This window comes from Callithrix jacchus, chromosome 4 (genome assembly GCF_049354715.1).
Source record: "Callithrix jacchus isolate 240 chromosome 4, calJac240_pri, whole genome shotgun sequence".
Taxonomy (NCBI): domain Eukaryota; kingdom Metazoa; phylum Chordata; class Mammalia; order Primates; family Cebidae; genus Callithrix; species Callithrix jacchus.
Window position 1 is genome coordinate 91,813,491 of NC_133505.1, and position 72,089 is coordinate 91,885,579.

At 42.7% G+C, this 72,089-nt stretch overlaps 1 long non-coding RNA gene across 1 annotated transcript; it reads left to right on the top strand.

Annotated features, from left to right (window-relative positions):
- The first annotated feature begins 3,844 nt into the window (after window positions 1–3,844).
- LOC144582343 (uncharacterized) lies at window positions 3,845–21,926 on the top strand. Its single transcript, XR_013534864.1, has 3 exons — window positions 3,845–19,353; window positions 19,447–19,805; window positions 19,907–21,926. It is a non-coding gene; the product is annotated as an uncharacterized LOC144582343 (long non-coding RNA).
- The last annotated feature ends 50,163 nt before the right edge of the window (window positions 21,927–72,089 follow it).

Sequence of the window (72,089 nt, forward strand, 5' to 3'; positions counted from 1 at the left end):
GCCCAGGCCCAGGCCCAGGGTCAGACCAAGGCCCAGCCCCAGCCCCAGGTCTGGCCCCAGCTTAACCCCTAACTCTTTGTCCCAGGCCCAGCCCCAGCTTTACTTCCAACTCCATATCCCAAGTGTAGCCCCATCCCCAGATATACCCCCAACTGCATGGCCCAGGCCTAGGCCCAGCTCCAATTTACCCCCAAGTCCCTGACCTAGTCCCAGCCCCATCTGCAGTCACAGCTTTACCCCCAATTCCATGTGTCAGGCCCAGGACCATAGCTTTACCCCCATATCTCCACATCCCAGGCCCTTAATCCTACTGGGTGGGTTTTCTGTTGATTTCACAGACTGGGGTTACTGAAATAGTCTTTTATTGAACTGGATTTAGATACCTGGTTTTAACAACGCAGCCAAAGTCAGCCAAGCTTATTAACATGTTGGCATTCATCACCTTATTTTATCCTCATGATAAGATGAACTTGACATTACCCATCTGGCTTTATTAACCTCTTTGCCTTACTCAGTCAGTCTTAATGACTTTGCCTAAAAATCCTGTCCTTGTTGGACTGTCCATAACTTCCTGACATTGTCCATGTGTTCTTACTCACCTAGATGTAATTCAATGGCCTCAATCTCCCTTCAGACTCAGTTAATGTTACCCCACTAAGATTTACCCACCTGCCTTCTGCAGCTCTTGCCATGGCTCCCCTACTCTTGCCTTGTTGCCTTACTGACATCATTTTACAGCCCTTGCCTGACCCCATTCACTTTCCCCAGCTGATACAACCCTATGGGCCTTTACTTCATGGCCTTAAAAATCTGTATTCACCTCATAGTTTTCCTACCTCTTACTGATCATGCATGACCCACATGGCCTCCACACTTAGTTTTCACATGTCCTTAGACTTCTTATTTTATGTAACAGGCATTAAGCCCCTGGGTTTACCTCCCTTGGTTTCATCAATGGGTATAATCACCACGCAGCCATTTCCCATAGCTTTACCACCAACTGCATGGCCCAGGCCCAGGCCCAGGCCCAGTGAAACCCCAGCCCCAGACCTAGCCCTAGCTTTATCCCCAACTCCATATCCCAGCTCCAGCCCTATACCCAGCTTTATTTGCAAAACTATAGCCTATCCCTACCCCCACCCCTAGGTTTACCCCAAGCTCCATGGCCCAACCTCAGCCCCAGCTTTACTCATAACTCCATGTCCCAGCTCCAGCCCCAGCACTAGGTTTAACACCAATTCCACGGTTGAGGTCCAGCCCCAACCTGAGCCCTGGCTTTACCCCTAACTCCACATCTGAGCCCCAGTCCCAGCCCCAGCCACAGGCCTAGCCCCAGCCCCAGCCCCAGGCCCAGCCCTGGCTTTACCCCCAACTCCATGTTCCATGCCCAGGCCCTTAATCTTGCCAGGTGGTTTCCCTGTTGATTTCACAGGCTGGGGTTACTGAAATAGTCCTTTATTGAGCTGGATTTAGATACCTGGTTTTAACACCTGGCCAAAGTCAGCCAACCTTATTAACCTGTTTGCATTAATCACCTTATTTTATCCTCATGGTATGACGAACTTGCCATTACCCATTTGCCCTTACTACTACCTTACCCTACTCGCTCAGTCTTCATGACTTTACCTAAAAATCCTGGCCTCACAGGACTGGCCATAACTTTCTCCCATGGTTCACATGTTCTTACTCACCTGAATGTAATGCCCTGGCCTCAATCTCCAAGCCCAGGCCGAACCCCAGCCCTATCCCCATCTTTACCCCAAACTCCATGTTCCAGCCCCAGTCCCTTCCTTAGCTTTACCTGCAAGTCCATAGCCCAGGCCCAGATCCAGGCCTAGCTTCACCCCCAACTCTATGTCTGTGGTCCAGGTCCAGGTCCAGGTCTGGCCTTGCCTCACCCCATCACAAGATTTATGCCAAACTCCATGGCCCAGGGAAAGCCATAGCCCTAGCTTTACCCCTAACTCCAGGTCCCAGCCCCAGGTCCAGGTCCAGGCCCAGGTTTACCCAAACTACATGCCTCGGGCTCAGCCCCAACCCCATCCTCAGCTTTACCTCCAACTCCATGACCAAGGCCAAGGCCAAGGTGAAGGCCCAGGCCCAGCCTGTTTCAGCTCCAGCCCCAGATTTACCCCCAACTCCATATCCCAGGTGTAGCCCCATCCCAAGCTTTACCCTCAACTCCATGACCCAGGCCAAGGCCTAGGCCCTGCCCCCACTTTATCCAACTCCATGTCCCAGTCCCAGCCCCAGCCCCAGCCCCAATCACAGCTTTACCCCCAAATCCATGTCCCAGACCCAGCTCCAGCCCCAGTCCCAACCCTAGCTTTACCCTCATCTCCATATCCCAGGCCCAGGTCCTTAATCCTACTGGATGGTTTCTCTGTTGATTTTACAGCCTGGGGTTACTGAAATAGTCATTTATTGAGCTGGATTTAGACATCTGGTTTTAACAATCTGTTGGCATTTATCACCTTATTTATCCTCATGGTATGAAGAACTTGCCATTACCCATCTGGTCCTATCAAATTCCCTGCCCTACTCGCCCAGTATTCATGAATTTGCCTAATAATCCTGGCGTCACTGGACTGGCCATAACTTTCTGCCACTGTCTACGTGTTGTTACTCACCTGGATGTAAAGTGCTGGCCTCAATCTCCAGGTCTAGAGCCAGGCCCTGTCCCATCTTCACCCCAAACTCCATGTCCTACCCCCAGCCTCAGCCCTAGGTTTACCCCCAAATCCATGGCCCAGACTCAGCACCAGCCCTAGCTATAACCACAACTCCATGGCTCAGGCCCAACCTAGGTCCATTTCCAGCCACAGCCACAGCCGCAGCTTACCTTCAACTGATGTCCCAGTCCCAGCCTCAGCCCCAGGGCCAGGCCCAGCTCCAGCCCTAGATTTAACCCCAACTCCATGTCCCAGGCCTGATCCCAGGCCCAGCTCCAGCTCCAGCTTTACCCCCAACTCCATGTCCTGCCCAGCCCCAGCCCTAGCTTTAGCTCAAACTCCATGTCCCAGGCCCAGGCCCAGGCCCAGCCACAGCTTTACCCCCAACTCCATGTACCAGCTCTAGCCCCAACACCCCCGGCTTTACCCCCAACTCCACATCCCAGTCCCAGTCCCAGGCATAGCCCAGGCCCAGGCCCAGCCCAAGCCTTACACCCAACTCCATGTCTCATGCCTAGGCCATTAATCTTACTGGGTGGTTTTCTGTTGATTTCACAACCTGGGGTTACTGAAGTAGTCCTTTATTGAGCTGGATTTAGACACCTGGTTTTAACAACCTATCCAAACTCAGCCAACCATAGTAACGTGTTTGCATTCATCACCTTATTTTATCCTCATGGTATGACAAACTTGACATTATCCATCTGGCCTTATTAACCTCCTTGCCCTACTTGCCCAGTCTTCATGACTTTACCTAAACATCCTGGCCTCACCAGACTGGCCATAACTTCCTGCCATTGTTTACATGTTGTTACTCACCTCGATGTAATGCACTGCCCTCAATCTCCAGGCCCAGGCTCAGCCCCAGCCCAAGCTTTACCTGCAAGTCCATGGCACAGGCCCAGGCCCAGATCCAGGCCAACACTTATGTCCGTGGCCCAGGTCCAGGCCCGGGCCTGGCCCCACCCTGTCACAAGAATTATTCCAAATTCCAAGGCCTAGGCCCAGGCCCAGGCCAAGAAATAGCCCTAGCTTTACCCCTAACTCCAGATCCCAGCCCCAACCTCAGCCCCATCCTCATCCCCATCCCCATCCCCATCCCCATCCCCATCCCCATCCCCATCCCCATCCCCATCCCCATCCCCATCCCCATCCCCATCCCCATCCCCAGCCTGAGCTCCAGCATTAGCCACAACTGCAAGTCCCAGCCCCAGGTCCCCCCACAGCCCCAGGCCTAGTCCTAGCCCCAGGGTTACCCAAACTCCATGTCCCAGGCTCAGCCCCAGGCTCAGCCCTGGGCCCATGCCCAGCCCCATTCCCATCCCCATCCTCAGCTTTACCTCCAACTTCATGACCCAGGTCAAAGCCAAGGCCCAGGCCCAGGCACTGCCCCAGCCCCAGATTTATCCCCAACTCCATATCTCAGGTGTAGCTCTATCCCCAGCTTTACCCCCATCTTCAGCTTTACTCCCAATTCCATGGCCATGGCCCAGTCCCAGGCCCAGGCCTGGCCCCAGCTTTATCCAACAACATGTCCCAGCCCCAGCCGCAGCTGTAGCTGCAACCACAGCCACAGCCACAGCTTTACCCGCAACTCCATATCGCAGCTGAGGCCCAGCCCCAGCCCCAGCCCTAGCTTTACTCCCGTATCTCCACATCCCAGGCCCAGGTCCTTAATCCTACTGGGTTGTTTCTCTGTTGATTTCATAGCCTGGAATTACTGAAATAGTCCTTTATTGAGCTGGATATAGATACCTGGTTTTAAAAACCTGGCCAAAGTCAGCCAACCTTATTAACCTGTTTGCATTCATCACCTTATTTTATCCTCATGATATGATGAACTTGCCATTACCCATCTGGCTTTATTAACCTCCTTGCCCTACTCACCCAGTCTTCAAGACTTTGCCTAAAATTCCTGGCCTCACTGGACTGGCCATAACTTCCTGCCATTGTCCACATGTTCTTACTCACCTGGATGTTATGTGCTGGCCTCAATTCCGAGGCCCAGACCCAGCCCTAGCCTCATCTTTACCCCAAACTCCATGTCTTAGCCCCAGCCTCAGCCCTAGGTTTACTCCCAAATCCATGGCCCAGGCCCAGGCCCAGCTCCAGCCCTAGCTTTACCCGCAACTCCATGGCTCAGGCCTGGGCCCAGGCACATCCTCAGCCACAGTGCCAGCCCCAGCTTTTCTTTCAACTCCATGTTCCAGGCCCAGGTCCAGCCCCAGCCCCAGCCTCAGCTCCATGTATCAGCTCCAGCACCATCACTAGGTTTACCCCCAATTTCATGGTCCAGGCCAAGGCCCAGCCCCAGCCCCATCCCCAGCTTTATCTCCAACTCCATGTCCCAGTCCCAGGCCCAGCCCTAGGTTTACTGCCAACTCCATGTCCCAGGCCTATGCCCAGCTCTAGCCCTATCCCGGCTTTACCCCCAAATCCATGGCCCTGGTCTAGGCTCAGTCCCAGCTTCAGTCCTAGGTTTACCCCCAACTCCATATCCCAGCTCCAGCCCCATTTCCAGCTGTATCCCCAACTCCATGGCACAGGCCCAGCTTCAGCCCTACATTTACCCCCAAGTCTATGGCCCAGCCCCATCCCTGGCCAAAGCCTGAGGCACAGGCCTAGGTTTACCCTCAACTCCATGGCCCATGCCAATGCCCAGGACCAGGCCCAGCCCCAGCCCCAGCCCTAGCTTTACCCCCAATTCCATGTCCCAGGCCCAGGCACAGGGCCAGACCATTGCCCAGTCAAAGCAGCAGCCCCAGCTTTGCCCCCAAATCCATGTCCCAGGCCCAGAAACTGGCTCAGACCAAGCCCAATCCCCAGGTTTACCCCCAACTTTATGTCCCAGGCCCAGGAACAGGCCAAGGCCAAGGTCCAGCCCCAGCCCTACCCATAACTTCATGTCCTAGGCCCAGGCCAGGCACAGCCCCACATTTACCCATAACTTCATGTCCCAGAGAAGGGCCAAGGCCCAAGGCAGCCCCAACTCTAGCTCTACCTCCAACTCTAGCTCTACCTCCAACTCTAGCTCTACCTCCAACTCTAGCTCTACCTCCAAGTCCATGTTCCAGGCCCATGTTCAACCCCAGCACCAGCCCCAGTGTCAGCTTTACCCAACTCCATGTTGCAGACCAAGACCCAGGCTCAGGCCAAGGCCCAGCCCTAGATTTACCCCCAACTTAATGGCCCAAATCTAGGACCAGCCCCACCTCAGTTTTACCTGAAACTCCATGTCCCAGGGCCAGGGCCAGGTCCAGGCCCAGCCCCAGCCCCAGCCCTAGCCCAAGCTTTACCCCCAATTCCTTGTCCTAGTTCCAGCCCCAGCCCCAGGCCCAGCCCCAGCCCCAGACCTATCCCCAGACCGAGTTTTAACCCCAACTCCAAGTTCCAGGTCCAGGCTTAGGTCAAGGCCCAGGCCCAGGCCCAGCCCCAGCCACAGTTTTACCCCAAACTCCATGTCCCAGGCCCAGGCCCAAGCCCAAGCCCGGGCCCAACCCCAGCTCCAGTCCCAGCCCCATCCCCAGGTCCAGGTCCAGCCCCAGCTTAACCCCTAACTCCTTGTCCCAGGCCCAGCCCCAGCTTTACTCCCAACTTCATGTGCCAGGCCCAGGCCCAGCCCTAGTTTTACCCTCAACTCCATATCCCAGGTCCAGGCTGAGGTTCAGCCACATTCCCAGCCCCAGCTTTACCCTCAACTCCATGTCCCAGGCCCAGGCCCAGGCACAGGCACAGGGTCAGGCCAATGTCCAGTCCAAGTAGCAGCCCCAGCTTTATCCCCAAATACATGTCCCAGGCCAAGGCCCAGCCCCAGCTTTAGACCCAACTCTATGTCCCAGGCCAAGGCCAAGACCAAGGCCAAGACAAAGACCCAGCCCTAGCTTTACCCTGAACTCCATGTCCCATGCCCAGGCCCTTAATCCTACTGAATTGTTTCCCTGTAGTTTTCACAGGCTGGAGTTACTGAAATAGTCCTTTATTCAACTGGATTTAGATATCCGGTTTTAGCAACCTGGCCAAACTCAGAAACCTTATTAACCTCTTTGCATTCATCACCTTTTTTTTTATCCTCATGGTATGACCAACATGACATTACCCATCTGGTCTTATTAACCTCCTTGCCCTACTTGCCCAGTCTTCATGACTTTGCCTACAAATCCTGGCCTTATCCAAGTAATTTGCTGGTCTCAATCTCCAAACCCAGGCTGAGACCTAGCCCCATCCCAATCTTTACCTCAAATTCCATCTCCCAGTCCCAGCCCCCACCCTAGCTTTACCCTCAACTGCATGGCCCAGGCCCAGGCTCAGGCTCAGACTCAGGCCAAGGCCCAGCAAAAGACCCAGCCCCAGCCCTAGCTTTAGCCCCACCTTCAAGTCCCAGTCCCAGTCCCAGGCCCAGGCCCAGCCCCAGGCCCAGCCCCAGCCCACTTCTCGGCTTTACTCCCAACTCAAAGCAGGGCCAGGCCCTTAATCCTATTAGATGGTTTCTCTGTTGTTTTCTCAGCCTGGAGTTACTGAAATAGTCCTTTATTGAGCTGGATATAGATACCTGGTTTTAACAACATGGACAAAGTCAGCCAAACTTATTAACCTGTTTACATTCATCACCTCATTTTATCCTCATGGTATGATGAACTTGACATTACCAATCCGGCCTTATTAACCTCCTTGCCCTACTCGCCCAGTCTTCATGACTTTGCCTAAAAATCCTGGCCTCACTGGATTGGCCATAACATCCTGCCATTGTCCACATGTTCTTACTCACCTGGATGTAATGCACTGGCTTCAATCTCCAGGCCCAGGTTGAGCACCAACCCCATCCCCATCACCATCTTTACCCCAAAGTCCGTGTTCCAGCCCCAGCCACAGCCCTAGCTTTACCCACAAGTCCATGGCCCAGATCCAGGCCTAGTTTTATTTCAACTCTATGTTCAAGACAGAGGTCGGGGCCCGGCCCCACCCAATCACAAGCTTTACCTCCAACTCTATGGCCCAGGCTGAGGCTGAGGCCAAGGCCAAGCAATAGCCCCAGCTTTATACCCAACTCCACCTCCCAGACCCAGGCCCAGCACTAGCTTTAGCCCAAACTCCAAGGCCTAGCCCCAGCTTTACACAAACTCCATGTCCCAGGCTCATCCCTAGGTGAGGCCCAGCTAGTTCCCTGCCTCAGCTTTACCCCTAACTCCATGGCTCGGGCCCAGGCCCAGGCCCAGGCCCAGGACAAGCCCCAGGCCCAGATTTAACCCCAATACCATATCCCTAGTGTTGCCCCATCCCCAGCTTTACCCTATCCCCAGCTTTACCCCCATCCCCAGGTTTACCCCTAACTCCATGGCCCAGGCCTGGATCATAGCTTTATCCCCATTTACACATCCCAGGCCCTTAATGCTACTGGGTGGTTTCTCTCTTGATTTCACAGCCTGGGGTTACTGAAATAGTCCTTTACTGAGGTGGATTTAGATACTTAGTTTTAACAACCTGAACAAAATCAGCCAACCTTATTAACGTATTGGCATTCATAACCTTATTTTATCCTCATGGTATGATGAACTTGACATTACCCATCTGGCCTTATTAACCTCCTTGCCCTACTCACCCAGTCTTCATGACTTTGCCTAAAAATCCTGGCCTCACTGTACTGGCTGTAACTTCCTGCCATTGTCTACGTGTTCTTACTCACCTGGATGTAATACGCTGGCCTCAAACTCCAGGCCCAGGTGCAGCCCAAGCCCCAGCCCCATCTTTACCCCAAACTTGGCCCTAGGTTTACCCCCAAATCTGTGGCCCAGGCCCAGCTCCAGCCCTAGCTTTACCTGCAACTCCATGGCTCAGGCCTTGTCCCAGGCCCATCCTCAGTCACAGTGCCAGCCCCAGCTTTACTCTCAACTCCATGTCCCTGTCCCTGCCCCAGCCCTAGCCCCAGCCCCAGCTCAAGCTCTAGTTTTACTCCCAACTCCATGTACTGGCCCTGGCCCCAACCCCCACCCTAGCTTTAGCTCAAACTCCATGTCCCAGGCCCAGGCTAAGGCCCAGCCCCAGCCCCAGCTTTACCCCCAACTCCATGTACCAGCTCCAGCCCCAGCCCCAGCACTACATTTACCCCCAATTTCATGGCCCAGGCACAACCACAGTCCCAGCCCCAGCCCCAGCTTTACCCCCAATTCCACCTCCTAGCTCCAGCCCAGACCCAGCCCTAAGTTTACACCCAACTGCATGTCCCATGCCCAGGCCCAGGCCCTTAATCTTACTTGGTGGTTTTCCTGTTGATTTCACAGCCTGAGGTTACTGAAATAGTCCTTTATTGAGCTAAATATAGATAACCTGGTTTTAACAACCTGGCCAAACTCAGCCAACCTTATTAACCTGTTTGCATTCATCACCTCATTTTATCCTCATGGTATGACGAACTTGCCATTACCCAAATGGCCTTATTAACCTCCTTGCCCTTCTTGCCCAGTCTTCATGACTTTGCCTAAAATTCCTGGCCTCACCGGACTGGCCATAAGTTCCTGCCATTGGCCACGTGTTCTTACTCACCTGGATGTAATGGGCTGGCCTCAATCCCCAGGCCCAGGCCCAGCCTCAGCCCCATCTTTACCCCAAACTCCATGTCCTAGCCCCAGCCTCAGCTCTAGGTTTACTCCCATATCTATGTCCCAGGCCCAGGCCCAGCCCTAGCCTCAGCCTGAGCTTTACCCCCAGCACTAGGTTTACCCCCAACTCCATGTCCCAGGCCCAGGCACTTAATCATACTGGGTGTTTTCCCTGTTGATTCCACAGTTTGGGGTTACTGGAATAGTCCTTTATCGAGCTGGATTTAGATACCAGGTTTTAACAACCTGGCCAAACTCAGCCAACCTTATTAACCTGTTTGCATTCATCACCTTATTTTATCCTCATGGTAGGACAAACTTGCCATTACCCAAATGGCCTTATTAACCTCCTTGCCCTACTTTCCCAGTCTTCATGACATTGTCTAAAATTCCTGGTGTCACTGGACTGGCCATAACTTCCTGCCGTTGTCCACGTGGACAATGTCTCACCTGGTTGAAATTTGCTGGTCTCAATCTTGGGACTCAGCTGATTTTACCCACTAAGATTTACCCATATGCCTTTTGAAGCTACTGTTGCTGCTCGTCTGTCCTTGCTGTGTTGCCTTATTCACCTCATTTTACAGCCCTGGCAGACTCCATATGCCTTCCCCAGCTGATAAAACCCTGGGGCCCTTAACCTCATGGTCTTAACAACCTGTATTAGCCACCCTAGTATTCCCACCTCTTACTGATCATACATGACGCCCATGGTGTCCACACTTAGTTTTTATAATTGCCCTTAGATTTCTGGTTTTATCTAACAGGCTTTAAGCCACTGGGTTTACCTCCCTTGGTTTTGTCTCCTGGTATCACCACCACCCTGCCTTTTCCCTTAGATTTACCCCCAACACCATGGCCGAGGCTCAGCCCCAGGCCCAGCCCCAGGCCCATGCCCAAGTCCTGCCCAGCCCCTGCCCCAGCCCTAGCCTTAGCTTTACCCCAACTCCATGTACCACACCCAGGCCCTTAATTCGACTGGGTGTTTTCCCTGTTAATCACAGCCTGGGTTTACTGAAATAGTCCTTTATTGAGCTGGATTTAGATACCTGGTTTTAACAACCTAGCCAAACTCAGCCAACCATATTAACCTGTTTACATACATCACCTTATTTCATCCTAATGGTATGACGAACTTGACATTATCCATCTGGCCTTAAGAATCTCCTTATCAACAAAAAAGAAAATAAATAAAAACTAAAAACAAAACAAAAAGACCCCAAAACCAAAACAAAAAGAATCTCCTTGTCCCATTCGCCCATTCTTCATGACTTTGCCTAAAATTCCTGGACTTACTGGACTGCCCATAACTTCCTGCCATTGTCCACATGTTCTTAGTCACCTGGTTGAAATTTGCTGGCCTCAATCTCCCATCAGGCTCAGCTGATTTTACCCACTAAGATCTACCCACCTGCCTTATCAAGCTCATGCCACTGCTCCCCTGCCCTTGTCTTGTTGCCCTACCCACCTCATTTTACAACCCTGGCCCAACCCCATTTGCCTTACCCTGCTGATAAAACCCTGTGGGTCTTAACCTCTTGGCCTAAAAAACGGTATTGGTCACTTAGTTTTCCCACCTTTTACTGGATTATACATGACCTACATGGAGTTGAAACTTAGTTTTTACAACTGTTCTTAGCCTTCTTGTTTTATCTAACGGGCTTTAAGCCACTGGGTTTACCTCCCTTGGTTTTGTCCCCTGGTATCATTACCACCCTGCCTTTTCCTATAGCTTTACCCGCAAATGCATGTCTCAGGCCCAGACCCAGGCGCAGACGCAGGCCCATCACCAGCCACAGCACTAACTTTACCCCCAACTCCATATCCTAGCTCCAACCCCATACCCAGCTTTATTTCCAGCTCCATGTCCCTGTCCCAGCCCCAGCCATAGGTTTACCTGCAACTCCATGTCCCAGTCCCAGGCCTAGGCCCAGTCCCAGCCCTGGCTTTAGCCCTAACTCCATGTTCCAGACCCAGGACCTTAATCCTGCTGGGTGTTTTCCCTGTTGATTTCATTGCCTGGGTTTACTGAAATAGTCTTTTATTGAGCTGGATTTAGATACCTGGTTTTAACAACCTGACCAAACTCAGCCAACCTTATTAATCTGTTTGCATTCATCACCTTATTTTATTCTCATGGTATGACAGACTTGACATTATCCATCTGGCCTTATCAACCTCCTTGCCCTACTTGCCCATTCTTCATAACTTTGCCTAAAATTCCTGGCCTTACCAGACTGGCCATAACTTTTTGCCATTGTCCACGTGTTCTTACTCACCTGGTTGTAATTTGGTGGCCTCAATCTCCCATCAGACTCAGCTGATTTTACCCCCTAAGATTTACCCACCTGCCTTATGAAATTCCTGCTACTGCTCCCCTGCCCTTGACTTGTTGCCTTACCCACCTCAATTTCCAGTCCTGGCCCAACCCCAATCAACTTCCCCAGCTGATATAACCCTGTGGGTATTAACCTCCTGGCCTTAAAAACCTGTATTAGCACCTAGTTTTCCCATCTTTACTGATCATAAATGATCCACGTGGCCTCCACACTTAGTTTTCACAACTGTCCTTAGCCTTCTGGTTTTATCTAACAGGGTTTAAGCCACTGGGTTTACCTCCCTTGGCTTTGTCCACTAGTATCATCATTACCCTGCCCTTTTCCCATAGCTTTACCCCAAATCTATGTCCCAGGCCCAGGCCCAGCCCCAGCCGCAGCCCTAGCTTTACCCTGCAGCTCCAGCACCATTCCCAGCTTTATTCCCAACTCCATGTCTCAGTCCCAGCCCCAGCCCTAGGTTTACCGCCAACTCCTTGTCCCAGACCCATGCCCAGCTCCAGGCCCATCCCTGTCTTTATCCCCAACTCCATGGTCCTGGTCTAGGCCCAGTCCCAGCTTTACCCCCAACTCCATATCCAAGCTCCAACCCCATTCCCAGCTGTATCCCCAACTCCATGGCCCAGCCCCAGCCCCAGCCTCTGAGGCACAGGCCTAGGTTTACTCTCAAGTCCATGGCCCAGGCCCATGCCAATGCCAATGCCCAGGCCCAGCTCCAGCCCCAGCACAAGCCCTATCCCTAGCTTTACTCCCAACTCCCTGTCACAGGCCCAGGCCCAGGCCCAGCCCCAGCCCTATTCCCAGTTTTACCCTCAACTCCCTTTCCCAGACCCAGGCCCAGCCCTAGCTTTACCCCAAACTTCATGTCCCAGGCCCAGCACCAGCCCTAGCTTTACCCCCAACTCCATATTCCAGGCCCAGGGTACTCCATATTCCAGGCTCAGCCACATCCTCAGTCCCAGCGTTACCCCTAACTCTATGTCCCAGGCCCATCCCTAGCTTTACTTTCAACTCCATGTTGGAGGCCCAGCCCCAACCCCAGCTTTACCCACAACTCCATGTCCCAGGCCCAGGCCCAGGCCCAGCCCTAGCTTTACCTCCAACTCCATATCCCAGGCCCAGGCCAAGGCTCAGCCACATCCCCAGCCCCAGCTTTATCCTTAACTCCATGGCCCAGGTCCAGGCTCAGGCCCAGGCCTAGACCCAGCCCCAGCCCTAGATTTATCCCCAACTCTGTGTCCCAGGCCCAGGCCCAGCCCCAGCCCCAGCCCCAGCCCCAGGTTTACACCCAACTCCATGTCCCAGGTCCAGGCCAAGACCAAGGCCAAGACCAAGACTGAGACAAAGACCCAGCCCTAGCTTTACCCCCAACTCCATGTCCCAGGCCCAGACCAAGGCCCAGGACAAGCCCCAGCCCCAGCCCCAGCTTTACCCCCAACTCCATGTCCCAAGAGAAGGTCAAGACCAAGACCCAGTCCCAGCCCCAGTCCCAGCCCTGGTTTTACCTGCAACTCCATGTCCCAGGCCCAGTCCCAGTTCCAGCCCCAGGTCTAAGTTCATCCCCAATTCCATGTCCCAGTCCCAGTCCCATGCCCAGCCCAAGTGCCAGGCCCAGCTTTACCACCAACTCCATGTCCCAATCCCAGGCCCACTCCCAGGACCAGACCTAGCCCTAGCTTTACCCCTAACTCTATGTCCCAGGCTCATGCCCAGGCCAAGGCCCAGGGCCAGGCCCAGCTCCAGCTTTACCCCAAACTGTATGTTCCAGGGCAAGGCCGCCCAGGTCCAGCCCCAGCCCCAGCTTTACCCTCAACTCCTTGTCCCAGGCCCAGGCCCAGCCCCAGCCCTAGCTTTACCCCCAACTCCATGTCCCAAGACAAGGCTGAGGCCAAGACCCAGGCCCAGCCCCAGCTCCAGCCCCAGCTTTACCTGAAACTCCACATCCCAGGCATAGACCCAGCACAGTTCCAGCCCGATTCCAGCCCCAGTCCCAGCCCTTGCTTTTCCCCCCAACTCCAAATGTCAGCCCCAGTCACAACTTTACCCCCAACTCCACCCTAAACTCCATGTCTCAGCCCCAGCCAAACCCCAGTGCAATATTTGGACACCTTGCATTACCCATGTGGCGTTAAACTCATGACCTTCCCAACCTTGATGACCAACATAGCTGACCCACCTTGCCTTCCCACTTGGCCTTAAGCTCTTGTTACTACTCACATGGCCTTAACCTCCTGGCCCAATCTGCTTAACTTTAACCTGTTAGCATTATCCACCTGTAGTTAGCCACCTACCTCTACACAGGGAGGCTTTACACTGGCCTCAGCCACCAGGCCTTTTCAATTGCTTGGCTTCCTGACCTGGCCATAACCTCATGGTTTTGCCAACTTAGAATTTACCCACCTGCCTTATTAACCTCCTGGCCTTACTCATTCAGTATTAATCCCCTGGCCTTGTGCACGTGGCTTACCCCACCTGGCCTTACCTTACTGGCATTTACATCATGTCCTTACCCACCAGAATTACCTAACTGGTCTTACGTAACCAGCCTTACCCCATTGGCCTTCACAATTAGTCTCAATTTTCTGGTCTTTGCTGTTTCAGCCTTACTGGCCTTATACTATTGTCATCATCTGCTGTCCCAGCCCCTAGCCTTAATCTGTTGGCCATCCCACATGGCTGTATTTTCTTTCCCTTACATACTTAGCCTTGTTCAACTATTGGCCTCACCCAGTAGGCCCTCTGCAACTGACCTTATTAACCTGACAGCCATACTCATGTGCCATATTCACTTGCCTGACCTCAGCAGGTGTAATTATCCTCTGTCCTAGCCTTCACCGGGTAGATTTCTGCCATAGTCTTTTTTTACCTGGCCTTACCCACAAGGCCCGCCCTTACCAACTTCATTAACCTCAGGGCCATACTAACCTGCCCTCTTCACCAGCTTGGCCTCAGCCAGCATGACTTAATCTGTTGGCCTCATACCCTTCCAGTGTTAAGCACCTGTATTTATTCAGCTGGCCTTCACCTCCATGCCTATCCCACAGTGTCTTACCCCCACCTCCATGTCCCAGGCCCAGGCCCAGCCCTACCTTTACCCCTAACTCCATGTCCCAGGCCCAGGCCCAGCCCTAGTCCCAGCTCCAGCCCCAGCCCCATTACCCAATGATGTCTTGGGTCATCATTTGGCTGGCTTGGAGAATTGCCTTTAATCTGACTGGGTGCTTCCCTCATTGATTTATTGGCCTGGGAACAGTCTTCTAGTCTGCTTGATTTAAACACCTGGTTTTAACAATCTGACTGCACTCTGTAGAACTTACTAAGCTCATTGGCTTTATTATTTTATCTTATCCTCATGGTATTATGAATCTGGCATTATCTATTATTTAGCTGCCTAACTTATTCCCTGGCTTTATCCAGCACATTTTACGTCCCTAGCCAGACCCCATTAACCTTCCCCATCTAGCCTAACCCTATGGGACTTAACCTCATTCCCCTAACAACTTGAATCACCCACCTTATTTTTCCACGTAGTCTTACGAACCATACATGACCACATGGGCTCCACACTTGGTTAACACAACTGTCCTTAGCCTTTTGGATTTATCTATCAGGACTTAAACCACTGGATTTACTTCCCTAGGTTTTCAACCCTGCTCTTTTCATCCCCCTGCTTTTATTCCCTAGCTTTATCCCCAGCTGCATGCCCTCATTCCAGACACCTTGAATTACCCATGTGGCCCTAACCTCATGGCCTTACCAACCTGGATGACCAACATAGCTTACAATGTAGCATCCCCACCTTGCCTTTGGCTTTTGTTTTTACTGAATACGGCTTTAACCTCCTGGCCTAATTTGCCTAGGTTTAATCTTAGTATTGACCAGGTTGAGTTAGCCAGCTAGCTCTATTCAGGGAGGCCTTAACTTACTGATTTTAGCCACCCAGGCTTTTCAATTACTTGGCTAGTCTTAAACTCATGGATCTGCTAACTTAGATTTGCCCACTGGCCTTGTGAACTTCCTGGCCTTAGTATCCAGTATTAGTCTCCTGGCCTTATGCACCTAGAGCTGGAATTACAGGTCGGAGCCACCACGCCCTGCCTGAACACCTGGTTTTAACAACCTGACTGCACTCAGCAGAAGTTCCTAAGCTCATTGGCTTCATCACGTCACCTTATCCTTATGGTATTACCAACCTGGCATTATCTATCTGGCTTTACTAACCTCCTGGTCATGCTCACCAAGTCCTAATTTCATGGCCTAATCATTCTGCCCTTACCCACCTGGGCAAAACTTTCCCCCGCTCACCATTATCCACCTGTTTTTACTCACATGGCTTCAATTTGCTGCCCTTGATCTCTGTGAAGACCCATGTGATCTTGCCCGTGAGGCCTTACTCCACTGCTGTTACTCCCTGGCCTTGCCCATCTTATTTTAGTGCCCTGGCAATGCCCCATTAGTCTTAGCCACCTGGCCTAACCCTATGGACATTAACCTCATGGCCCCAAAAACCTGGATTAGCCACCTAGTGTTCCCACCTAGTCTTACCAATCTTACATGACCCACATGGCTTCCATACTTGGTTTACCCAAGTGTCCGTAAACTGGTTTTATCTACCAGGTCAAAACCACTGGATTTACCTCCCTAGGTTTACTTTTGTGGACTTATCCCTTTGTCCTTATTCCCCATACTTACCCCACCCACCCCTAGACTTAAACACCTCCCATTAGCCACCTGGACTTACCCACCTGGCCTTAACCTCATGGCCTTACTCAACCTAGATGACCAAGATAGCTTACCAACCTTGCATTCCCACCTGTCCTTGAACTTTTGTTCCAACTCACATGGCCTTAACCACCTGACCTAGCTTTAACCTCTTACTATTTACCCAGGTGGAGCTATCTACCTAGATATATTTAGGGAGTCTTTAACTTACTGGCCTCAGCCACCCCACCTTTTCAATCACTTGGCTTCCTGACCCATTGTTAACCTCATGGTTTTTCCAACTTAGATTTAACTATCTGCCTTATAAACCTCCTAGCCTGTTGCATTCAGTATGAATCCCCTGGCCTTATGCACCTGCCTTACCCACCTGTCCATACCCCACTAGTGTAAAGGTCATGTCTTAACCAACCAGTAGTACCCAACTCATCTTACCTTCATAACCTTCCAGTTGCTATTCACAATTTATCTCATTTTCTGGTCTATTCTAGCACTACTGGCCTCAAGCTGGTACCACTATCCTCTGGCTTTACCTCTGGTCTGAGTTTACTGGCTTTTTACTTATTGTTTTTACCACTTGGCCTTATGGCCTTAGCTCCTACTAGTCCTTAGCCCCCTGGCCTTGATCCTTCAGCTTTGCTCATTTATTTTTATACTCCTGTCCTTATGCACCTGTCCCTACTTACCTGGATTTATAAAACTGGTTTTACCATCTTTATGTTTAATGTCATGGATGGGACCTCCTTGCCTTCCCCACAAAGATGCACACACCTACTGTCAGCTACCTAGCTTCACATAGCCAGCAGTAGGTACCCAGGCTTGTTTTCTGCATTAACCTTCTGATGTTAGTATGCTCCCCTTGGGTACACAGTATTGAACTCTGGCTTTAGCACTGGGTCTTAATGTTTTTGCCTTGTCAATCCCCAGGCCTTACTCATCAGATAATATCTTCAGGTTTCTGCCATCTGGCCTTCAATATTGGGTTCATTAACCTCCTGGCCTCACACTAGTAATGTGTGTCCTAACATGGTTTTATCCATCTATCCTTAATTTCTTGGTCTTCCCCTGTGACTTTATACTACACTGAACCCCAGGGCTTCAGCTTAATGGATTTATCTTTTTTGTCTTACCTACCTGGATATGTCCACATCTTGGACTTTACCTCCTGAGTTAGCCGATTTGCCCTTATTTATTTTATGGCCTTATCCACATTGGTCTTAATTTCCTCGCCTTAAAAAATGGGCTTAGCCTTCTGCCCATAACCTCTTGATTTCAGGTGTTAGGCCTTATGCCCCTGCCCTTGACTACATCCCTTGATTCTCTAAGTCATAAGTGCTTCTTAGAAGGCTGCGGAGTTTTGGTCACTGGAAGTAACCATAGCTTCAGCATTGCTCCAAAGACCTAGGTGTCCTCCTGGTTGTTGCCGGAGTCCTCTGCCTGACAGTGACCTTTTTGTCTTTTTATGATGTTATTTTGTAGTATCCTGTAACAAAGATAATTTTTGTAAAAAATGTTTGCTTTACAATTCTTGAAGATGTTGTTAATTAATGTTATTTTCTGCAGGTTTGTCTAATTGAATGCAGTAGACAACATTTGTTTTGAGATAAGGTTTTGCTCTGTCACCCAGTGGAGTATAGTGGCACAATCTTGGCTCCCTGCAGCCTCGCTCACCTGGGCTCAAGCAATCCTCCCATCTCAGCCTCCTGAGTAGCGTGGAGCACAGGCATGTGCCACCCTGTCTGGCTATTTTTTGTATTTTTGGTAGAGACAGACTTTAGCCATATTACCCAGGCTTGTCTCAAACTCAGAGCTGAAACATCCACCTGCCTCCCAAAGTGATAGGATTACAAGCATGAGCCACTGTGTCCCACTGAGAAATAAGTGTTTATACACAAAACCTTAGTCCTGGAAATGGTAAGTAAGCCTGTTTTGGAACTGTGTCTACTGATAATATGTTTTAAGTTTGATGTATTTATGTATTTGATGATGTTGTAGCCTCTTGTTCACTATGGAAACGAGCACTGGAGGAGTTTTCTTGCTCTGGGAAAGCTCATGGGTGATGTTGGGGCCTCATAACATTTAGGAGACATCTGCAGATGCACACCAGTAGCTGTGTTTATTCTTTCTATGTTATACATACTATTCACAAAAGTTCAGAAAATGAGGAGAAAGGTACAGAATAAAAGATCACTTGCTTTCCTTCCCCTGAATGATAATAAATATCTTACCAATGCTGTGGACTCTTCCAGGAGGATCCTGTGTGTCGAGAGACAGCAATGCCAATTAAAATGAAAGAAGGGTCCACCAGGGGCATCAGTGGAGAGCTCATTAAAAGTGGGTATCTTCTTTGTCAATGAATCTTCTCTGCAGTGGACCTTAAGCAGTTGTTATTTTTCTTTTCCTTGATGAATCTGAGGAGGAATTGAGCTGAAGAGGTTAAAGTCACAGCTTGTCAATGATCCTGTAATTTGCAGAAATTTCATTTTAGACCTGACAGTGCCACTGCCGTGTGTATCTTTTTGTGTGTCTGTGCTTTTTGCTTGCTTCTTCAGGTAAACTCTTAGAGAACTGCTGGTTCGAAAGAACACATATATTGGAAGCACTGACATGCAGTGCCTCGCCCATCGTAAGACTGCATTGGTATCATAGTGCATTCTGTTATAATATTGGGGGGTAAAAGATCAGCCTGTGGACAAGCTTCTTTCCTAAGAACTGGCTTGCAGAAGGCCAGGTGAAGTCATTGTGAGTGCTCTGAGCCATCTCATTCAACTCACATGTGTCAGGCAAACTAGAAGCCCAATGGCCTTGAAGTGTTAATGGTTTTAAGTTCTGTTTAAGCATTATAATTTCTGATTTTTCTAGTTATTTGTGTCCATAATATCTTTTTACTATGAACAGTAGCCCCTCCTAAGTGGTTTCTCGACTTTGGGGAGATTCGAATATTATGACCAGGTCCCCGCTCTGGTCTTCTGCCACATCTATGCTCCTGCTTATCCATTGTTTTCTGCCTGGCACTCGTGTGGAAACCAAAGCTTGGTATGTACCTACAGCCACTACTGTCCACATGAAATCAGGTGCACATGCTTCCTTGGGCCCTTTCCCATGTCCCGGTTGGATCTCTTCCCTCAGGCAGAGAAGAGAGGCTTCAAGGATGTGACTTCATGATCTGAGTAAGGTTTTGGCCTTCGAGGAGCTTCCAGTGCCTTGCAGAGGTCAGGAGCTGCAGGCCCAGCGAAGTGCAGTCCATACTGCACTCTGCTGGGCCTGCAAAGTGGCTAGAGAGATCTGTGCAGCACAGATCTCTCTGGCCATTTTGTCCCCCTGGACTTTAATCTCCAGGCCATGGACAGCCCTCCCTGTGTGCTCCCTTCAGGGGTGAGTTGGGGGTGGCGTGGTGGATCCTGCTTTTCTGCTGAGGCTGATCCTTGATCCTTCACTGCTTGTTTTCCAAGGATAGAGATTACACGTAGAGTCCTCTTGGGATGAAGGTACAGTATTTTTGAGCTTCTCATCTTGATCTGTAGCATTCACAGATTGCTTGAGAGAAATTCTGTTTCAGTGTAACTACTTGACCATTTAACATTTTCAGAAATTTCAAAGAACATCTTCTATTTAAGTCATGAAGGTAAAATAATAAGGAAAAAGATCACCGCTGTGTTTCCTTGGAAATGACAGTCTCATCTGGTGTGGATTTTGAACTCCTCCGTTACCTAGATCTACCCAAGTAAGCTTTCTTCTGATGGTATGCTGGTTATCTCCTTTGAAATTCTTATAACAAATCCGTGCTTAAACCTATAGTGAATTCAGTTGTGAACCAGAGTTGAAATGGAGGGAGTAGGAAATAAAATCCTCTGGCATGACTTCCTTGCATTGTGGAGAAGCTGTTCACCATATCTCATCTCCCTTTTTGCTTATCCAGAGTGATTTTTGTAGTCTCAGTTGTTGGTCATGGCTGTTCTGCTTCCTCTTGAGCATTGGGACAGGTCAGCTGTGCTCCTGAGGTCAGTGGGCAGTGACTGCTTCAAACCCTGTGGCTCACCTTGTAGTGCCCTCTTGCTTCCTGTCAGGCACCAGGACCCCTGCCCAAGCACTCCATCTCCTCTGATTTCCAGCTCAGAAGCTGATATGTTAAACTTATTTTAAAACAGTAAGTGTTATGCTCATGTTGGTTGAACATTTTGAAGTTTGTAAAGGTGCAGTGACATCCCCCCTCGGCTCCATTCCCTGTTCTCTCCTACCAGAGCAGGTAAGCACTGTTACTTTGGTGTGTTCATTCCAGAGGATTATTTTTAACAAAATTGAGGGTGTGTGTGTTGGTTGAGTGTGTGGTCCTTGCTTCTCCAGCAGAAGCTGTTCTGGGTGCCAGAGGGAGCATCTCACCCCCAAGTGCACTCTGTATGTGAACTGAGGATGCCTTGAGGTGGGAGCTGAGGTGCTATTGTCAGCACAGCCACTGCCTGCCCTGAGCCATCATGCTTCCTGATAAAAAATTACTGCTTCTCCTTGTGTTCTGGTCCCGAGTGCCCTCCACCCTTTGTGCTCTTCTGTCCCCATGTACTCAAGCACACGAGCTTGGGCTGTGCCTGGGCTGGTTTCACCTTCCTGTGCTGACTTTACCAGCAGATTCTTTTTATTTCTAGTCTAGGAGTTTTGAGCACGACTTTAGGGTGTGTTCTAGCTCCTGTGAGCTGCTCGCTTTGGTTATTTATTAGTATTTCCTTAGGTGATGGGTCCAGTGGGCTCTAGCTGGTTGTCCACACTGGAATGTCCTTTGATGGGTCTGTCTCATGCTCACAGGTGCTTCCTATGCAGCATGCAGCCAACAGTTTATGTGCACAGGACCTGGCCATCATCTCCATCTGTGCTGGTTGCTCTGGATTGGTAAATAAAGTTCAAAAAGCTGGAGAGGCACTTCTTGAGTCAGACTTTTTTGGAGACAGAATCTTGCTCTGTCACCCAGGCAGGAGTGCAGTGCTGCAGTCTTGGCTCACTGCAACCTCCACCTCCAGGTTCAAGTGATTTTCCTGCCTCAGCCTTCTGAGTAGCTGGGAATACAGGCATGCATGCCATCATGCCAAGGTAAGTGGTTTTTGTTTTTTTTTTTTGTATTTTTAGTAGAGACGGGGTTTTGCCATGTTGGTTAGGCTGGTCTTGAACTTCAGATCTCATGATCTTCCCTCCCTAGCCTCCCAAAGTGCTGAAATTACAGGAGTGAGCCATCAAGTCCAGCTGTTGAGTCAGATCTTAAAGGTGAAACAGAAGCTGTCCAGGTTGAAAGCATGGGGAAAGCATAGGCAAGAGTAAGACTGGGCTGGCTTGGAGCAGAGACTCACAGTGTGTTGCTTTCTTTTTGTCTCCACAACAAGGTCTCTGCAGTGTTGCTTTCCAGCCATTAGGACTGAAGCATTCAGAATTCCAGGAAGAGTTCAGTCCCTGAAAAACCAGAATGATATCACCATGCTGAGAAGATGCTAGAACTGCCAGCTTCATCCTTTCTCTAGGGTTCCTTGGAAACCGGGTCTTCTGCTCCTGCTGGAAACTTGGGCTGGATATAGAGCAGCTTTTCATAAACCTGTTTGTCATTTATATGTCCTCTTTGGAAATTCAGATATTTTGTCCATTTTCAAAATCAGATTAAAATTTTTCCTCTAAAGTTATTTGAGGTTCTTATGTATTCTGGTTATTAATCTGTTGTCAGATAGTTTGCCCTTTCTGGGTCCTAGACCTGGTTCTCCTAAAGTTTTTGCACATCACAGCTTCCCAGAAGCACATTCAGCTTAGGGAGTGTTGTATTTCTCTTCCTTCTTCTGCTGCTCCTGTGAGTAGTCCATTTCCAGATTTCTCCTGTGTCTATCAGTGTTCTCCAATGAAACAGAGCCAATGAGAGATATGTGAGATGTATAAAAGATATATTTCAAAGAATTAGTCTGTGTGATTGGGTGAGAGTGGCACAGCTCAAATATTGATGCTTATATCATAAAACAGAATTCCTTGTTTCACAAACATTAGTTTTGGTTTAAAAATCTTCACCCATTATGTGAGCCATACTGACATTATTGAGATAATGTGAGGTATGTGTATCTATACATCTGTATACACACATACAAATACGTTTGAAATTACTTACATGTAAACCAGTAAATATGTGTAAATAAGTGCCTAGCACATAGTGGGTAATCAAGAAATCTGCTATATCCTCATGGAGTGGTTTCTGCCAATATTCCCAGTTACCTGGGATGCTGAGGAGGGAGGATTGTTTGAGCCCAGGTGTTCGAGTCCAGGTTGGGCAACGTAATAGATCCTATCCCTTCTCTCTCTCTCTTTCTGAGATGGAGTTTCACTCTGCCTCCCTGGCTGGAGTACAGTAGTGTTATCTTGACCCACTGCAGCCTCCACCTTCTAGATTAAAGTGATTCTCTGCTTCAGTCTCCCAAGTAGCTGGAATTCCAGGCATGCATTACTGTTCCTAGCTAATTTTCTATTTTAGTAGAAATGGGATTTTCTCATGTTAGCCAGGCTGGTCTTGAACTCCTGACCTCAAGTGATCTGCCCACCTCGGCCTCCTAAAGTGCTGGGATTAGAGTTATGAGCCACTGTGCCCCACCCTCCTTTCTGTTTTTTAAAAGCCACTATTTGCTGCAAGTATTACTGTTCCCATCATTATTCGCAAGTCTTTTTGTTCTTCTATGTGTCTCCTGCTGTTCCTTGGTTCTGGTTGTCTGTAGTTATGGAGAGGCAGGAAAAGATTTGAAAATAGTGTGAATATCTTCTTTTTTTAAAAAAATATATATTTTATTGCATTTTAGGTTCTGGGGTACATGTGAAGAACACGCAGGACTGTTGCATGGGTACATACATAGCAATGTGGTTTGCTGCTTTCATCCCCATCACCTATATCTGGCATTTCTCCCCATGTTATTACTCCACAACTCTCTACCAGCCACTGTACTTCCTCTAGTCCCCCCCCCCCCACCGACCCCAGTGTGTGATGCTCCCCTTCCTAGGTCCATGTGTTCTCATTGTTCAACACCCTCCTATGAATGAGAAGATGTAGTGTTTGATTTTCTGTTCTTGTGTCAGTTTGCTGAGAATCATGGTTTCCAGGTTCATCCACGTCCCTAAAAAGGGTACAAACTCATTGTATTTTATGGCTGCATAGTATTCCATGGTGTATATATGCCACATTTTCCCTGTCCAGTCTATCATCGATGGGCATTTGGGTTGGTTCCAAGTCTTTGCTATTGTAAACAATGCTACAATGAACATACATGCACACGTCTTTATAATAGAAAGATTTATAGTTTTTTGGATATATACCCAGTAATGGGATTGCTGGGTCAAATGGAATTTCTATTTCTTGGTCCTTGAGGAATTGCCACACTGTCTTCCACAATGGTTGAACTACTTTACACTCCCACCAAGAGTGTAACAGTGTTCATTTCTTCACATTCTCTCCAGCATCAGTTGTCTCCAGATTTTTTAATGACTGCCATTCTAACTGGTGTGAGATGGTATCTCAATGTGATTTTGATTTGCATTTCTCTAATGACAAGTGATGATGAGTAGTTTTTTATGTTTTTTGGCCTCATATATGTCTTCTTTTGAACAGTGTCCATATCCTTTGCTCACTTTTGAATGGGTTTGTTTGTTTCTTTCTTCTAAATCTGTTTTAGTTCTTTGTAAATTCTGGATATAACTCTTTTGTCAGATGAGTAGACTGCAAATATTTTTTTTCCCATTCTGTTGGTTGCAGGTTCACTCTAATGGTAGTTTCTTTTGCTCTACAGAAGCTCTGGAGTTTAATTAGATCCCATTTGTCTATTTTCGCTTTTGTTGCTAATGCTTTTGGTGTTTTATTCATGAAGTCCTTGCCTCTGCCTATGTCCTGAATGGTTTTATCTAGGTTTTCTTTTTTCTAGGGTTTTTATGGTGTTAGGTCTTATATTTAAGTCTTTAATCCATCTGGAGTTAATTTTACTGTAAGGAGTCAGAAAAGGGTCCAGTTTCTGTTTTCTGCACATGGCTAGCCAGTTTTCCAAAAAAACATTTATTAAACAGAGAATCCTTTCCCCATTGCTTGCTTTTGTCAGGTTTGTCAAAGATCAGATGGTTGTAAATGTGTGGCATTGCCCCTGAGGCCTCTGTTCTCTAGAAATATTCATACTATTTTCCACAGAGATTATACTAATCTACATATTTCTAAAGAGATTGTACTAATCCACATATTTCTATAGAGATTGTACTAATCCACACTTCTACCAACAATGTACAAGAATTTCCTTTGCTCTATATTCTTGTCAATGTCTGTTATTTTCTGTCTTTATGTAATAGAGACTGATGCAAATCAAAACCACAATGAGATATCACCTTACACCAGTGAGAATGGCTATTACTAAAAAGTCAAAAAATAACAGATGCTGGCAAATTTGCAGAGAAAAGGGAATTCTTATACACTATTGGCAGGAGTGTAAATTATTAGTTCAGCCACTGATAATTTCAGTGGAAAGCAGTATGATGATTTCTAAAAGAGCTAAAAGCAGAACTATTATTTGACTCCAAGTGATAGTTCTGAATGCTGGTTTTTCCTTTCATGTTTATTGTTTCCTCCAGGAGCTCTTATAAATTGGCCTGGTGGTGACAAAATCTCTCAGCATTTGTTCTACAATTTGGTATGTTTTGGCATTGGCTGGTACCAGTTTTTCCTTTCCATATTTATTATTTCCTTCAGGAGCTTTTGTAAGCAGGCCCTGTGGTGGTAAAATCTCTTAGCATTTGCTTGTCTATAAAGGTTTTTGTTTCTCCTTCAGTTTTGAAGCTTAGTTTGACTGCATATGAACTTCTGGGTTAAAAATTGTTTAAGAATGTTGAATATTGGCCCCCACTCTGCTCCAGCTTGTAGGGTTTCTGCAGAGAGATCCACTGTTAGTCTGATGGGCTTTCTTTTGTGGGTAACCTGACCTTTCTCTCTGGCTGCCTTTAACATTTTTTCCTTCATTTCAACCTTGGCAAATCTGATGATTATGTGTCTTGGGGTTTCTATTCTTGAGGAGTATCTTTGTAGTGTTCTCTGTAATTCCTGAATTTGAATGATGTCATGTCTTGCTAGGTTGGGGAATTTCTCCTGGTTAATAACCTCAAGAGTATTTTCCAAAGTGGTTCCATTCTCCCTGTCACTTTCAGGTATACCAATCAAACGTAGGTTTGGTCTTTTCACATAGTTCCACATTTCTTGAAGGCTTTGTTCATTTCATTCTTTTTCTCTAATCTTGTCTTCATTTTTTATTTCATTAAGTTGATGTTCAATTTGTGATTCTTTTTCTTCTGCTTCATTCAGCTATTGATACTTGTGTTTGCTTCACAAAGTTCTTGTGCTGTATTTTCAGCTCCATCAGGTGGTTAATGTTCTTCTCTAGACTCATTATTCTAGTTAACAATTCCTCTAACCTTTTACAAGGTTCTTAGCTTCTTTGCATTGGGTCAGAACATGCTCCTTTAGCTCAGAGGAGTTTGTTATTAACCACCTTCTGAAGCCTACTTCTGTCAACTTGTTAAACTCATTCTTCATCCAGTTTTTGTTTTCTTGCTGGTGAGGGTCCTTTGGAGGAGAAAAGGTGTTCTGTTTTTTGTCATTTACAGCCTTTTTGCACTTTTTTCCCCCCTCATATTCTTGGATTTATCTAACTTTGATCTTTGATGTTGGTGACCTTCAGATGGGGTTTCTGTGTAGACATCCTTTTGGTTGATGTTGACGCTGTTTTTTCTGTTTGTTAGTTTTCTTTTTAGCAGTCAGACTCCTCTGCTGCAGGTCTGCTGGCGTTTGGTGGACATCTACTCCAGACCCTGTTTGCCTGGGTGTCACCAGTAAAGGCTGCAGAAGTGCAAAGATTACTGCCTGTTCCTCCTTCTGGAAGCTTCTTCTCAGAGGGGCACCTGCCAGATGCCAATGGAAGTTCTCCTGTCTGAGATGTCTGTTGACCCCTGCTGGGAGGTGTCTCCCAGTCAGGAGGCATGTGGGTTAGAGACCCACTCTAGGAGGCAGTCTGTCCCATAGCAGAGCTTGAGTGCTGTGGTGGGAGATCTGTTGCTCTCCTCAGAACTGGCAAGCAGAAACATTTATGTCTGTTGAAGCTGTATCCACAGTTGCCCCTTCCTCCACGTGCTCTGTCCCAGAGAGATGGGAGTTTGAATGGTTCTGTGTCACCAGCATTCCATGCGCTACTGGGGTATGAAAAAAACTGCAGCTAGCTTGGTGTCTGCTCAAGTAGCCACCCAGTTTTGTGTTTCAGACCCTGGGCCCTGGTGACATAGGCATTCAAGGGATTCTCCTGGTGGGTGGGTTGCAAAGGCCCTGGAAAAGATGTAGTATCTGGGCTGGAGGGCATCATTTTTCACAGCACAGTCCCTCATGGCTTTCCTTGGCTAGGGGAGGGAATTCCTAATCCTTTGTGCTTCCTGAATGAGGAGATGCCCCACCTCGCTTCTGCTCACCCTCTGTAGCCTGCACCCACTGTTTAACCAGGCCCAGTGAGATGAGCCAGGTACCTTTGTTGTAAAAGCAGAAATCACCCACCTTCTATGTTGATCTCGCTGGGAGCTGTAGACTGCAGCTATTTCTATTTGGCCATTTTGCCAGCCACCTCTTTCTTCAAGTTTTTATTGGGGTTAAAATACATATTACACAGTATGTCTTAATTATTGTAAGTGTACATTTCAGTGTACATTCATATTTTTGTACAACCTTTATTGCCATGATCCATTTCCAGAATGTTTTGTATCTTACAAAACTGAAACAATACATTAATTAAACAAAAGCTCCCCATTTACCCTTTTCCCAGGTCATGGCAACTCACTTTTTTTTCTGTTGTTATGAATTGATTCCTCTAGGCCCCTCCTATAAGAGGAATCATGAAGTATTTGTCTTTTTGTAACTGGCTTATTTCACTCAGCACAATGTCTTCAAGGTCCATCCAAGCTGTAGCATGTATTAGAATTTACTTTGAGACTGAGTAGTATTTCCTTGTATGCTTGTACCATATTTTGCTTATCCATTTATTCATCAATAGACACTTGGATTATTTATATGTTTTAGTTATTGAGAAGAATACTGCTATAAACATAAGTGTGCAAATATCTCTCAGAGTCCCTACTTTCATTTTTTTATGTACGCCCAGAAATGGAATCACTGGATTACATGGTAACTTTTTTTTATCTTTCAAAGTGACTGCCATAATGTTTTCCACAGTGGCTGTACTATTTTGCTTTCTGAGGAGCAGTGCACAAGGGTTTCAGTTTTTCCACTTTATGACTAACATTTGCAATTTTCTTTCTTTTTTAATATTAACAACCCTAATGGAAGTGAAGTAGTATCTTGCAGTTTTGACTTATATTTTCCTAATGATTAATAAAGTTGAACATCTTAACTACTCGTGTGTCTTTGGAGAAATGCCCATGCAAATCCTTTATCCATTTTTGAATAAGGTTATTTGTTTTCTTTTACTGTTGTTGAGGTTTGAGAGTTCTCTATATATTCTGGATATATTAATCCCATATCAGATACACGAGTTGCAAATATTTCATCTCATTGTGTGAGTTGCCCTTTTACTTTGTTAGTATAGTCTTGATTTAAAGACATTTTAAATTGTTCATGGGCAGTTTCCCTCAGCTTTGGCTTGTGGAAACTAATGGGCTTCTGCTTCCACTTACAGGAGGGCAAGGCGTTGCCAACAGCAGGTGGGCATCCAATGCGGGTAGCCTGCATCTGTGCCCTGCTGCAGCACCCTGAGCCCACTATTTCTGCCAAGGCCAGCCCAGCCAGAGATATAGGACATCAACTGTGAGGTGGTGGGAGATGGAGCTTTAGGCAAAACTTGCCAAGTCATCAATGATTAGCTTTACAACCTGGAGAATATATCCCTGTTGTCTTCGACAATCACTTTGCCAGTGTTACATTAAGTGGGAAACCTGCGAAGCTGGGTTTATGAGACACAGGTGAACAAGACAATTACACAGGTGGACTGATTATGACCCCCACCCCTATTTATTCCTATCCTCAAACAGATGTATTCTTAATTTGCTTTTCCTTTGTGAGTCCTGCATCATTAGAAAACGTTAATACCAAGTGGTGTCCTGAAGAGTGGCACCACTATCACAACACTCCCAACATCATGGTTGTGGGAACCAAACTTGATTTTAGGGAGAGAAAGACACGATTGAAATACTGAAGGGGAAGAAGTAGACTCCTATTACCTAATCACAGGATTTAGGTGCTGTTAAAATACCGGGAGTGCTCAGCCAGGCCTCAAGATAGTGTTTGATGAAGCCATGAAAGCAGTTTTCTCCTGAGCTCCTTTGAGGAAGAGGAAGAGAAAATGTCTGCTGTTTTCAGTATGTGAGCCTCTTATTCTTGATCTTGTCACTTGGAACTTTTGTTAAAAAACAAGTGAAGTAAAACAAAAGAAAAAAAAAAAACAAAAACAACAACAACAAAAACCACCAAACAAAAAATACCTGTGGATCCTTTGCATCCAGTACCAAGTTTTTGTTACATATTAATTTTTCTATTAAAGCATTTTAAATCGTCAGTACTTTTAAGGGTTTGCTTGTCCTAAATATAGGAGTTTAGATTCATATTCTATCAAAATATAGTCCTGAAATGGAAAAAAAAATCATGAATTTTGCTTATTTTTTCTTTAGTTTTCTGTGCTTTTGGTGTCATATCCAAGAAATTGTTCCAAATTCAATTCCCTGAAGCTTTTGTCCTATGTATTTTTAGAGTTTTTATTGTTTTAGGTGTTACAATTCAGTCTTTGATCACTTTTGAGTTAATTTTTGTATGTGGTATTAAGTAAGGGTGAAACCTCATTCTTTTGCAAGTGGATATCCAGTTTTCTAAGCAGCATTTGTTTAAAAGAGCGTTGTTTCTCACTGGAATGGTGTTGGCACCCTTGTGAAAATTATTTGACCATAAATATAAGAGTTTATTTCTGGGTTCCTGCTTCTATTTGATTGGCCTATCTGTCTACCTTTATGCCAGTATTACAGTGTTTGCTATTTTTTTCTTTTAACTGACCCATTGGTAGACATACACTATGTTAATTATGGTAGATTTGTGATAAGTTTTGAACTCAGGTTAGTCCTCTGGCTTTTTCATTTTATATGGTTGTTTAGGTTAATCAGAGACCCTTGAAATTCCTCATAAAGTTTAGAATGGGTTTTTCTATTTCTGTCAAAAAATCGCTGGTATTTTGATAGCGATTTCATTAAATTTGTAGATGGCTATGGATAGTAATGACATCTTAGCAATATTTAGTCTTCCAATTTATGAACACAGGATGTGGTTCCATTTATTTATGTTTCCTTTAATTTCTTTGAAAATATCTTACAGTCCTTGACTTTCTTGGTTAAGTAATTTTGAAGTACTTTATTCTTTTTGATGCTATGGAAATCGAATTGTTTTTTAAATTTCCTTTTCAGATTGTTCATTATTAGTGTATAGAAATGCAACAGATTTTGGTGTGTTATCTCTATATTCTACTACTTTGCTGAATTAATTCAATTAGCTCTAAAAATTGTTTTGTTGAATCTTTAAGTCTTTCTACATATAAGCTCTTATTATCCATGAACAGGGATAATTTTATTTCATTTCTGATTTAGATGACTTTTATTTCTCTTGCTTACTTGCTCTGGCTAGGACTTCACTTGCTATGTAGAATAGAGGTGATGAAAGTAGACATCCTTGATTTGCATAATCTCAGAGGAAAACCTTTGAGGCTTTTAGCATTGAGTAATACATTTGCTGTATGTTTTTAATATAGGCTTTTATTATATTTTATTATGTTTAGATAGCTTCCTTTTATTCCCGGTTTGTTAAGTGTTCCCATCTTAAAAAGAGTCTTAAATTTTATGATTTTTCTGCTTTGAGATATGTGTTTTTTTTGCCTTTCATTTTACTGATGTGGTGAATAACACTGATCAATTTTCATATGCTGAACCATCCTTTCGTTCAAGAAATAAAATTTGCTTGATTATGGGTATAATTCTTTTAATATGCCCAATTTGGTTTGCTAGCATTTTGTTGAGGACTTTTGTATCAATGTTTATATGGGATATCTGTAGTTTTCCTATAGTGTCTTTGTGGCTTTGGTGTTAGATTAATGCTTGCCTCTTAAAAAGAAAAGTATTTCCTTCTCTTCAGTTGTTTTTTGAAAAAGCTTGAGAAATATTGGCCTCGATTCTTTAATGTCTGGTATAATTTGCCAATGAAGTCGTTAGGTTTATGATCTTTTTTTGTTAAGAGGTTTTTGATTACTGTTTCAATTTACTTACTATTCATAGAGCTATTCAGATTTTTCTATTTCTTCATTGTTTAGTTGGTTGGTTTTGTTTCCAGGTACTTGTTCATTTCATTTAGGTTATCCAATTTGTTTCTTCTTTTTCTAGTCTCTTAGATTGTAAAGTTAAGTTATTGATTTCCTATCTTTCTTGTTTTTTAATGTAAGCATTTATAGTAATAAATTCCTCTTTTAGCACTGATTTTGCTGTGTTCCAAAAGTTTTGATATATTTTTAATTTTCCTTTTTTTTCTTTTGAGACAGGGTCTCATACTGACTGTCATCTGAAATGGAGGACAGTGGTGCAATCACTGCTTACTGCAGCATCAACCTCCCTGGGCTTAGGTAATCCTCCTGCCTCAGCCTCCCAACTAGCTGGGACTATAGGCATGTTCCACCATGCCGAAGTAATTTTTGTATTTTTTTGTAGAAAATGAATTTTTTTATGTTACCCAGGGTGATCTGATCTTGAACTCCTGGGTTCAAGCAATCCACCTGCCTCGACCTCCCAAAGTGCTGGGATTACAGGCATGAGCCACTGCACCTGGCTGTTGTCTGTATTTTCATTTTTTTCTAAGTATTTTATGATTTATCTTGTGTTTTTTTACTTGATCTGTTTGTTGTTTAAGAGTATGTTGCCTAATTTCCACAAATTTGTGAATTTTATAGTTTTATTTCTGTAGTAAGTCTGTTCTCAAGCTGCTAATGAAGACATAACTGAGACTGGGTAATTTATAAAGAAAAAGGGGTTTAATGGACTCACAGTTCCACATGGCTGGAGAGGTTTCACAATCATTATGAAAAACAAAGGAGGAGCAAATGCATATCTTACATGGTGGCAGGCAGGAGATCATGAGCAGGGAAATTGCCCTTTTTGAAATTATTAGGTCTCATGAGACTTATTGATTATCACAAGAACAGCATGGGACAATTCGACCCCCATGATTCAGTTACTTCCCACCAGATTCCTCCCATGACATGTGGGGTTTATAGTAGCTACAATTCAAGATGAAATTTGGGTAGGGGCAAAGCCAAACCATATCAATTTTAGAGTGATTTCTACCTTTATCCCATTGCGATCAGAGAAGAGACTTTGTGTAATAGCTGTCTTTTAAAATCTATTGAGACTTAATTTTGGTCTAATGTGGTCTATCATGGAAAATCTCCCATGTAAATGTATTCTATTGCTGTTATGTAGAGTGTTCTGTATATGTATGTTATCGAGTTGGTTTATTGTATTTTCAAGGACTCTGTTTCCTTACTTCTGTCTGGCTGTTCTACCCATTATTGAGAATAGGGTATAAAAACATCAAGGTATTATTGTAGAACTGTCTCTTTTTTCTTTCACCTCTGCTGCTTTTAGCTTTGCACATTTTGATGGTCTATTATGAAGTTCATAAATGTTTATAATTGTTATTCATTCTTGCTGTAGTTGAACCATTTGTCAATATTTGATATCCTCCTTTGTCTCTTGTAATCTTTTCTAATTTAAACGCTATTTTGTCTGAAATTGGTATAGCCATCCCTGCTCTCTTTTGGTTACTATTTGCAAGGCATATGTATGGTTTTTCATCCTTTCACTTTTATCCTATTTGTGTCTTTGGATTAAAAGTGAATCTTCGTTAGATGAAATATGGTAAATTGTGGTTTTAAAATTTCATTTTATCAATCTCTGTATTAATTAAAGAGTTTAATCCATTTACATTTAAAGTAATTATTGATAATAAGGGATTGACATGCCATTTTGCTACTTGTTTTCTATATTCTTTAGAGCCTTTTTTATCTGTTTTTCTGCATTATTGCCTTCTTTTGTGTTTAGTTATTTGTTTGCAGTGAAATGTTTATATTTCTTTCTTATTTCTTTTAGTGTATATTCCTTGGCTGTTTTATTGATAGTTACCATGGGAATTATTTAACATGTTAACATTTTAACACTCTAATTTGAATGAAAAAACTCTACTTCCTTCATATCTCCATCCCCACTTTCTTCAGTTGTTGATGTCACAAAATTACATCTTCCTACATTGTGTTTCCAAAAACATAAACTAATACTTTAAAAATGCATTATTCTTTTAAATTATACAGAACACAAAATGTGGAGTTACAAATAGAAGTTCCAATGATACTAGCTTGTTGATTGATAAGTTATTTAAAAAAGGATGCATTAATTTCTGAAATCATGTAGAAAACTAAAGGAGATTAAAAGCTGTTTTTTTTTAAATCAGACTACCAGCTTTTATAATTGCCCATGTATTTACCTTTATGGTGATCTCTATTTTATTGTATGGCTTTGAGTTGCTGTCCTGTGTCTTTTCATTTCAACCTGAAATAATGCTTTAGCATTTCTTACAGAACAGGTCAAGTAGTAATTAACTATTTCAGATTTTATTTATCTGTGACTATCTTTTCTTTTAAATTTTACTTTAAGTTTTGAGATACATGTGTAGAATATGCAGGTTTGTTACATAGGTATACATGTGCCATGGTGGTTTCCTGCACCTATCAACCTATCATCGAGGTTTTAAGCCCCACATTCATTAAGTACTAGTCCTAATTCCCTTGGCCCCCAACTCTTGACAGGCCCTGGTGTGTGTGTGATGTTTCCTTCCCTTGTCCATGTGTTCTTATTGTTTAACTCCCACTTTGAGTGAGAACATGTGATGTTTGATTTCCCATTCCTGTGTTAGTTTGATGAGAAGGATAGCTTCCAGGTTCATCTATGTCCCTGAAGAAGACAGTCTTTTTATGGCTGCATAGTATTCCATGGTGTATAAGTGCCACATTTTCTTTATCGAGTATATCATTGATAAACATTTGGATTGATTCCAAGTCTTTGCTCTTGTAAAAAGTGCTGCAATAAACATATGTGTTCTTGTGTCTTTATAGTAGAAAAATTTATAATTTATTTTGAATATTCTCAGTAATAGGATTGCTGGATCAAATAGTATTTCTGGTTCCAGGTCCTTGAGGAATTGCCACCCTGTCTTCCACAATGGTTGAACTAATTTACACTCCCACCAACAGTTTAAAGGTGTTCCTATTTCACCCCATTCTTGCCAACATCTGTTGTTTCCATGCTTTTTAATAATTACCATTCTAACTGGCATGAGATGGTATCTCACTGCGGTTTTAATTTGCATTTCTCTAATGACCAGTAGTGATGAGCTTATTTTTAATATGTCTGGTTGGCTGCATAAATGTCTTCTTTCCAGAAGTGTCTGTTCATATCCTTTGACCACTTTTTGATGTTTGTTTGTTTATTTCTTGTAAATTTTTAAAAGTTTCTTAAAGATTCTGGATATTAGACCTTTTTCAGATGGGTAGCTCGCAAAAATTTTCTCCCAGTATGTAGGTTGCCTTTTCACTCTGATGATAGTTTCTTTTGCTGTGCAGAAGCTCTTTAGTTTGATTAGATCCCATTTGTCAATTTTGGCTTTATTATCATTGCTTTTGGTGTTTTAGTTGTGAACTCTTTGACCATGCCTATGTCATGAATGGTATTGCCTAGGTTTCTTCTCAGGTTTTTATGGTTTTGGTTTTTACATTCAAGTCTTTTATTTTTAATTGCATTTTAGGTTTTGGGGTACATGTGCAGAACGTGCAAGATAGTGGCATAGGTTCACACACAGCAGTGTGTTTTGCTGCCTTCCTCCCCTTCACCCACATTTGGCATTTCTCCCCAGGCTCTCTCTCCCCATATCCCCACCCGCTGTCCCTCACCTATTCCCCCCCAATAGACCCCAGTGTGTAGTACCGCCTTGCCATGTCCATGTGTTCTCATTTTTCCTTACCTGCCTATGAGTGAGAATATGTGGTATTTGATTTTCTGTTCATGTGTCAGTTTGCTGAAAATGATGTTCTCCAGATTCATCCATGTCCCTACAAACGACACAAACTCATCATTTCTGATTGCTGCATAATATTCCATGGTGTATATGTGCCACATTTTCCCAGTCCAGTCTATCATCGATGAGCATTTGGGTTGGTTCCAGGTCTTTGCTATTGTAAACAGTGCTGCAATGAACATTCATGTGCATGTGTCCTTATAGTAGAACGATTAATAGTCCTTTGGATATATACCCAGTAACGGAATTGCTGGGTCAAATGGAATTTCTATTTCTAGGTCCTTGAGGAATCACCACACTGTCTTCCACAATGGTTGAACTAATTTACACTCCCACCAACAGTGTAAAAGTGTTCCTTTTTCTCCACATCCTCTCTAGCATCTGTTGTCTCCAGATTTTTTAATGATCGCCATTCTAACTGGCGTGAGATGATATCTCAGTTTGGTTTTGATTTGCATCTCTCTAATGACCAGTGATGATGAGCATTATTTCATATGTTTGTTGGCCTCATGTATGTCATCTTTTGTAAAGTGTCATTCATATCCTTTGTCCATTTTTGAATGGGCTTGTTTGTTTTTTTCCTGTAAATCTGTTTGAGTTTTTGTAAATTCTGGATATCAACCCTTTGTCAGATGGGTAAACTGCAATGATTTTTTTCCCATTCTGTTGGTTGCTGATTCACTCTAGTGACCGTTTCTTTTGCCCTGCAGAAGCTGTGGAGTTTGATTAGGTCCCATTTGTCTATTTTGGCTTTTGTTGCCAATGCTTTTGGTGTTTTGGTCCTGAAGTCCTTGCCTACTCCTATGTCCTGAATGGTTTTGCCTAGATTTCCTTCTAGGGTTTTTATGGTGCCAGGTCTTATGTTTATGTCTTTAATCCATCTGGAGTTAATTTTAGTGTAAGGTGTCAGGAAGGGGTCCAGTTTCTGCTTTCTGTACATGGCTAGCCAGTTTTCTCAACACCATTTATTAAACGGAATCCTTTCCCCATTGCTTGTTTTTGTCAGGTTTATCCAAGATTGTATGGTTGTAGATATGTGGTGTTGCCTCCGAGGCCTCTGTTCTGTTCCATTGGTCTATATCTCTGTTTTGGTATCAGTACCATGCTGTTTTGATTACTGTAGCCCTGTAGTATAGTTTGAAATCCGGTAGTGTGATGCCTCTCGCTTTGTTCTTTTTGCTTAGAATTGACTTGGCTATTTGGGCTCTCTTTTGGTTCCATATGAAGTTCATGGTGGTTTTTTCCAGTTCTGTGAAGAAAGTTGATGGTAGCTTGATGGGGATAGCATTGATTCTGTAAATTACTTTGGGCGGTATAGCCATTTTCACGATATTGATTCTTCCTAACCATGAACATGGAATGTTTCTCCATCTGTTAGTGTCCTCTCTTATTTCGTTGAGCAGTGGTTTGTAGTTTTCCATGAAGAGGTCCCTTATATTTCTTGTAAGTTGTTTTCCTAGGTATTTTATTCTTTTTGTAGCAATTGTGAATGGCAGTTCGCTCTTGATTTGGCTCTCTCTAAGTCTGTTATTGGTGTATAGGAATGCTTGTGATTTTTGCACATTGATTTTATATCCTGAGACTTTGCTGAAGTTGCTTATCAGTTTCAGGAGTTTTGGGGCTGAGGCGATGGGGTCTTCTAGGTATACTATCCTGTCGTCTGCAAATAGAGACAATTTGGCTTCCACCTTTCCTATTTGAATACCCTTTATTTCTTTTTCTTGCCTGATTGCTGTGGCTAGAACTTCCAGTAGTGTATTGAATAGGAGTGATGAGAGAGGGCAATCCTTGTCTAGTGCTGGATTTCAAAGGGAATGCTTCCAGTTTTTGCCCATTTAGTATGATATTGGCTGTTGGTTTGTCATAAATAGCTTTTATTACTTTGAGAGATGTTCCATCGATACCGAGTTTATTGAGGGTTTTTAGCATAAAGGGCTGTTGAATTTTGTCAAAGGCCTTCTCTGAATCAATTGAGATAATCATGTGGTTTTTGTTTTTGGTTCTGTTTATGTGGTAAATTATGTTTATAGACTTGCGTATGTTGAACCAGCCTTGCATTCCTGGGATGAATCCTACTTGATCATGATGGATAAGTTTTTTGATGTGCTGTTGCAATCAGTTTGCCATTATTTTATTGAAGATTTTTGCATCTATGTTCATCATGACTATTGGCCTGAAGTTTTATTTTCTTGTTGAGTCTCTGCTGGGTTTTGGTATCAGGATGATGTTGGCCTCATGAAATGATTTGGGAAGGATTCCCTCTTTTTGGATTATTTGGAATAGTTTCTGAAGGAATAGTGCCAGATCCTCTTTGTATGTGTGGTACAGTTCGGCTGTGAACCCGTCTGGACCCGGGCTTTTTTTGTGTGGTAGGCTCTTAATTGCTGCCTGACTTCTGACCTTGTTATCGGTCTATTTATAATTTTGGCTTCCTCCTAGTTTAGGCTTGGGAGGACACAGGTGTCCAGAAATTTGTCCATTTCTTCCAGGTTTACTATTTTATGTGCATAGAGTTGTTTGTAGTATTCTCTGATTATGGTTTGAATTTCTGTGGAATCTGTGATGATTTCCCCTTTATCATTTTTTATTGCATCTATTTTGTTGTTCTCTCTTTTCTTTTTCATCAGTCTGGCTAGTGGTCTGTCTGTTTTGTTGATCTTTTCAAAAAACCAGCTCTTGGATTTATTGATTTTTTGAAGGGTTTTTCATGTCTCTATCTCCTTCAGTTCTGCTCTGATCTTCGTTATTTCTTGTCTTCTGCTAGGTTTTGAGTTTTTTTGATCTTGGTCCTCTAGCTCTTTCAATTTTGATGATAGGATGTCAATTTTGGATCTCTCCACTCTTCTCATATGGGCACTTATTGCTATATATTTTCCTCTGGAGACTGCTTTAAATGTGTTCCAGAGATTCTGGCATGTTTTGTCTTCATTCTCATTGGTTTAGAAGAACTTCTTTATTTCTGCCTTCATTTCATTGTTTATCCAGTCAACATTCAAAAGCCAGTTGTTCAGTTTCCATGAAGCTGTGCGGTTTTGGGTTGGTTTCTGAATTCTGAGTTCTAACTTGATTGCACTATGGTCTGAGAGGCTGTGTGTTATAATTTCAGTTGTTTTACATTTGCTGAGCAGTGGTTTACTTTCAATTATGTGGTCAATTTTAAAGTAGGTGTGATGTGGTGCTGAGGAGAATGTATATTCTGTGGATTTGGGGTGGAGAGTTCTGTAAATGTCTATGAGGTTTGCTTGCTCCAGGTCTGAGTTCAAGCCCTGGCTATCCTTGTTGATTTTCTGTCTGGTTGATCTATTTAATATTGACAGTTGAGTGTTAAAGTCTCCCACTATTATTGTGTGGGAGTCTAAGTCTCTTTGTAAGTCATTAAGAACTTGCCTTATGTATCTGGGTGCTCCTGTATTGGATCCATATATGTTTAGGATAGTTAGCTCTTCTTGTTGTATCGATCCTTTTACCATTATGTAATGTCCTTCTTTGTCTCTTTTGATCTTTGTTGCTTTAAAGTTTATTTTATCAGAGATGAGAATTGCAACTCCTGCTTTCTTTTGCTCTCCATTTGCTTGGTAAATCTTCCTCCATCCCTTTATTTTGAGCCTTTGTGTATCCTTGCATGTGAGATGGGTTTCCTGGATACAGCACACTGATGGGTTTTGGATTTTTATCCAATTTGCCAGTCTGTGTCTTTTGATTGGTGCATTTAGTCCATTTACATTTAGGGTTAATATTGTTATGTGTGAATTTAATACTGCCATTTTGATGCTAGCTGGCTGTTTTGCCCATTAGTTGTAGATTCTTCATTATGTTGATGCTCTTTAGAGTTTAGTGTCATTTTGGAATGGCTGGTACTGGTTGTTCCTTTCTATGTGTAGTGCCTCTTTCAGGAGCTCTTGTAAAGCAGGCCTTGTGGTGACAACGTCTCTGAGTATTTGCTTGTTCACAAAGGATTTTATTTTTCCTTCACTTCTGAAGCTCAGTTTGGCTGGATATGAAATTTTGGGTTGAAAGTTCTTTTCTTTAAGGATGCTGAATATTGGCCCCCACTCTCTTCTGGCTTGTAGAGTTTCTGCTGAGAGATCTGCTGTGAGTCTGATGGGCTTCCCTTTGTGGGTGACCTGACCTTTTTCCCTGGCTGCCCTTAGTATTTTCTCCTTTATTTCAACCTTGTTGAATCTGACGATTATGTGCCTTGGGGTTGCTCTTCTTGCGGAATATCTTTGTGGTGGTCTCTGTATTTCCTGCAATTGAGTGTTGGCCTGTCTTGCTAGGTGGAGGAAATTTTTCTGGATAATGTCCTGAAGAGTATTTTCCAGCAAGGATTCATTCTCTTCGTCACATCTGGTATGCCTATCAAATGTAGGTTAGGTCTCTTCACATAGTCCCACATTTCTTGGAGACTTTGTTCATTCCTTTTTGTGCTTTTTTCTCTGATCTTCGTTTTTCATTGTATTTCATTGAGTTCATCTTCGACTTCTGATATTCTTTCTTCTGCTTGGTCAATTTGGCTATTGAAACTTGTGCATGCTTCGCGAAGTTCTTGTATTGTGTTTTTCAGCTCCTTTAATTCATTCATATTCCTCTCTAAGTTATTCATTCTTGTTATCAATTCCTCGAATCTTTTTTCATATCTTTTTTCAAGGTTCTTAGTTTCTTTGCATTGATTTAAAACATGTTCTTTTAGCTCACAAAAGTTTGTCATTATCCACCTTCTGAAGTCTAATTCTGTCATTTCTTCACAGTCATTCTTCGTCCACCTTTGTTCCCTTGCTGGTGAGGAGTTTTGGTCCTTTCTAGGAGGCGAGGTATTCTGGTTTCGGGTGTTTTCCTCTTTTTTGTGCTGGTTTCTTCCCATCTTTGTGGATTTATCCACCTGTCGTCTGTGTAGTTGCTGACTTTTCGATTGGGTCTCTGAGTGGACACCCAGATTGTTGATGATGAAGTATTTCTGTTACTTGGTTTTCCTTCTACCAGTCTAGCCCCTTCACTGTATGACTGCTGAGGTCCACTCCAGGCCCTGCTTCTCTGGGGTGCACCTATAGCAGCTGCGGAACAGTGAGGGATGCTACCCGTTTCTTTTTCTGCTATCTTTGTCCCAGAATGATGCGTGCCAAATGTCGGTCTTTAGGATATAGAGGGGTCAGGGAGCTGCTTGCAGAGACAGTCTGTACTTTGTAGGGGCTCAAGTGCTGATATGTGAGCTCTGTTCATTCAGGGCTGTTAGGCTGCTATGTTTAATTCTGCTGCAACATAACTCATAAAAAAACCTTTTTTTTTCTCAGATGATCTGTCTGGGGGTGGTTGGGGCTTTCCTTGTGAGTGTCTGCCATGCCGTCCTGCCCAGCTAGGAGGCAGTCTAGTCACTATTTGCCTGCCGAGGCTCCGTCCTGCTGGTGTGAGGTTCATCCTGTTGCTGCAGGCTCTGCCCTTCTGCTGCCACGGGCTATGCCCTGCAGCGGAGTCTCTCTGTTGTAGCGGGTTGTCTCGGCAATGGCAGGCTGCGTCAGCAATGGGCATGTACCTCAGTAGGGGCGGTTTGCCTCGGTAATGGTGGGCGCCCCTCCCCCATGGAGCTGCGGCCTCAGGGTACCCCTCCATGGGGAGCGTTTGGCATCACCGTTTTGTTTGTCCCACTGCACTACCCCAAACGCTGTCATCCTGGAATCTCCTGGGCTGGCTCACTGTCCAAGTCCCATTCGGTCTCAAGTTCAGCCCTCCCAAGTCTCACGTTGCCGGCCCAACAGGGCCCCTGGACTAGCGCGCTTTGTGCGGGCCGCTGTGTAGTGCCGCCACAGCACGGGCCGCTGCCGCACTGGCAGCTGGCTGCGCCAGCCAAAACCTCTGCCTGGCGTCCTGCGTCTCCTCTATACCTAGGAATTTCCCTGTTCTGTGGGCAACAGAGATCCGTCTGTTCCCTGACTCACCACTTCCGTGCATTGACCGCAAACTTCAATCCTGGGTTGTTATCATAGGGCCATCTTGAGTCAGGGTTTCTCCTCTCTTATTTCTTGAGCAGTGGTTTGTAGTTCTCTTTGAAGAGGTCCTTAATGTCCCTTGCAAGTTGTATTTTTAAATATTTTATTATCTTTGTAGCAATTGTTCATGGGACTTTACCCACTATTTGTTCTCTGCTTGTCTATTTTTTGTGTTTATAGGAATGCTTGTAAGTTTTTTCATACTGATTTTTATCCTGAGACTGCTGAAGTTACTTATCAGCTTAAGGAGATTTTGGGCTGAGAAAATGGGATTTTCTAAATATAAAATCATGTCATCTGCAAACAGAGACAATTTGACTTCTGTTTCGATTTGTATATCCTTGATTTCTTTCTCTTGCCTGATTGCCCTGGTCAGAACTTCCAATACAATGTTGAATGGGAGTGATAACAGAGGGCATCCTGGTCTTGTGCCAGTTTTCAAAAGGAATGCTTCCAGCCTTTACCTATTCAATATGATATTAGCTATGAGTTTGCCATAAATAGCTCCTATTATTTTTAAATATGTTCCATCAATACCTATTTTATTGAGAGTTTTTAGCATGAGGGAGTCTTGAATTTTATCAAAGCCCTTTTCTGCATCTACTAAGATAATAATGTGGGTTTTGTCATTGGTTCTTTTTATTGATGGATTATGTTCATTGATTTGCACATATTGAAACAGGCTTGCATCCTAAGGATGAAGCCAATTTGATCGTGGTGGATAAGCTTTTTGAGGTGCCTCTGGATTCAGTTTGTCAATATTTTATTGAAGACTTTCATATCCATGTCCATCAGGGATGTTGGCCTCAAACTTTTCTTTGTGTGTGTGTGTGTCTTTGTCAGGTTTTGGTATCAGATTGGTACTGGCCTTATAAAATGAATTAGGAAGTTTTTCTTTTTCTATTGTTTAGAAGAAATGATACCAACTTTTCTGTGTACCTCTGGTAGAATCCAGCTGTGAATTTGTCTGGTTCTTAGCTTTTTTTGATTGGTAGGCTATTAATTACTGCCTCAGGTTCAGAACTTGTTATTGGTTTATTCGGGGATTTGACTTCTTCCTGGTTTAGTCTTGGGAGGGTGTATGTGTTTAGAAATTTATGCATTTCTTTAAGATTTTCCTGTTTATTTTCATAGATGTGTTTATAGTATTCTCTGATGGTTGTTTGTATTTCTGTGGGTTAGTGATTGTATCCTCTTTATTATTTTTATTGTATCTATTTGATTCTTGTTTCTTTTTCTTTTAGTCTTGTGAGTGGTCTATCTATTTTCTTAATATCTTAAAATAAAAGCGTCTTTTGGATTTATTGATTTTTTTGAAGGATTTTTAAACATCATCTTCAGTTCTGCTCTGATCTTAGCAATTTCTTGTCTTCTGCTAGCTTTTGAATTTGTTTGTTCTTGCTTCTTTAGTTCTCTTAATTATGATAATAGGGTGTTGATTTTAGATCTTTTTTGCTTTCTGATGTGAGCATTTACTGCTATAAATTTCTCTCTTAATACTGCTTTAGCAGTGTCCTAGACATCTCTTTGTTCTCATTGGTTTTACATAACTTCTTAATTTTTGCCTCAATTTTGTTATTTACTCAGTAGTTATTCAGGAGCTGGTTGTTTAATTTCCATGTATTTGTATGTTTTTGAGTTTGTTTCTTAACTCTGAGTTTTAATTTGATTGCACTGTGGTGTGAGCGACTGTTATTATTTCTGTTCTTTTGCATTTGTTGAGGAGTGTTTTACTTCCAATTATGTATTAAACTTTAGAATAAGTTCTATGTGGTGCTGAGAAGAATGCATATTCTGCTGATTTGAGCTGAAGAGTTCTGTAAATGTCTATTAGATCTGCTTTGTCCAGAGCTGAGTTCAAGTCCTGAATATCCTTGTTAACTTTCTGTTTGGTTGATCTGTCTAATTTTGACAGTGGGGTGTTAAAGTCTCCCACTATTATTGTGTGGGAGTCTAGGTCTCTTTGTGTGTCTCTAAGAACTTGTTTTATGAATCTGGGTGCTCCCATATTGGGTTCATACATATTTAGTATAGTTAGTTCTACTTCTTTTGTTGATCTTTTTACCATTACATTATGCCCTTGGTTGTCTTTTTATCTTAGTTGGTTTAAAGCCTGTTTTATCAGAGAGTAGGTAGGATTGGAACCCCTTCCTTTTTTGCTTTTTCTTTTTTTTTTTTTGATTTTCATTTTTTTAGTAAATATTCCCTCATCCCTTTATTTTGAGCCTATGTGTGTCTTTGCATATGAGATGGGTCTTCTAAATACAGCAAACTGATTGGTCTTTATTCTTTATCCAATTTGCTGATTTGTGTCTTTTGATTGGGTCAATTAGTCCATCTACATTTAAGGTTAATTTTGTTAAATGTGAATTTAATTCTGTCTCATTTTACTAGCAGGGTACTTTGCACATTAGTTGATGGTTGTTTCTTTATAGTGTCATTGGTCTTTATATTTTGGTGTGTTTTGCAGTGGCTGGTATTCATTTTTCTTTTTCATATTTAATGCTTCCTCCAGGAGCTCTTGTAAGGCAGGCCTGGTGGTGACAAAATGTCTCAGCATTTGCTTGTCTGTAAAGGATTTTGTTTCTCTTTCATTTATAAAGCTTAGTTTGCCTGGATATGAAATTCTGGGTTGAAAATCTTTCAAGAATTTTGAATATTGGCTCCCACACTCTTCTGGCTTGTAGGTTTCTGCATAGAGGTCCACTGTTATTCTGATGGGCTTCTCTTTGTAGGTCACCTGACTTTTCTCCCTGGCTGCCCATAACATTTATTTTCTTTGTTTCAGTCCTGGTGAATCTTATGTGTCCTAGGGTTATTCTTCTCGAGGAGTATCTTAGTGGTGTTCTCTACATTTCCTGAATTTGAATGTTGTCCTGTCTTGCTAGGTTGGGGAATTTCTCCTGGATAATATCCCAAAGAGTGTTTTCCAACTTGGTTCCATTCTCCCTGTCACTTTCAGGTATACCAGTCAATCATAAGTTTGGTCTTTTTACATAGTCCTATATTTCTTGGAGGTTTTGTTTATTCCTTTTCCTTCTTTTTATTGTAATATTTTCTTTACTCCTCATTTTAGTCAGTTGATCTTCAATGTTTGATATCCATTCTTCCCCTTGATCGATTTGGCTATTAATACTTGTGCATTCTTAAGAAATTCTCATGCTCTCTCTCTGTCTCTCTCGTGTGTGTGTGTTTTAGTTCCATCAGGTCATTTATGTTATTCTCTAAACTGGTTACTCTAGTTAGCAGTTCCTGTAACCTTTTGTCAAGGTTCTCAGCTTTTATGCCTTTGGTTAGAAATTGCTCCTTTAGCTCACAGGAGTTTGTTGTTACTCACCTTCTGAAACCTACTTCTGTCAATTTGGCAATCTCATTCTTTCTCCAATTTTATGCCCTTGCTGGAGAGGAGTTGCCATCATTTGGAAGAGAAGAGCCATTCTGGTATTTAGAATTTCAGCATTTTTACATTGTTTTTTTTTTCCATATCTTCATGGATTTATCTACCTTTGATCTTTAAGGCTGATGGTCTTTTGATTGGGTTTTTGTGTGTGGGTCCTTTGTTAATGTTGATGTTGCTTTCTGTTTGTTAGTTTTCCTTCTAACAGTCAGACACCTCTTCTGTAGGTCTGCTGCAGTTTGCTGGAGGTACACTCCATACCCTGTTTGCCCAGGTATCACCTGTGTAGGCTGCAGAACAGCAAAGATTGCAGCCTACTTCTTTTTCTGGAAGCTTCATCCCTGAGAGGCACCGGCCTGATGCCAACCAGAACACTCCTGTATGAGGTGTCTGTCAATCCGTTGGGAGGTTTCTCCTAAACAGGAGGCATGGGGGCTCAGGGACCTACTGGAGGAGCCAGTCTGACCCTTAGCAGAGCTGGTGTTTTCTGCCTGGAGAAGCCCTCTGTCGGGTTTAGCTGCTCTCTTCGGAGCCAGCAGGCAGGAATGATTAAATCCACTGAAGCTGCTTCCACAGGTGCCCCTTCCCCCAGGTGCTTTGTGCTGCAGAGTTGGGGGTTTTATCTGTGAGTCCCTGACTGGCGCTATTAACTTTCTTTCAGAGATGCCCTGCCCAGTGAGGAGGAATCTAAAGAAGCAGTTTTCTCTCATTGGGAGTTCCAGCCACCACTGGGATATGGAAAAATACTCCTACAGCTAGCTCAGTGTCTGCCCAGTTTTGCTATAAATAGCCATCCAGTTTTATTCTTGAAACCCAGGGCCCTGGTGGTATAGGCACATGAAGGAATCTCCTGATCTACAGATTACAAAATCTGTGGGAAAATCATAGTAATACAGCTAAGCAGCACAGTCCGTTATCGCTTCTCTTGGCTAGGGGAGGGAGTTCCCCACTCCTCAGACTTCCTAGGTGAGGCAATGCCCCACCCTGCTTCTGCTCACCCTCCCCAGGTTTGGCCCAGTGCTTAACCAGTCTCCATGAGATAAACCTCAGTTGGAAATGCAAAAATCACCTTCTTTCTGTGTTGGTCTTGCTGTGAGCTGTAGATTGGAGCTGTTTCTTTTTGGCTAACTTGGCACCCTACCTCAATCTGTGAATATCTTAATCTTCCATACTTCTGAATGACATTTTTGCCAGATATAAAATTATTGGTTGAGACTTGTATTTATTTTAGCACTTAGCACTTTTAGCACTCTTTTGTTTGATTGTGTAGGCTGTGTGTGTGCTGAAAATCAGCCTCAGGTGAAACTTAATATCTCAGGTTATTTTCTGAACCTTTCCCTGGGCATGCAGTGTAACTTTCTAATTTCTCTTGTATATATGTTTATTTTTTTTGTTGTCCAAAGTTTCTAATTTTTTTTTTATTTGTTTTAGCTTTTAGGTTCAGGGGTAGATGTGCAGGTTTGTCTATAGGTAAATTCATGTTACAGGGGTGTGTATTAGGCACACTCAAAATGAAGAGACCACCTAAACAGCCTTCATGTGAGCAATAAGGCTGTTAATTCACCCAGGTGTGAGTGGACTGAGTCTGAAAAGAGAGTTGGTAGAGGGAATTAGGAAAGGAGTTGATTTTATATGTTTGGGGTAGAGAGTAGAAAGTTACAGAAGTTACAGTCCCGGGCAGTTTTTGTAATCCTGGGTGTGTCACTGAGGGGGGGAGGGTCACAAGGCCTAAGGTCTGGTGTCACAAGTTTGGCTTATCAGTTAAGGTAGGACAGTTGGGGCAGGAACAATGGCAGAATGTTGCAAGGTTGGCTAATCTGGTACTGTAGGAGCTAACCATTCTTCTTCTTTTGTTGCTGGGACAGGGGTATCACAAGGTCCAAGGTCCACTGTCACCAGGTTGGCTTATCAGTTAAGGCAGGAATGGTTGAGGCAGAAAAAAGTGGCAGAGCTAGCCATTCTTCTCTTCTGGAGGTGTATGTGTGGGTTACAGGGGTCACCATGGCTTGACCATGGTGTAGCCCATGGTGCAGTCAGTTTAAAGAACCTTACATTTCTGTGTTTTTATATTAATATAAAGGGAAAAGGTAAAAACTAGAAAAAGTGGGGCGGGCAGTGAAATTTTCGGGGTGTGCAGAGGGGCGATAGACAACGTTTCTCAGGGCTTCTTCAAGTGGGATTGGGAATGGCATGGAAACCTAAAAATGGGGACAAATTTAGACTTCTCAGAGATTTGAGGGCAAAGGTTGATATTGTGAAGTTGTTAAAAGGAGCATTGTCATACTGACGGATTGGTTATAGCTTGGATACAATTTTTTAGAAATTGAGAGATTAGTTGGAAAAAGCAACATTTGAATAAAAGAAAAAATGGTTATATGGATATAAGGGGGCCTACTAATGGAAGGAGCCTTGATACCCAGTTAGAGAGTAGCAAGCTATATCCAGAATAACTATTTGCCTGATCAGCGAGCTTTAGGGCACTGTCTTTCAGTCTTTTGATGGTGTCATATACAAGGCTGCACTGGTTTAGAAAGCAGCTTAATCTGTAGGAATAGGCATAGTCCTCCTTTCTCAGCAGTCAATATATTGAGGCCTCAGTAATTTTGGAGGACAATTGCAGCCAGGAAATTAACTTGGGCTTGAAGAACAGTGTTTGAGTTATGTCTGAAATGCTGGTGGAAAAACTCAGACTGGGGAATGTGGTGATGGAAGTAATAAGTCCTGCTATACCAGTCCCAACTGCAGCAGTGGAGACTCCTAATCCTACAAGCAAGGGGATTAATGGAATGACTATTTTTTCTTGTGTAGGCGTTACAAGGGGGATAGGGATGGGTTCATTTCCATTGGTGAACTGGATTTTGGGAGTAAGGAAAATTAAGGTACAGTTGCCTGTCCAGTTGGTAGGAAGGCAGAGGTACGTGGAAGAGGCACAGAGGACAAAACGTCCTTGGCTGAGGCAGAACTGGAAATGTAGACTGAAGAGATGAGAAAGTGTTCTGGGGGACTGGGGCCTTTTAACCAGTTACTAAGGGAACCAGCAAGGTTTTGCCTAGGTAGGCATTTACCCTTTCTGTCATTCCCTTGTTCATCAGATTCTCCTCCAGATCCCTCTTCCTGCCTTCTCATACCTAATCTTGTTAATGAAAGTGAATATTTACTCATAGATACCAAAATCTTATACACCATGAAAACAAGACCTCTACTTCCACACAATAACCCTATCAAACTCACTACAACCTTTAACAACAAAACTTGCTATTGACATTCTTAAGAGTGCTAGTAATGAGGGAATGACTTTCTGTAATGTGAAGCTGTTATGTTCCTATTTCTTTGTTAATTTGGGTGACAGGGCCTTGGAGGTGATGTGTAGAGGAATAAAAAGAGGGTGGGAGGTTTCCTAGGGGAATTCTATTAGATGATTGCTGGGAAAAAAATAAGGGAGCATCAATAGGGATAGCTGTTTGTGTGGTTAGTGGTCCAAAAACAGGAGGATGTGAAGTTGACATAATAAGGTAAAAGATTATGTAGGGAGATGTGAAGAAGAGCAGCAGCCTGTTGGTATGAGATATCTGGGGTGTTTTTGTTGAATCTTTCTAAAGTACAGGAGTTCTTCTGGGGGGTACAGGTGGGTGTTGTTGAAGGAAGTCCGGAGGTGTAAAGAGATGGGAGAGTATGCCCAGTTTGCTGGTAGGGCAGGGACAGCTATGTAGGAGGAAGAGGAGAGAGATATACATTGCTAACAATCGCTGGCTAAGGAAGGGTTTGAAATAGGAGAGGATGGGTTAGGTTGATGGTATGTTGGAGGTAACTAGGTAGGGATAGAGGGCAGCAGGAGAATGGGAATGAGGTTAAGAGTGAGTATAAAAGAAAATAAGAGGACTTCATCAGGGTGGAAGAATTGGAGAGTTCCTTGCCACAGAAGGTCATTTATCTACTGTAAGGGAGTTAAGTGTGGCAGTGTGAGGGTAAAACCATGAAATATCAGCTGTAATTGCTTGGAGGAAAAGTATATACTGGTAATGTAAACAAGAGCAGCACATGTAAGCTAATAGAAATAGGGACTTTCTGAGGTGTAGTTTAAGTAGTAGGGGTGACTGCGTTAAATACTGGTGTTAGGAAAAAGATGCCCAATGAAAGTAGAAGGTATATTATATTTATATAGGGTTATTCTTCTACTTTGGTGATACAAGTGAGTTTAAGAGAAGTAGGTGAGAGTACTTGTGACTTCCAGGAGGAGATGGAGGAATTTGGCCAATTGTCTGATGGACCCATTAGCGAGGGTCTTGTAGACGGACAGTGGTTGGGGTGCTATAGACAACCAGGAAGGGTACTGTCCACCAAGGTTGCAGAGACTGAGTGGTTATTTTAACGAATACTCACCTTCCAGCTAGGGTGTCTTTATATGCCTGGTATCTGGAGTGGGTAAGAGGAAATTAGCAGCCTGGTAGATTTCATGTCTGGCCTGTTGGAGGACTGGAAGATAGCCACCAATAGGACTGGTGTCTGGAATAAGGTTAGACCCAAGCAGAAACGTGCAGCCATATAGAAGTTCAACGGGGCTATACCCTGTGGGTTCTTTAGGCGTGGCTCAAATCCTGAGAAGAGCAAGGGGTGAAGAACTGTCTAGTCTTTTTTAGTTGAAGGCTGAGTTTGGAAAGTTGTTTTTTTAAAAGATCATTGGCTCTTTCTACTTTTCCTGAGGACTGAGGGTTGGGGCATGGAGATTCCACTGGATGCCAAGGGCCTGGGAGACTGCTTGGGTAATTTGGCTAGTGAAGGCTAGTCCACTGTCAGATTGTATAGAAGTAGGAAGACCAAATCAGGAGATTATCAGTTAGAATAGAAGAGATAAACTTGGTAGCTTTTTCAGACCCAGTAGGAAAGGCTTCCTACTCATCTGGTAAAGTTATCAATCCAGATTATAAGGTATTTAAATTTGAGGACACAGGGCATGTGAGTAAAATCTATTTGCAAGTCTTGCATGGGGTTAATAGCTTGGCTTTATATGTAGAAAAAGGATGGGGTTTAAGGAAGCTTTGGGAAGTAGAATAGGGGCAGATAGAACTTTGAGATGTGATTATGATGAAAAAGAAATGAGGGATTCTAAAAGTTGGGATAAGTGAAAATGATTATAAAAGGATACAAGGATAGAGTGGGCTTGTGAGGCAGGGAGAAGGAATTTTCCATGGTCTAAGAACCACTTGCCTTGAGTAGGAAATGATTGGTAGGTTAAGGTTTTGGAGGGAAGGCAGGTAGGAGTTACCGAGAACCAGCTCAGTTGGAAGACTCCCAACCAGGCAGTGAGTATTGAGTCTCACACCCAGAAAGCACAACAGAGTGATCTATCCTGGGGACAAACACCCTGAGAGCCTGTGGGGCTGACAGCTCTCCAGACTGAAGGCCTCTAGCAGATTTTCATCCATGTATTTATTTGCTCTTAGACAGGTGATTCTCATTAATACACAGGTGTTCTATATAACTTAAAAATACATCAAGTAGGCAGGTGTTACCCACCTACCACTAATTACAAAGTATCCTTCACGGGGAGCCATGGGGGCAGGGTAAATTTAATGTTCCTCAACAACAAGTAACAGATGAGAAGGAGAAATACAGGCCATGAGGGGCAGGTACTGGAGTGTTAGCTGCTTCTTTAGCTGTTTTTATCGGCATAGGTGTTTCCTTGGGTAATGGAGTCTGACGGTTTTTGATGCCCTTTGCAGTGAATGACTCTGGCTTTGGCTGGAAGGGGAGTGGTTTTAAGGATTTTTATTAAGGAGGCATTGATTGAGGACCATTGTGTAGTGAGAAAACCTCTTTCTGCCTATATAACAGCATGTTGGTGAAGGATGTGGAAGGCATATTTAGAAACAGTTTAAATATTGATGTGTAACCATTTTGCAAGTGTGAGAGCCTGGGTTAAGGCCAGAAGTTTATCTTGCTGGGAAGTGGCAGAGGGGGGCAGTGTGGCAGCCTTGATAATAGTTGAATGTGATACAACAGCATAACCAGCTTTGGCCAGTGCCAACCAACTGGGCTTTGAAGAACTGCCATCAATAAACCATGTGTGGTCTGTGTCTGGGATTGGGAAGAAGGAAATATGGGGAAAGGGGCAGGATGCTATGGATTAGTGAGATGCAGTCATGCAGATCAGGACTTGGGCTGGGTGTTAAGTGAAAGGCTGGGTTGAAGTCAGTTCCAAGAGCAATGGTTACCGTGGGGGTTTCAAGAAAGAGTAAACAAAGCTGGAGGAGGCAAGGGGGAAGTAAGTGTGTGAGGTGGGAAGAAGAAACTAAATTTTGGAGGCTGTAAGAGCTAGACAGAGTAAGTGGAGCATAGCCTGTAATTTTAAGGAATTTTAGGAGTATTACAGCCTCGGTGACCACAGTGTGTAAGCATGACGGCCAGCCTAGGACTGTGAGGTCAAGTTATTTAGACAAGAAGGTGACTGGTTGTGAGCCTGGCTCTTGTGTAAGTGCCCCGACTGTGCAGCCTTTTACTTCTGTGTAAAGTAAATGGGAGAAGGGAGAAGGGTCAGGAGGGGTTGGGGAGCACCAGAGTAGGGGCTGTTTCTAAGGCCTTTTTTAGCAAATGAAAGGAAGAATGGGGAAAATTTGGGGTCTATGGGGTTAGCTAAATTTCCTTTTGTAAGTTTATAAAGTGGTTTGATTATGAGGGCAAAACCTGTTAACCAGAGGTGCAAGTATCCTACAATGCCTAGGAAGGAGAGAAGCTGTTGTTTAGTGGATGGGGTTGGGATTTGGGAAATTAACTGCATATGGTTGGCAGGGAGAGCACGTGTATGCTGATGAAGGATTATACCAAGATAAGTAATGGATGAGGAAGAAATTTGGGCTTTAGAAGGGGATACATGGTACTCCTTGGAGTATAGAAGTTGAAGAAGCTGGAGAGTATCTTGCCAGGAGGATTCATAAGACAGACTGCAAAGAAGAAGATCATTCCTGTATTGAATGAGCTGGAAAGCAGATGGACAGAAGGAGTGTAGGTAATGGGAAAGGGCTTGACTAAAGTAATGTGGGCTATCTCTGAAACCTTGGGGCAGAGCAGTCCAGATAAGTTGTTGAGACTAATGGGCATTGGGGTCAGTCCAAGTAAAAGCAAAAAGAGGCTGAGAGGAGGGGTGTAAGGGGATGGTGTAAAAGGTGTCTTTAAGGTAAAGAACAAAATAATGAGTTGCTAAAGGGGGTATGGAGAATAGGAGGGCATAAGGGTTTGGTACAACAGGATCAATGGGAAGTACAATCTGATTGATGAGGCGAAGGTCTTGGACTATCATGTAGGATTTGTCTGGTTTTTGGACAGGTAGGATAAAGGGAATTGTAAGGAGGGTTTGTAGGCTTTAAAAGGCTATGCTGTAACACATGGGTGATAACAGGTTTTAGGCCTTTTAAAGCCTGTTGTGGGATGGGATACTGGCACTGGGTGGGGTAAGGGTGATTAGCTTTTAATGAGATGATAGGAGGTGTGTGGTCAGTTGCCAGGGATGGGACAGATGTGCCCCATACTGTTGGGTTGAGGTAGGTAGATGGGAGGTGGGGTTGTGAGGGAGATTTTTAATTGGGTAGAAGGGTAGTAATGAGATGTGGCTATAGTCCAGGAATAGTTAAGGAGGCAGATAATTTTGTTAAGATGTCTCTGCATAGTAAGGGGACTGGACAGGTGGAGATAACTAGGAAGGAGTGTGTAAAGGAGTGCTGCCTGTTTTGGCACCAGAGTTGGGTGGTTTTAAGGGGTCTACAAGTTTGGCCATCAATGGCAACAACAGTTATGGAGGCAAGAGAAATGGGCCCTTGAAAATAAGGCAATGTGGAGTGGGTAGCCCCTGTATTGATTAAGAAGTGAACGGACTTACCCTCCACTGTAAGAGTTACCTGAAACTTGGTGGCTGTGATGGGCCAGGGGACTTCCGGGGCAATGAGGCAGCATCAATCTGCTGCTGCAAAGCTGAGGAGATCTGGGAAGGAGTTAGTCAGGGACTTTTGGGTTTGAGCTCCAGGCACTCTAGGAGCAGCTGTGATGTGAGTTGCACTGGAAGCTGCAACTACCAGTGGGGTCCTGCACAGATGGGACATGGCATAGGAGGAATCATGAGATGCAGGCATTCCTTGGTCCGGCGGCCAGTTTTCTGGCATTTGAAGCAAGGTCCTGGGGGAGGAGGTCCTGAAGGAAAGCCTGGAGACTGTACTTTGGACATTCTGAAGTTATTTTGATCTGGAGGTGTGGCTGGGGTTTGTCTTAGAGAGGAGGCAAGCATTTGTAATTTTGAGATATACTGTTGCTTGGCAGCTTCTTCTCTGTTATTGAACACCTTAAAGGTGAGATTCATTAGGTCCAATTGTGGGGTTTGAAGGCCAGAATCTAGTTTTTGGAGGTTTTTCCTAATGTTGGGGGAAGACTGGGTAATAAAATGCATATTAAAAATAAGATGGCCTTCTGGCCCTTATGGGTCCAGGGCAGTAAATCTTCTAAGGATGGCTGCTAAATAGGCCATGAACTGGGCTGGGGTTTCATTTTTGCCCTGGGTAGTTACTTTAAGCTTGTATAGTTACTTTAAGCTTGACAGCTTTATATGATGAGTTTTTGAGTCCTTCAGCTAGGCAGGAGATCATGTAATCTTGCCTGGCTACATCAGGGGAACCTGCCTGGTATTTCCATTGGGGATCTTCCTGTAGACCAGGTTCAAGGCACTGCTGGTTTTCAGTGTAAGGTAGGGCTAGGGTGTAAACTCTTTCCCGCTTTTCTGGGGTGAGAGTAGAGGTGAGGATGACATTTAAGTCACTCCAGGTTAAGTTACAGGACTGTGTTAGATACTGGAACTCTTGGATATATTTAGTAGAATCTGATGAAAAGGAGCCTAACAGTTGGCCAATTTGGGAAACGTCGAATAAAGAGAAAGGAAAGTGTACACTAACTGTGCCTTTGGCTCCAGCCACCTCTTGAAGGGAGAATTGTTGGGCAGGGGTGGAGTAATTAGCTATGGGACTAAAGTGTAAGCTGGATTGGGTATGAGGTGGGGAGGTGACAGGAGGGTCATAAGGAGGTGGGTTGTGGGCAGAGGAAGAGGAGGGAGGCTCTGGGGGTGGATTAGGGTCTGGGTTGGGGTCTGGTTCAGATAGGGAGGAGAAAGTTCAGAAGGGTTGATGCACAAGGAGGATTCTGAGACACTGGTAGAGGCAGGATGGCAGATGTAAGGGAGAGAAGGAAAATTTGGGATAGGTCAGTCACACTGAAAGCAGAGATTAGGCAGGAATAAACGTGTAAAAAATGCCTGGACATATGGCACTTCAGACCATTTGCCCATTTGCCCGCAAAAATTGTCTAGCTCCCACAGAATAGAAAAATAGAAAGTGCCATTTTCTGGCCATTTGGAACCATTGTCCAGTTTGTTTTGAGGCCAGGCCATATCGCAGAAACAAAATGAGACATTTAGGTTTCAGATGAGGTGAAAGTAGAAGAGGTTTTAGGTTTTTTTAGGATGCAGGCTAGAGACCAAGACTGAGGGATAGAGGGTGGAATACTGCCCATAGTGAAGGAAGTAAGTTTTAAGGAGAGAAGTGAGCATAAGAATGAGAGCAGCTACCAGCGTTTTCAGTAGGCATCCCTGAGTCCTGGGCTATAACATGGGAGAGTGATCAAGGCAGGCATCCCTGCTATTGACCAAACACCAAGGGAAGACTGTCTTCCTGAGTCTATGATCCATGTTGGAGTTTTTGAGTGCATGAATACAGTTTCTCTTTTGCCTCTACTTAGAAGGAGAATTAGAAGGAGAAGGATTTAAAAAGAGAGGGAGAAGGGAGGGGGGCGGGGGGCGGGGAGAGAGAGAGAGAGAGAGAGAGAGAGAGAGAGAGAGAGAGAGAGAGAGAGAGAGAGAGAGACTGCTTACCTGATCTGCAGGTGGTGAGAGGGTTATTGAGCTGGTCTGATGCACTGAGGTCATGGAGGGTCCCTTCATAGATGGACGGTGAGGACAGGAAACTGGTCTGCCAAAGGAGTACCCCTGTCTTGGGTTTTGGCACAAAATGTTAAGTGTGATCTGAATGAAGCGACCACCTAACAGTCTTTCTGTGTGCAACAAGGCTGTTTATTCACTCGGGTGCAAGAGGGCTGACTCTCTTTTTGGACTCAGCCCATTCACACATGGGTGAATAAAGAGCCACCTTGTTGTTCACACAAAGACTGTTTAGGTGGTCTCTTCATTCAGAGTGTACTTAACAGTGTGTCGGACAGATTGTTTTGTCACCCAGATACCATGCCTTGTACCCAATAGTTATTTTTCTGCTCCTATTTCTCCTCTCAAACTCCACCCTCAAGTATGCCTAAGTGTGTTTGTGTCCATGAGTTCTCATCATTTAGCTTCCATTTATAAGTGAGAACATGCAGTATTTGATTTTCTGTTCCTCATTAGTATACTAAGAATAATGGTCTCCAGCTCCACCCATGTTCCTGAAGAAGACATGATCTCATTCTTTTTATGGCTGCATAGTATTCCATGGTGTATATGTACTATATTTTAAAAATTCAATCTGTAATTGATAGGCTTTTAGGCTGATTCCATGTCTTTGCTATTGTGAATAGTGCTGCAATAAACCTTTGTATGCATGTATTGTTATGGTAGAATAATTTATATTTGTCTGGGTAATACCCAGTAATGAGATTTCTGGGTCAAATAATCATCTTGTTTTTAGCTCTTTGAGGAATTGCCACATGGTTTCCTTAATGGTTTGACTAATTTACGCTCCCGCCAACAGTGTGTAAGAGTCCCCTTTTCTCTGCCAGAATCTGTTATTTTTTAACTTTTTAGTAATAGCCATTCTAATGAGTGTGAGATAGTATCTCATTGTGGTTTTAATTTATATTTCTTTAATGATCAGTGATATTGAGCTTTTTTTTTTGAAATAATTGTTGTCCACAGGTGTGTCTTTTTTTGAAAAGTATCTGTTCATGTCCTTTGCCCACTTTTTAATGAGGTTTTTTTTATCATCTCCTATTCTGTAGATTGTCTGTTTTCTCTGTTGAGAATTTCTTTTCTGTGCAGAATTCTTAATTGTCAATTTTTGCTTTTGTTGCAATTGCTTTTGGCATCTTAGTCATGAAACCTTTGTCCGTTCCTGTGTCCATGATGGTATTGCCTAGGTTGTCTTCCAGAGTTTTATAGTTTTGGGTTTTACATTTAAAGGTTTAATCCTTTTGAGTTGATTTTTGTATATGGTATAAGGAAGGTTCCAGTTTCAATCTTCTGCATACAGCTAGCCAGTTATGTCAGTATCATTTATTGAATGTGGAATCCTTTCGCCATTGCTTGTTTTTGTTATCCTTGTCAAAGGTCAGATGGTTGTAGATGTGTAGCCTTATTTCTGGGGTCTCTATTCTGTTACATTTTACTATGTGTCTGTTTTTTGTACTAGTCTTCACTATCTGACTCCCAGAGGGGAAAAAGTAAAGAATTAGTGAAGGAAAAAAAAAAGATGCTGGGATTTTAGATGTCCCAGAAATCACTTCAGCTGAGGGTAACTGGCAACAGTAGGGGGAGGTGCAAAAACAATGGACACAACACTGTTTGATCTCTGTGATCAGAAGCAGCAATCATTATGCAGATGTCTGATCTTTGGAAGACTGGGTGATTTTTGCTGATTCTACTTTTCTCAAGCTGTTTGCAAGTTGCTCTAGGAATACCTGTGTAAGTTCCTGAAGCAGGATCGAGGGTGGAGGATGGGTAGCTGGTACTGTGGTATGAGCTGAAATTGACTGAAATAAACTTCAGTTTACTATTCAAACATTCCCCTGAAAGTTTCAAGCCTTCAATAGACTCCAGAGTACTAAAATTGTTACACAGGAAGATTCTGTCAGTTTAATTGTTGTTTAGATAGGGAGATGAATTTCTGGTGCTTTGTACTCCACCATATTTCCAGAATCCTCTTTCCATATTCCTTTGTGGCTACATTCTGCTCCATTTTATGTTTGTATCATAAGTTATTTAACCTGTTTTCTGTTGATAGACATTTAGGTGTTTTCAATAATTTGTTTTAAAAATGTTGCAATTAAATTTTCCTTTATATGCATTACTACATACATTTGCAATTAAATTTGGAGAACCAACTTCTAGAAGAATTGCTGGATCTCAATGTATGTGAATTAAGATTTTGATAATACAGTCAAACTGTTTGCTATACAGGTTGTACCAATTTGCATTCTGTCTTAGTTCAGGATGCTCTAAAAGAATACGATAGAGTGGGTGGCTTCAACAACAGACATTTATCTCTCATAGTTCTGGAGGCTAGAGAATTTAAAATCAAAATCAGGATACCAGCATGGGTTAGTTCTTGGTAACATCTCTCTTCTTGGTTATTTCTTCACATGGATTTTTTTTTTTTTTTTTGTGCATGCTCTGAGATGGATCCTGTGTTTTCTCCTTTTATAAACAGGAACATTAATCCCATCATATGGGCCCTACCCTTATGACCTAGTTTTACCCTAATTGCCTCCCAGTGGTTCTACCTCCAAGTATTGGTGGTTAGAGTTTCAACATAAATTTTGGAGGAACACAAACATTTAGTTCATAACACATCCCTATGAAGCATAGTTGAGAACCCCCCTTTTTTTTTAACCTAGAAAAACAACAGTGTTACTTCTGGATCATTGCCAATATCATAGATAAAAGTTTGCATTTTGTACTTTTAATTAAAGTTTCTCTTACTGTGAGTATTATCAAACTTACCATGTATATTATCAAACTTAAAAAAAGTTTGAAAAAGTTTAAAAAGAAAGTTTGAAAGCATTTTCCTCCCTTTATTGTAAACTGTCTGTTTATAATATTTTCCTATGTTTATTTAAGGCTATTGATCTTTTATTTATTGATTTGCAGAGACTTTAAAAATGCTAATGAATATATCTTTTGTCTTTAATATATGTTGCAAATGTTTTCTCCAGTTTTTCATTTGACATTTGACTTTGTGCTTTTTTCCTCTGTTCCCTAGACAGAACATATTTATGCTATGTAGTCATGTTTACCAATCTTTGACAGGGTCTCACTCTGTCACCCAAGCTGGAGCTCAGTGGCATGATCTCAGCTCACTGCAACTTCCTGAGTTTAAGCAATTCTCCTGTCTCAGCCTCTTGAGTAGCTGGGATTGCAGGTGTGAGCCACCATACCTGGCCAGTAATTTTCTTTTTATAGCTTCTGGATTTTGTGGCATACTTAAAAAGTCTTTCTGCATTCAAAAATCGTTAAAAAAAAACCTCTTTATATTTTCTTGTAATGTCTCCATGACATTTCATCTTTACATTTAATTTGTAATTTATTTTGCTATAAAAAGTAAGGAGTAATTTGATTTGTATTTTTACATAGGGTAATCTATACCAAACTAAGTAAACATCCAAATGACAAGGTGGGTGGCATTAGTGTTATTTGCATCCAATAGTACTGAATATTAAATGCATTTAATAAAGTGATCTTCTAAACAGGGTTTATGTGGGCAACAAGGCCATTTTATTTCTTGCTAGGGTGCAAGTGGGCTGAATCCGAGAAAGGACAGGTGAAGGGGGTAAGGTGGGAATTGGCTTTATAGGTTGTGGTAGTTTTTTTGGGGGTGGGGGTGTTGCAGAGTAAGATAAGTTACAGTGGTGGGGGGTAGGGGCAAGACGTATACGTGACCACAAGTTCAGTTACAATGGGCGGTGGGGGTGAGGCAGAAGAGCAGTTAAGATGGCAGGATGGGTGAGAGGTATTCACATTATCATAAGAACAGTTAAGATGGCTGGGTTGGGTGAGGGGCTTGTCCAGAGAAGCTCCACTGGGGGATTAGGGACAATGGTAAATGCAGGCAGGGGGTGGGAGATGATCAGCTGAGGCAGGCAGGACTTCAGACTTTCAGGCTCCAGACTTGCATATGGAGACCTGACAATCAGGATAACTTATTAAGCATTTAAATCATCATTTGTAAGTTTATCTGAATTTATGCAACATCTGAAGTCATTTCTTGGTTCCTGAATTTCTCAACTATTATCAGGGCAATATATTGGTTTTATATTTAAAGAAAATACTCAAAACCAGCTTCTCAAATTTGTCATCGTGTAATTTTACTTTCAAAACAGTAAAACATTTTAAATAAGTTTTATTCAAATATAGAAACAAAAGTAAATCACAAAGCTAGTTTTGGGAAGCAGAGTATATGTATTGGCACTAAGGCAATTTGAAACCATGTGGAGATTCACCCTATGTAAAGAACTTAGAATCTTGTCTTTAGAGTTGAGCTTTTCACCCACTTTTATTTCCTTCACTTCAAATATGTATTATGTGCACTTAATTCTTGCTTTTAGAAGAAAGGGACTTCAGATTGTGATGGATGAATTTATCCTGGGTGGATTCAAAATTCTAACCCTGTGCACTGAGGAGGGAGTTGTAAAAGTCCCCTGCTGTGAATAAAGCTTTTCTATCTGCTTTAAAAATACTGTTATGTTAGTATATTTTATTTGTTTATTTCCTACAAATGCTGTTCCCATTCTGCACCTCCATGGTTACAGCTACATTTCAAGTTAGTAGTAAGCTACTACTTTTTTTTTTTGCATGCTTGATTCTAAAATGTAAGCCATTTAAAAACATCTTTGTTAGGTAATATCTCCCGTTGGTAAATTCCATGGGATGCTATTTTATGTCTGCTAAAGTGATTTCATCCTAGCAACAACATTCAAAATCTCTTTTCCAATCTACATTAAATATCAGGGAGATTAAGTTTTGCCTGTGCTAATTATTTTGTCCATGAAAGATAAACTCCAGATTTCTTAAAATAGAATAATTTCTTCAAAGTTGTTTCATCTTTAAGCTACTGATTTAAGCCAGCAAGCTACTAATACTCTTTTAATAAAAATCTACTATTTTTCTCTTTTCAAAGAAAGGGTAAAAAAGGAGTAGGGAAGCCTTTGGAATAAATTCCACACACATGCAGTACAATGCAATAATACCCATGTAAAGAACAACTTCTGTCTTTGTTCTGTTCTGATTTTAGCTTCTATAAACTTGAATATGTTTGTGATAGCACTAGAAAATAACAAAATTATATTCCATAAGAGAATCTGGAAGAAAATATTTATTCATAATTAAATAGAAGCAAAATGCTTATTTTTCTTTTCTTTCTAACACTTGTTGTAGAGGAGAGAAATGAACAGGATGAGGGGTGAGTATCATATAGGTGGAGGGTGGCAGATACTGATAGTTTTTTATCCAGTAGGCTTTGTCTTGTTAACAGAATCTCTTTGTTTTCTGATTTGCAGTGGAATCAGCTTGTCGTAGGCAAAATAATGTTCACCACCCTCTCCCTACCCCTATCCAACCCCCACCAAGACACCACTTTTTGGTCCTGGGAATGTTTGAATCCATTTTGTTTATGGCCACAGAGTCTTTGCAGATATGATTAAGGATCTTGAAACTGGGAGAGAATTGTGGAGGATCTGGGTAGACCCAAGGTAACTGCGAAAGTCCTTTAAAGGGAAAATGGGAAGCAAGAGAGTCTGAGAAGGAGATGTGATGATGGAAGCAGAGGTTAGAGCAATGTGAAAAAGGGACCATGGTCTAGGAAATCCAGGCAGCTTCTAAAAGATGGGACACACAAGGAAATTCTCTGTTCGAGCCTCCAGAAGGAACACAGCCATTGCAATACTTAGATTTTAGTCCTGTGAGACTCATTTTGGACTTTGACATCCATAACTGTAAGCCGATAACTTTTTGTTGTTTTAATTCACTGCATTCATGAGAATTTTTTACAGCAGCAATAGAAAACTAATGCATAGCCATAGAAGATAAATTGCAATACATCTAAACCACCTGTGGAAATTCCACTGATATTTGCCAAGCTTTCCTTGCAGCTATGTGTTGTCACATGATTTGGCATAAAGGAAAATCAACTTGGGGTTGTTAGAAAAAAATTATCTTATGATTCATCTATTTATCCTTTATCTTCTGCTCATGATGTTGGTTTAAGAATATAATGTTTGAAAATGAAACAGCTATTTTGGAACTCTGAGTTGACAGTCTATAAGTGTTAAAGTCTAAAAGCCTAAAAATCAACACATTGAGGATACCAGAGTGAAAGTCCTTTAATGACATTGATGAACCACTGTACTCAATCTAGAACCAACTGTCTCCAGGTTATTATATGTTGGATGATTAACTGTCATTATTCCTTACTCCGGAATTACAAATGAACTCCAACTTGACTTATACATTTGGTATGTATGATGTGATAGATTTAGTAGTTAATTAAAATTAACTAAGGCCGGGCATGGTGGCTCACGCCTGTAATCCCAGCACTTTGGGAGGCTGAGGTGGGTGGATCACGAGGTCAAGAGATCGAGACCATCCTGGTGAAATCCCCTCTCTACTAAAAAAAATACAAAAAAAAATTAGCTGAACATGTTGGCATGCGCCTGTAGCCCCAGCTACTCTAGAGGCTGAGGCAGGAGAATTGCTTGAACCCAGGAGGTGGAGGTTGCAGTGAGTTGAGATTGTGCCACTGCACTCCAGCCTGGTGCCTGGCAACAGAGCAAGACTCTGTCTCAAAGAAAAAGAAAAAAATTAACCAAATATTTTCAGTGAATCTCCTCAGATTTATTCTGTTCTCTATTCTGAGAAGACTGATTTCATATAAAACTGTTGAAAGGCACCAAATCAACTAAAAGAAAATTTGGCTTCCTAACAATTCTAATAAAAACACACTTTTTTTCAGAAATTGGAGTGAAAAATATGAACTATACCCATTTGTTAAGTTTGTGTGAAAAGTAACAAGATTAAGAACTAAATAGGCAAGTATTTTGATGGCAAAATGAAAACCTGGCTAATATTTCACTAATTAGAGAACCAGGCAACTAATGAGTACGTAAAATAATAATGGAATATTGTAATATGTGAAACACTTAATATAGTTAAAACAAATCTGACAGCAAAGAAATTTTTTTTTTTTTGAGATGGAGTTTCGCTCTTGTCACCCAGGCTGGAGTGTAATGGAGCAATCTCGGCTCACTGCAACCTCCGCCTCCTGGGTTCAGGCAATTCTCTTACCTCAGCCTCCTGAGTAGTTGGGATTACAGGCATGCGCCACCATGCCAAGCTAAATTTTTGTATTTTTAGTAGAGACGGAGTTTCACCATGTTGACCTGGATGGTCTCGATCTCTTGACCTCGTGATTCACCTGCCTCGGCCTCCCAAAGTGCTGGGATTACAGGTGTGAGCCACTGTGCCCGGCAGCAAAGAAATTATTACCAGCTTTGATTAATGGTCTTCTGGTTTTACCTTCCATACTCTTCTTTGTAACTTATGTAACAGTAAAAAATGATTTGTATTTAAATAATTTCAAGTCAAAGAACAACAAAATGGTGCAGTGAGAAATATTTAAATTATACTCTTAGATACTCAAAATTATTCATCAGAAAATTTAAGAAGAATTTTAATTAATATCTGAGCACTGTGATTTTCACTGACTAACGGAATAACTGAGTTTATAGCTATAATTACAAACATAAATTGATTTTTTTCATTCTGGATAAATAGCTGGACATGTTTATCTTATGAATAACAGACATTTTAAAGTTATGATTTTGAACTTTTTATTCCTCTTTACTTTCTCTGCCAGTCTATCAAGTCCTCATCCCATTAGAATTTTTGAAAAAGAAAATTATGGAAGTCTAAAATCTTTGGCACAGTATATGCTATATCTTTATATTTATTCTTAAAATCCAATGAAAACTAGAGAGAGAAGGGGCCATCTCTTCTTAATATCTCTATCTCTTAAAATTACCAGTTATTAAAAAAATTACCAGTTATATTACTCTTATAAATTGCTTAAAAATGAGGCTACATTCTGAGAAATGTGTCATTCAGAGATTTTGTCATTGTTGAACATGGTAGAATATACTTATGCAAGCCTAGACGGTATATACATTTTTATTTATAGATATATTTTTATCTGGAAAACAAAATTTCCAGCATCATTACTAAATATCAGTCATTTTCCCTACTTCATATGTGATGACAATATCAAGCACACTAGATCAGGTTTATATGCTCCATTGTCATCTTGTGAGACTGCTGCTGTACATGTGGTCTGTTGATGACTGAAATGTCATTATATGGTGCATGACTATATATTCATAGTTTAAAGAATCAAAGAACTTTACAATTCTTACAAGTAACAGCAAGCTCATTTCCTCCCCATTATTCTCTTTCCTCAAAGGCTACTATACTTTTCATCTCATTTAAATGATTCTTATTTTACTATTTACCTCCATGTATCTAAAACATTTTGAATCACTGCTTTTTTGTTTTAAGGTTTTAGACACTATCTATTGGTTTCTCACAGTGGAAAATGAAGCTTTAATGCTTTCCCTCCCATGCTTTTCCAATTTACATCTCCTTTATGTCTGATATAGAGTTTAATCTGAGATCTTTTGCCATTGTCCCTGGGAATTCTTTTGCTTGTTTTGCTATTATTTTGTATTTTTTCCAGAACACTCTTTCCTATTTTAATCCCTCATTTTAGTAGAGATGCCTCTTCTAGGTAGTTTTCTGAGAAACAGTGCAATGGAGATAATTTTAAAAAAAAATTTGAAAGTCTTTATTTTACCTTTACATTTATTTTGACAGTTTGACTAGATATAGGATTCTAGGTTGAAAATAATTTTCCTTGAGAACTTTGATCACAATTTCTTTTAGTTTTCATTGTTGCCATTGATCAGTATGAAGCTGTTGTGTTTCCTGATCCTTTGTAGGTGATTTTTTTCCTTTCCCTCAAAGCTCGTTTTTGTTTCTAGTATACTGAACTTTCATGATGATTTTTGTTGATGTAGTTTTATTTTCCTCTATTATGTTGGGTGGTTGATGGGTCATTTCAATCAATAAATTCTTTGCTTTCAGCTTTGGAAAATTTTCTTGTATTATTCCTCTGATGATTTACATCCTCTCTTCTCATTTTCAAGGATTCTTATTACTTGGATATAAAACCTGTCATAGCCAGTTTCCTAAATGGCCCCCCTTGATTCTTGAGTTTTGATATTAATGTCCTTATGCAGTTCCCTCCAACACTGAATTAGGATGACCAGTTTAATTAATAAGATATTGTAATAATGATATAAAGTATGCCTTCTAAGGATATCCTAAGGGACATTCCAACTTCCACCTTGCTCCTTCCTGAATAATTTGCCCAGCTTAAGCCAACTGCCATGTTGTGAGGATACTCAAGTAATTCTGTGTAGAGAGATGCATGTGTAAGGAACCAAAAGCCCCCTGACAACATCTAGTGCTAATTTGTTAGATATGTGAGTAAGTCACATTGGAAAAAATCCTTCAGCTCCAATCAAAACTTCAGATGATTGAACCCCAACTGGCATCTTGATTGCAACTTCATGAGAGATTCTGAACTAGAACCACCCAGCTAAGCCATCCCTGGATTCCTGACCCATAGTAGCTTATCAAATAAAATCTTGTAGTTTCTTATGCAACAGTAGACAACTAATATGACCATGCTTGATATTCTGATTTTAATATTTAATGCTGGCTGTTGTCCTGGGACCTCAGCTCCTCTCCACGTGTGTCTCTGCCTGTGACCTCTCTGTGGTGCTAGTTTGGGGTTCCTTAGAATAGCTAGGCCTCAAGAGTCATGCAACATCATTTTTGTTGCATTGTATTCATTGAGGAAATTACAAATTTCTACCTAGATTCAAGGAGAGTAGCAATGTTCTGAGAGAGCATGTGGGCCTGAAAATATTGCTGTGGCCATTTTTGAAAACATGATATACAACATAGAATCTACAGTAAAACATTTGATTAGGACTCAAATTTAAATTTATGCCATTGGGGTAAAAAATGTACATGTTGGAGGATCTCAGTTTTTATATATGAAAATTAAAATGAGTACTACCGTTATAATAATTGAAGAGCGAATTTCAACTGTGTCTTCCACCTCCCACTTTACCTCCACTTTCAATTATTGTTACCTTTTAAAAATTTTATTATTTTAACTTTTTTTTGGGTCAAATTGCAGGGTCTTTATTGCCGGCAGCCATGGAGGACTTTTGTCTCCAACCCGTGGCCTCAAAAGGAGGGTGTCAAGATCTTTTATACCTTTAAAACCATCTTGGGAGTGAGGGTGAGGGGCAGGGGTGGGGGTGAGAGGCTTCAGAAGTTCTGAGGGCTAGTGGATTCTGTAAATCACCTCCTGGGCAGAGATGTGGGTGAGGGGCTCCAGACATTCCAGTGGATTCCTGGGCAAAGATGAGGGTGAGGGGCTCTGGACACTCTGAGGGCCAGGGGACTTGACATTCTGATTGTTACTGAAGTGGTTCACAAAAGTCAAGATAAGCATTTGTTTACACATTGTCTGGGTAGGGTGGAAATCACAGACCTTAATTACTACAAGTCGCAGGGGCCAAGATGGCATGGATTTGGACTGCTTGCCTGTCACATCAGGATTACAGAGAGCAGTTTCAACAGAAAGCCAAGGTATGGTTGGGGTATGCAGTTTTATGGGGCTTTTAACATTTTTATTTTTTTTATTGTACTTTAGGTTCTGGGGAACATGTACAGATCATGTAGGATTGTTGCATAGGTACATACATAATAATGTATGTGCTACCTCTACCACCCCCCCATCAGCTATATCTGGCATTCCTTCCAATGTTATACTTCCCCACCCCCTGCTGTCCCTCCCCTAGCCCCCTTCACCAGACCCCAGTGTGTGATGCTCCCCTCCCTATGTTCATGTGTTCTCATTGTTCAACACCTGCCTATGAGAACATACAATGTTTGATTTTCTGTTCCTGTGTCAGTTTGCTGAGAATGATGGTTTCAGATTCAACCATGTCCCTCAAAGGACACGAATTCATCATTTTTTATGCATAGTATTCCATGGTGTATATGTGCCACATTTTCTTTATCTAGTCTATCATCAATGGGCATTTAGGTTGGTTCCAGGTCTTTGCTATTGTAAACAGTGCCACAATGAACATTTGTGAGCAGGTATCTTTATAATAGAATGATTTATAATCCTTTGGGTAATGTGATTGCTGAGTCAAATGGAATTTCTGTTTCTAGGTCCTTGAGAAATCACCACACTGTCTTCCACAATGGTTGAACTAATTTACACTCCCACCAATGGTGTAAAAACATTCCTATTTCTCCACATCTTCTCCAGCATCTGTTTTCTCCAGATTATTTAATGATCGCCATTCTAACTGGCATGAGATGGTATCTCAATGTAGTTTTGATTTGCATTTCTCTAATGACCAGTGATGATGAGCTTTTTTCATATGTTTGTTGGCCTCATATATGTTTTCTTTTGAAAAGTGTCTGTTCATATCCTTTGCCCACTTTTGAATGGGTTTGTTTGGTTTTTTTCTTGTAAATCTATTTTAATTCTTTGTAGATTCTGTATATTAGTTCTTTGTCAGATGGATAGATTGCAACAATTTTTTCCCATTCTGTTGGTTGCCAGTTCACTCTAATGATTGTTTCTTTTGCTATACAGAAGCTGTGGAGTTTGATTAGATCCCATTTGTCTATTTTGGCTTTTGTTGCCGATGCTTTTGGTGTTTAGTCATGAAGTCCTTGCCTATGCCTATGTCCTGAATAATATTGTCTATGTTTTCTTCTAGGGTTTTTATGGTGTTAGGTTGTATGTTTAAGTCTTTAATCCATCTGGAATTAATTTTAGCATAAGGTGTCAGGAAGGGGTCCAGTTTCTGCTTTCTGCACATGGCTATCCAGTTTTCCTAGCACCATTTATTAAACAGGGAGTCCTTTCCCCATTGCTTGCTTCTGTCAGGTTTGTCAAAAGATCAGATGCTTGTATATGTGTAGTGTCATCTCCAAAGCCTCTTTTATGTTCCATTGGTCTATATCTCTGTTTTGGTACCAGTACCATGCTGTTTTGATTACTGTTATAGTTTGAAGTCAGGTAGTGTAATGCCTCCAGCTTTGCTCTTTTTGCTTAGGATTGTCTTGGCTATGCAGGCTCTCTTTTGATTCCATATGAAGTTTTAGGAGTTTTTTTCAGTTCTGTGAAGAGGGTCATTGGTAACTTGATGGGGATAGTGTTGAGTCTATAAATTACTTTTGGCAGTATGGCCATTTTCATGGTACCGATTCTTCCTAACCATGAGCATGAAATGTTTTTCCATCTGTTTATGTCCTCTCTTATTTCTTTGAGCAGTGGTTTGTAGTTCTCCTTGAGGAGATCCTTTACATCCTTTGTTAGTTGTATTCCTAGGTATTTTATTTTCTTTGTAGCAATTATGAATGGGAGTTTGCTCATGATTTGGCTCTCTATTTGTCTGTTATTGGTGTATAGAAATGCTTGTGATTTCTGAACATTAATTTTGTGTTCTGAGACTTTGCCAAAGTTGCTTATTTGTTTAAGGAGATTTCGGGCTGAGACAACGGGGTCTTCTAAATATAGAATCATGTCATCTGCAAATAGAGACAATTTGACTTCCTCCTTTCCTAGTTGAATACACTTTATTTCTTTTTCTTACCTGATTGCTCTTGCTAGCACTTTCACTGCTGTATTTAATAGGAGTGGTGGGAGAGGGCATGCTTGTCTAGTGCCTGATTTCAAGGGAAATGCTTCCAGTTTTTGACCATTCAGTATGATATTGGCTGTGGGTTTGTTGTAAATAGCTTTTATTATTTTGAGATACAGTCAATTGATATCTAGTTTATTGAGAGATTTTAGCCTAAAGGGTTTTAAATTCTGTTGAAGGCCTTCTCTGCATATATTGAGATAATGATGTGTTTTTTGTCTTTGGTTCTGTTTATGTGGTCGATTATGTTTATAGACTTGTGTATGTTGAACCAGCCTTACATCCGCAGGATGAAGCCTCCTTGATCATGATGGATAACCTTTTTGATGTGCTGTTGGATTAGGTTTGCCAGTAGTTTATTGAATATTTTTGCATCTATGTTCATCATGGATATTGGCCTTAAGTTTTTTTCTTTTTGTTGAGTATCTGCCAGGTTTTGGTATTAGGATGATGTTGGTGTCATAAAATGATTTTGGAAGAATTCTCTGTTACTGTATTGTTTGGAATATTTTCATAAGGACTGCTATCATCTCCTCTTTGTATGTTGGATAGAATTTGGCTGTGAACTCATCTGCACCTAGGCTTTTTTCTGTTGGTAGGCTACAAATTGCTGCTTCAACTTCAGCTACTTGTTATTGGTCTATTCAGGGTTTTGTCTTCTTCCTGGTTTTGGCTTGGGAGGTTGCAAGTGTCCAGGAATTTATCCATTTCTTCCAGGTTCACTGGTTTATGTGCATATAGTTGTTTGTAGTAATCTCTGATGGTACTTTGTATTTCTGTGGAATCACTGGTGATATCCCCTTTAACATTTTTTATTGCATCTATTTGATTCTTCTCTTTTTATTTGTTTTAATTTTATTTTTATTAATCTGGCTAGTGGCCTGTCTGTTTTGTTGACATTTTCAAAAAACCAGCTCCTGGATTTATTGATTTTTTTTTGAAGGGTTCTGGGTAGTGGTATTTCACCAGTGGTCCGCAAGGCAGGCAAACCCTTCCCTGCCCCCATGTGGGGATGGGGACCCGGGGGGACCAGGGGCCTTCCACTTATTCCACACCTCTCCTGTCTCTTTACTGTGCCAGACTAGAGTCAAGCTCAACAGGGTCTTCTTTACCCACTGATTTTGCCAAGTCCATTTTCTTGACTGTGGTTTCATTGGATAGTGGGTAGGGACAGTAGGAACCTCGTTCACCTATTCATGAGTGTCACTAGTTAGATGAGGAGGCATTTGGCTACCTTAAGAGAGTCATAGTTACTCCCTCCATTTACTCACACTTCATTGAATTTCTTCACTTTAACATTCAGAACACTGGGCAGAAATCACCTTGTGTCAACACCTTCTGTGGGTCTTCACTATAGTGTCACCCTTTTAAATACAATATTGGTAAATTTAAACTCTAGTCATTTTGGCTTATTTATTTTTCTTTTCCTCTATTTCCTGTTAAGTTTTTTCCTCTTTTAATTTGAGGGTATTGATTGATACACCAGCAGTGATCTTTGCACACAATGTATTTAGGACTAAATTGTTCTCATTTCTCTCATAAAATTATTCTTCTCTGACCTGTGAGGCAAATGAAATTCTTGTAACTTGGTTGGTCTCTACTTAATTGTTTTGAGTTGTTGCTGAATTGTTAAGCCCCTTTTGCATGCTTGTACAGTGGGTTCTCTATTTGTTCCAAAAATTGAATTATGCTTTCCCAGGCTGGCAGGTCCATGATGACAATGCCATCCTTTCTCCTTATGAAGAGACAGCCCTGAATTATTTATTCAACAATGTTCTTTTCAAATCTTCAACAGATGAAGTTGGTTTTAAAATTAGAATCAACAATCAGGTGGCTAACTTGGAGTTTTAAGGCTGTTTTGGGCAAACAAAATTTTATAAAAATCTGACTTTTAAAAAAAATATAAAACTTATATACTTGCAATTTTAGTTGATAATTAATTTGCTGTCAGACTATATTAAAAACATTCTTGCTGGGCATTGTGGCTCATTCATGTAATGCTAGCACTTTGGGAAGCTGAAGTGGGTGGATCACTTGAGTCCAGCAGTTCAAGACCAAGCTGATTGACACGGTGAAACCCCATCTCTACTAAAAATACCAAAATTAGCTAGGCATGATATGTGTGGTGAGGGGCACATGTAATCCCAGCTACTCAGGAGGCTGACAGAGGGCAATCACTTGAACCTGGAAGGTGGAGGTTGCATTAAGTCAAGATTGTGGCACTGCACTCCAGCCTGGGAAACAGAGCAAATCTTTATCTTATGTAAAAAACAAAACAAAACAAAACAACAAACCAAACCAAGAAAATTCTCAGGTTAAGAACCGACAAAAAAGAACTTTGAATGTAGCCTTTTCATGATTCAAATAGCTTTCAGACTTACATTTTATATGACCCAGACTTTCGAATGAAGTAAACTGTTTTTATTAATTAAATTCATGTTACATTATCAGTAAAATATTTTTTCCTTAAATGGAAGATTTCTATCATCAATTCTCCAAAGTGATAGTTAAAAATTATAAGAATGAATGAACTTAACTATAGAAAAGATTTTGGGGAGGACTCAAGATGGCGCTGTGAGAACAACCCAGGATTGGAGCTCGCATTGAATCCGCAAACGGTGAGTCAGAGCTGCATTTCCAGACTGATCTTTGTTGCCCACAGAACGGGGAAACTCCCAAGTATAAAAAGACATGGGACGCCAGGCAGTAGGTCTGCCTGGCGAAGCCGGCAGCCGGGGAGGCAGCGGCCGGCCCTACCCAGCAATCCCCACAGGGCGTGCTTGTCTGGGTCCCTTGTTGAACCGGCAACCTGAGACTTGAGAGGGCTGGACTTGAGACTGAATGAGACTTGGACAGTAGCCCAGCCCAGGGGATTGCAGGGACAGATCGTTTAGGATACCCAGTGGGATGAACAAAACCGCGATTTCAAACTGTCCCGAGCAGACGGTCCGAGATGCTCTGTGGGGGAGGGGCGTCCACCACTACTGAAACAACCCGCCCCAACTGAGATACACGCCCACTGCTGACGCAGCCAGCCATTGCCGAGGCAACCCACCCCAACTGAGATACACGCCGACTGCTGAGGCAGCCAGCCATTGCCGAGGCAACCCGCCCCAACTGAGATACACGCCCACTGCTGACACATACTGCCATTGCTGAGGCAACACCCTACAATGAAGAGACTCCGCCACAGGGTGTGGCGGAGACCACAGCAGAGCCTGCAGGAACAGGGCGAATCACACAACAGCAGGGTAGAGCCTCGGCAACCAAACAGTGGCTAGTCTGCCTTCTAGCTGGGCAGGACACCTCATCGAACATCCAAAAATAAAGCCCAAACCCCTCAACACAGAGCATTTGAGAAAAAAAAAAAGCGTTTTTTAATGAGCTCTGTTGCAGCAGAATCAAACATAGCAGCCTAACAGCTCTGAAGGAACAACAGAGCACACAGCTCAGCAATTAAACCCCTATAAAGTACAAACTGTCTCCTCAAGAAGCTCCCTGACCCCTCTATATCCAAAAGACTGACATTAGGCAGGCATCATCCTGGGACAAAGATAGCAGAAAAAGAAACTGGTAGCATCCCTCGCTGTGCCACAGCTGCTAAAGGTGCACCCCAGACAAGCAGGGTCTGGAGCGGACCTCAGCAGTCGTACAGCGAAGGGGCTAGACTGGTAGAAGGAAAACCAAGCAACAGAAATACTTCATCATCAACATTCTGGGTGTCCACTCAGAGACCCAATCGAAAAGTCAGCAACTATGCTGACGACCAGCGGACAAATCCACAAAGATGGGAAGAAATCAGTGCAAAAAGGAGGAAAACACCCGAAACCAGAACACCTCGCCTCCTAGAAAGGACCAAAACTCCTCACCAGCAAGGGAACAAAGCTGGACGGAGAATGACTGTGACGAAATGACGGAATTAGACTTCAGAAGATGGATAATGAGAAACTTTTGTGAGCTAAAATATCATGTATTAAATCAATGCAAAGAAACTAAGAACCTTGAAAAAAGATTTGAAAAAAGATTCGAGGAAATGATAACAAGAATGGATAACTTAGAGAGGAATATGAATGAATTAAAGGAGATGAAAAACACAATACGAGAACTTCGCGAAGCAAACACAAATTTCAATAGCCGAATTGACCAAGCAGAAGAAAGAATATCTGAAGTCGAAGACCAACTCAATGAAATAAAATGAGAAACCAAGATCAGAGAAAAAAGCGCAAAAAGGAATGAACAAAGTCTCCAAGAAATGTGGGACTATGTGAAAAGACCTAACCTACGTTTGATAGGTGTACCAGAAGGGGACGAAGAGAATGAATCCAAGCTGGAAAATACTCTTCAGGACATCATCCAGGAAAATTTCCCCCACCTAGCAAGACAGGCCAACACTCAATTGCAGGAAATACAGAGAACACCACAAAGATATTCCTCAAGAAGAGCAACCCCAAGGCACATAATTGTCAGATTCACCAGGGTTGAAATGAAGGAGAAAACGCTAAGGGTAGCCAGAGAGAAAGGGTGGGTCACCCACAAAGGGAAGCCCATCAGACTCACAGCAGATCTCTCGGCAGAAACCCTACAAGCCAGAAGAGAGTGGGGGCCAATATTCAACATTCTTAAAGAAAAGAACTTTCAACCCAGAATTTCATATCCAGCCAAACTGAGCTTCAGAAGTGAAGGAAAAATAAAATCCTTTGCGAACAAGCAAGTACTCAGAGATTTTGTCACCACCAGGCCTGCTTTACAAGAGCTCCTAAAAGAGGCTCTACACATAGAAAGGATCAACCAGTAACAGCCATTCCAAAATCACACTGAATGCTAAAGAGCTTCAACATAATGAAGAATCTACAATAACTAACAGGCAATACAGCCACTTAGCATCAAAATGGCAGTATCAAATTCACACATAACAATATTAACCCTAAATGTAAATGGACTAAATGCACCAATCAAAAGACACAGACTGGCAAATTGGATAAAAATCCAAAACCCATCAGTGTGCTGTATCCAGGAAACCCATCTCACCTGCAAGGATACACAAAGGCTCAAAATAAAGGGATGGAGGAAGATTTACCAAGCTAATGGAAAGCAAAAAAAAGCAGGAGTTGCAATTCTCATCTCTGATAAAATAGACTTTAAAGCAACAAAGATCAAAAGAGACAAAGAAGGACATTACATAATGGTAAAAGGATCAATACAACAAGAAGAGCTAACGATCCTAAACGTATAAGGACCCAATGCAGAAGCACCCAGATACATAAGGCAAGTTTTTAATGACTTACAAAAGGACTTAGACTCCCACACAATAATAGTGGGAGACTTTAACACTCCACTGTCAATACTAGACAGATCAACCAGACAGAAAATCAACAAGGATATCCAGGGCTTGAACTCAGACCTGGAGCAAGCAAACCTGATAGACATTTACAGAACTCTCCACCCCAAATCCACAGAATACACATTCTTCTCAGCACCACATCACACCTACTCTAAAATTGACCACATAATTGGAAGTAAAGCACTGTTCAACAAATGCAAAACAACTGAAATCATAACAAACAGCCTCTCAGACCATAGTGCAATAAAGTTAGAACTCAGAATTCTGAAACTGACCCAGAACCACACAGCTTCATGG